Source organism: Physcomitrium patens, chromosome 14 (assembly GCF_059467195.1).
Source record: "Physcomitrium patens ecotype Gransden chromosome 14, ASM5946719v1, whole genome shotgun sequence".
Lineage (NCBI taxonomy): Eukaryota > Viridiplantae > Streptophyta > Bryopsida > Funariales > Funariaceae > Physcomitrium > Physcomitrium patens.
In genome coordinates, this window is record NC_143423.1 from 9,845,534 (window position 1) to 9,917,622 (window position 72,089).

General features: G+C 36.4%; 3 protein-coding genes and 1 long non-coding RNA gene across 12 annotated transcripts; 2 read left to right on the plus strand and 2 right to left on the minus strand.

The window, feature by feature from the left end:
- The first annotated feature begins 3,806 nt into the window (after positions 1 to 3,806).
- LOC112291364 (uncharacterized) lies at positions 3,807 to 6,587 on the plus strand. The gene is made up of 2 exons (XM_024538645.3): positions 3,807 to 5,851; positions 5,974 to 6,587. Exons 1-2 carry the CDS (start codon positions 4,281 to 4,283, stop codon positions 6,215 to 6,217), a joined length of 1,815 nt encoding a protein of 604 aa, XP_024394413.1. The 5' UTR covers positions 3,807 to 4,280; the 3' UTR covers positions 6,218 to 6,587.
- Positions 6,588 to 6,970: 383 nt separating this feature from the next.
- Positions 6,971 to 8,113, minus strand: LOC149987848 (uncharacterized). Of its 3 annotated transcripts, none has more exons than XR_016506356.1 (4): positions 7,985 to 8,113; positions 7,625 to 7,676; positions 7,299 to 7,500; positions 6,971 to 7,109 (listed from the first exon to the last, which is right to left on the minus strand). It is a non-coding gene; the product is annotated as an uncharacterized LOC149987848 (long non-coding RNA). The 3 variants fall into 3 exon arrangements; XR_016506354.1 differs by having other exon boundaries at positions 7,299 to 7,508; XR_016506355.1 differs by lacking the exon at positions 7,985 to 8,113 and having other exon boundaries at positions 7,299 to 7,508; positions 7,625 to 7,786.
- Positions 8,114 to 8,819: 706 nt separating this feature from the next.
- LOC112291186 (kinesin-like protein KIN-1) lies at positions 8,820 to 13,956 on the minus strand. 3 transcript variants are annotated; one of them, XM_024538289.3, is made up of 18 exons: positions 13,773 to 13,956; positions 13,301 to 13,406; positions 13,062 to 13,105; positions 12,818 to 12,847; positions 12,493 to 12,615; positions 12,342 to 12,367; positions 12,172 to 12,253; positions 12,040 to 12,081; positions 11,857 to 11,890; positions 11,530 to 11,605; positions 11,198 to 11,346; positions 10,991 to 11,052; positions 10,751 to 10,842; positions 10,394 to 10,542; positions 10,204 to 10,268; positions 9,834 to 10,112; positions 9,592 to 9,664; positions 8,820 to 9,249 (listed from the first exon to the last, which is right to left on the minus strand). In XM_024538289.3, the coding sequence occupies exons 1-18, from the start codon at positions 13,884 to 13,886 to the stop codon at positions 9,065 to 9,067; spliced, it is 1,731 nt and encodes a 576-aa protein (XP_024394057.1). In that variant the 5' UTR covers positions 13,887 to 13,956; the 3' UTR covers positions 8,820 to 9,064. The 3 variants fall into 3 exon arrangements, with proteins under 3 accessions (XP_024394057.1, XP_073394524.1, XP_090111972.1); XM_073538423.2 differs by having other exon boundaries at positions 8,820 to 9,252; positions 13,773 to 13,955; XM_090255846.1 differs by having other exon boundaries at positions 8,820 to 9,252; positions 13,308 to 13,406; positions 13,773 to 13,889.
- A 164-nt stretch (positions 13,957 to 14,120) lies between these two features.
- Positions 14,121 to 20,330, plus strand: LOC112291348 (uncharacterized). 5 transcript variants are annotated; one of them, XM_090255845.1, is made up of 10 exons: positions 14,121 to 14,259; positions 14,459 to 14,842; positions 15,316 to 15,862; positions 16,337 to 17,086; positions 17,394 to 17,612; positions 17,904 to 18,064; positions 18,273 to 18,522; positions 18,638 to 19,141; positions 19,344 to 19,720; positions 19,982 to 20,330. In XM_090255845.1, exons 2-9 carry the CDS (start codon positions 14,775 to 14,777, stop codon positions 19,587 to 19,589), a joined length of 2,745 nt encoding a protein of 914 aa, XP_090111971.1. In that variant the 5' UTR covers positions 14,121 to 14,259; positions 14,459 to 14,774; the 3' UTR covers positions 19,590 to 19,720; positions 19,982 to 20,330. The 5 variants fall into 5 exon arrangements, with proteins under 5 accessions (XP_090111971.1, XP_024394377.1, XP_090111970.1 ...); XM_024538609.3 differs by having other exon boundaries at positions 19,344 to 19,663; XM_024538612.3 differs by having other exon boundaries at positions 14,244 to 14,842; positions 16,337 to 16,787; positions 16,893 to 17,086; positions 19,344 to 19,663.
- The last annotated feature ends 51,759 nt before the right edge of the window (positions 20,331 to 72,089 follow it).

Genomic DNA, 72,089 nt, shown 5'->3' on the forward strand with positions numbered 1-72,089 from the left:
AATTAAAAAAAAATCAATAAAGGAATCTTTTGGCCTTTTGAATTTTTCTAAAATTAGATTCAGTGTGTTTAGATTTGTTGGTGGAAATAATTCTAGTGCTTTGTGTGGAAGTTGAAAAAATAATGGCATAATAAAAAAAAATGTGTAGTTTTTCATCTTGCATATAAATACTTCCATCATTTGAAAATTAATGACTGACATTACAAATTAAAAAAGAAATTTCTGAGCGAAGATTTGAATAATTATGTCTTCCTGTATTTATTATTTTTAGGAATATTATTTATGGCTTATACTTAGATGAAATTAAACAATTTGATGGAACATTTGTGTTTTTTTGTTAGATACTGATTGTAGTTGCTGTCAGTCCTGAAAACAATGATTGATTTCACAACTGCAAAAATGTTCCATATACATCCATTTTTATCATGCATTATCTCTGAACTAAAAAAAATTCCATCCCAAATTAAACTAAATTATTGTATCTTATCAAGTGCAATTTTTATTTTATATATTTAAATAAGTAGTATCTAATATAAAATAATTTTATTGGTTTGAAAGCTATAACAAGCCAAATGCATATTCACAATTCTTAGCAATTTTGATTAATAAGTCACTAGATTGATTTGGTATTAATTTGCAAATAGACCTAACAATCTCAAAATTTTAAAACATTGATTAGTCTATCTTTGTAGTATTCACTATGTTTTAAAATTTAGTGACTGGGTTTTGGTCTCATATTCACTAAGTTTTATTTTATTGTTTCAAATGCATTATTTCTTCTTTTAATGTCTTCAATTATATTTTTACATTTTTATTTTAAAATCCCAATGATGTGAATGTTGCATAGTATGTATAATTTGTAGTTTAAAATTTAGAAGTAAAATTATTGTAAAATTTAATATATAATTATTAAAATAGTGACTTTAACACCATTTGTTGGTTTTCAAGTTTGTATGCAATACTAGAAATACAAAAATAATATATATAGTATTGGATAAGTAGTTATTTTAAAAAATAAATTGATATACTGACCAAGGTTTTTACTAAATTAACCAAATTTTGGTCATATCATCTTATTGTGTATCACATAATTTTAACAGACAATCTTTTCTGTGTTTAAGAAGAACACAAATATGTTCATATTTACTATTGATATGTGTTAAAACTAGTTGAAGTGTTAAAACTTAGTTAATATACCACATTCATAAATTAATACGTGTACACAATATCTTATTGTGCATTAAAATCATATATATATATATATATATATATATATATATATATACAAATACAGAAAAAAAATCATGTATTAAAATTATGTTGTATATGAGACCACAACCCAGTAAATTTAACGAAAACCCCAGTTGATGTATCAATTTCATTTTTTAGAGTGTGCTTCTTTAACCAAAACAAGTGTTCAAAAGTTTCACTTATAATAGGTTTTAAGCTACTTTCTTAAAATAAATTCATGTTATAAATTAAAAATATCATCATTGTAATTTGAGTACTTTACCCAATTATACATCTGTATAACCAATTTGTTATTTGTTTTGGTTGATGTTTCCTTGTTTCTTAATTAAAAATATAACTACATATATCTCAATATTAATTAAAACATTACAACTACAAAAATTCAGATAATTTTAAATAAAATAAAGGAGATCTTCAGAATTTTAGAAATATTGTAGTTAATAATTATTAATACCTTTAACTAATAATATATAATATTATTTTTTATTTTAAAAAATTAGTGATTATATATATATAATTTTGTAAAACAAGTGTTTAATTTTTTTTTTTTAAACAAACGTTTTCTAGATGCTTTAAAGCGTTCAAGAAATTAGTGTTAATAAATGTAACATGAAGGTTTTTCTCAAACTTGTCAAACCTTGTTTTAAATGTTATGATTTGCAATTATTTTTGTATCTTGGTTGAATCATCTTATGTGTATATATATATAGTTACTGATCATAATGCATTCTAAATAATAATCAGTTTGAATTTTAAAGTGGGAGTAATGAATTTAAAAAGTACAAATATAATTCTAGTTTGTCTTTAGAAAATCTACTACTTAATTACTGTTTAGTGTGTAATTTGTTTTAATAATTTAACAAGAGTAAAATTCTTTCTTCAAATCTTAATTAATTTTAAAGTACACTTCTTGTTAGTTTCAATGTAATATATATATATATATATATATATATATATGTTCATATTTGATTATTTTTTTTGAAAAAACAGTGCTTGCATATGATGAACTTATATGTGTAATCATCTCAAATTTTAATCAAAGCACATCATACCACAAATCATTGTTCATTTTTCTTCCTATTGTTTTGTTTAAAAAAGAATGCTAACTCATCAAGCCATGAAATGGCTGTTTCAGTCATACCTCTCTGAAAAGCATGACTTCATGTTATTACTACTTTGAAAAACAAAGAATGTTGAAAAGGAGTCAATGAACAAGTGCTCTAAAGTAAATGAATACTCAAGGGCCATTCAAGGTAAAAAATATTAAAAAGGAGAATAAAAAAGAGAGAAAAAACCCATATACCCATTCAAAGATGCTAAACATTCCAACATGCGTCTCAACACATCCCAATATTCAAACAGTATTTAAAAAAAAAAAAAAATCCATTTTACAGAAGTTTCCCTGCTGCCCTAGTTCAGAGGAGTCCGGGGCAGCCATCCCTCGGGCAACAAAAAAAAGTGTTAAAAAGCACGGCGTGGAGCAGGACAACGATGGGTGGAACGGCATGCGCGGGAGGTTAGAAGCTGCGGCGGGTTCTCTTGAAAATGGAGCGGCTGGAAAAAAGCGGCCTCTGCGTCCGGGCCAGACGCTATGCTTAACCCGAGAGACTGAAGTGTTAGGTTGCGTGGGCACACCTGCCCACTCCCTTCATCCATCCCCCCCATCGATCTACTTGCACATCGTTCATTCATAATCCACATTTATTCATCCATCCGTTTGGCCACGTCGGCATTGAGCACGCTTCCGTCCAATAGCACGCTCAGCACTGGCCTCTGTCCTTCCGTTCGTTCGTTGGTTCGTCCGTCCGTCTTCTTTCCCCGGTGTCTCTCCTACAACCAAGGCACCGATGAATCCTCTTCCGGCACTACCACCACGTTCGTTTCTCGTCCTCTGACGAAGTATTCGATTGCGGAGGAGGGTCTGTGCTCGTCGCAGGATGGTGGATATTCATTAGGTTGAGAATTGTGTTTAATCTACTCTTTGAGACATAGGTTAGGCAGTGCAGTAAGGGAAAAGGTTGCTGGAAAGATATTCTGAGCAGGAGGTAGTGAGTATTCCTGATCTTTCCCTTGACGGAAGTGGAAATGGAAGGGAGAGGTAGAAGGGAGTGAAATGGAGTGGGGAGAAGGAAGTAGAGGCCCGTCAGTCCCTCTACATTAAAATTCGGAAGAGTTTTCTTTCTGCGACTTTTGTGCAGATTTTTCTAGATACATTTTGCTGTGTTACGTCCACTGCTGCCCAGAATCTTCGCGGAGGACACCAGCTGTCTGCTGCAGCGTTGGGCACCTCCTATTGCGCTTGTCGCTTCCGGGTGGGAGTTTCGTGAAGCTTTTACGAGTTTAGGAGGTGGAGATGGAGGAGACCAAGCGGTAGACTGTCGTTTTGCGTCTGGGAACCAAGGGTACTCGATCTCGTGATGCATGCACCGTGCACATAGGTTCTGGTTGCGGATTTTGCTGACTCCTCTCATCATTCATCGTGGAGGGTGTTTGCAGCGAGTGGAGCAGTTGGATAGCTAGGTTCTACTTCCGTGCAACCCCTTATTTCGGTGTCGTGAGGAGAGCATGAACTGTCCGTTGAAGGATTTTTATCCTCTTCTAAACGTCAAGTGATTGCTATCTTATTGCGTATCGCAGATTGGAATCGCTTTGTGGTGAGGTCGTTCACTCTCGCATCTGCAGACTTTAGGATTGGCAGTCGGTGAAGTTCTGTGCTCTCGAGAAAGTTTCTGTGTCGAAATCTCTCTTGCAACGAGCACCTGTTGTGGTGGCGGTGACAAGTGCTTTTGTTTTAGATGCTAGAGATATGACGAACGCAATAGCAACCTTCTTCCACATGGTTTCGAGGGCTACTAGGTCTTGGTTTTGGTGAACGGTTTGACCTGGGATTTGCCCAAGAATCTGAGTGTACAATAATTCTGCTTCTCTGCTTATTCGTGTGATGTGCTTGGATTCTCACGTCTGCGAGCAACGTTGAGCTTGTCTTCGTTGGATTTTTTTCTGCGTAGTCGTCCAACCTGCCCCTTGCCATGGCAGCAACCCTGCTTACCCCAATGTCGCTTGACATTCTCCCCGAAGAAGGACGGTTCATGGTAAGGCGGCAAGGGTCACTGACCCTTGGGAACAGCTCTCCAAAGATGGACTGGAGAGCTATTGCAGGATTGGGTGCAGGAAACAAAGGACCAACAGGGCAAGGCACGAGTTCCATTCGGCGGACGCTATCAGTAGGCTCTGCGCTCTCAGATTTTCTCGGCAGCAGCTCGACTAGGAAGACTCTTGAGGAACATTCTTTGATGAGGAGGCCAGTTAGCAAAGACTGCCTGGAAAGCTTAGAAGTTAGCAGTAACGTTATGGAAAATGCGGATGGCAATGAGAGACGGGGGAGGTTTGAAGAGGAGCGCAAGTGGGATTTCTCAACACATGAGAATACTTTTCGGCCCGGAGGTATGATGCATAAAAACAAGTTCCCTTCCACTCAATCTATTGCACAGGAACGTCAAAGTTTTGGCACAGGCAAGGGGACTGGCTCATTTCCTCCGCCAAGTAATAGCTTCGGTACAGGACTCATGCGTGCTAATTCCACGGGTCACATAGTAACGCCGAAGGCGTCCAAGAAGTCCATCGTGGTGGAGCAAGTGCAGCAGTCCTTTGATTCCTTGAAGGACAGGCTAGATTTTTCTCTAAAGATGCAACCTGAGTGTTCTGCTCCCGCCAGACCGCCTTCTGTTGCTAGACTTTTGCCAGAATCTTCCAATATCAGTGTACAGCCTTGTAAAGACTTGGGGATTCTTGGCATAGCCAAAGATGTGTCGGATTTGAAGATGTCTTCTCTGCCGCGAAGTTTAAAGCGACGGAACTGTAAAGAAAAAAATGTAGCAATTCATCGTTCATGTGCCTTCAGCAATGCCTTCTCAGCAATGGTATTTATCATCAAGAGTATGCATGGACATGCTTTAGAGATGGAAGAAAACTACGCGCTGAGCCTTGTGACACCAATGCACCGGGAGATAGACCTGTCTTTCGCTTGGCTCTTCCAGCAAGTTTTCTCACGTACGCCGCAATATATGCTCTCCATCACTGTCTTGCTTGCGGAGTTCTCCGTTCATTCTTTGGGTAAGGATGTGGCTTTAGCAGGGGCTATAGCCATGGCGCACCCGAAGACTCCGGTCTCGAATGATGTTGCTGCTCCAGTCAAAGAAGACGTCGCAGCCGGTTTCATGAAGGAGTTGAGAAGACGACGGAAAGCTGCACCTTCGCCCAAGCTTGAATCTGTGGATATCTCCCCAGTAACGAATGAAGCCATGAATGGATTTGCTCCTAAATTTTCTGCTGCCGAAGAGTTCATCATGCAGAGAATGATGTCTGAGGTCACAAAGGAGCAAGAGGCAAGCTCAGGATGGTCATCGCTTACGTTCGTGGACCGTAAGGTTGCGAAGGGGCTTGTTGCTCCCGTGCAAGTCACCGTGAGCCCAGATAACTACCTCTGCTTTGATCGGACAGACCTCGAGTATCAGCACGCCATCGACATGCAACCAACCAATGTGATGCTACTCTCCAACTATGCGCAGTTTCTTTACGTTGTTCGTCATGACAACAACAGGTAATAATATGTGACTCTTGATTCATTGTGGACACTGTTAGTAACAATGAGCATGTTTACCGGCTTTATCTGATGTGGGTTTATTCGTCTTTTGTTTTGACGCTGGTTTTTTCATTTTTCAGGGCGGAAGAGTATTTCCACCGTGCCATTTGTGCAGACCCTTCCGATGGGGAAGTGCTTGGAAGGTTCGCAACATTTTTGTGGCTCGCTCGCGGCGACAAGGAAACTGCAGAAAGAGCTTTCAGGGCCGCTGCTGCTTTGGATCCCACCAACCCCTATCATGCGGGCAATTACTCCCACTTTTTGTGGCACTTGGAGGACGAACATCGCAAGTGTCTTTCATCATGTCATGTTGGGCATTCATGATTGATTCGCCGAAATCTCCTAAGTCCTCAACTCGTGTCAAACTCTGTTACTTCACTACTGCATGGAAGTATCTCACATCAAAATGATTTGTAATGGTTCTCTTCGTGTAGACTGATGCCCATCGTCAAACGCTTTTATGGAATTTTTCGATACAGGGCATGTTATTTTACATCATACCTTTCACTAGCTGAGGAACCTTCAAGCATATAGGGTTTCTTGTACAACTCACAATTTTGATAGGAGTGTAAAAAATCGATATTGAGGAAGAGAAGTAGGTTATGCATGTAATGACTACATAGTGGCTGGATACTTGTACCAATGTGATGATTCAAGAGTTGGAAAAGAGCGACTACCGTTGGCTTTGTCTGAAGTTAGTTCTAAGCGACGACAACTTCTACTGAAAAATCGTGTTTTGTTTGTTGATAAGATGTATGTGGTTCATAGTTGCAGTTGAATTGGTCTTATTTATTTACTGCAGTTTCAACGTCTGCATACTACTTTCAGAAGAGGAGTCCTGTGATTTGTGTCTTTCAATCCTCTTGGAGTTTTTCTTTGCGATTATCGTTGTTGCGAAGCAAGTCGTTCTGTTGTCTGTGTGATCCTTGTACGATTTTCAACGACGCTGTTATAGGTCATGTTAAATGCCACGTCGAGGAGGGAACTGGTACGAGAATCCTACATTGTGGTCGAGCTCAGCGTTGGAGTTGTGAGATGAATTCGCCACTTGCAAGAATGCTGATGGGCTGCAACGTGGGTCCCTCTCGAGCTTGCTCTTGATCAACCCAAATCCGAAAGTTATCACAAACTTGTGCAAGGTCGACATGATACAGAGAAGCTATTTTTGTGAAAGGTTGTTGGAAAATATTAATGGCGATCAGGCGATCCATGTGCCCTGTGAAAAACCAAACATCAAATCAACTGTACGAACGAACCTAAGCGATTGCCCTTCCTCGACGGTTTGGTCATTCATGAATTGCTTCCTCTCAGCTTCTCTGAAGCAAAATTTGTTAGAGAGGTCTCCATCTGACTTCGACCGCAAAGCAGTCTTGTCGCTCGGGTGTTTTTTCGACTGACACAGTACCTCTAGCTGTCGGCCACTCGGTCCGTAGTTGGACATTTCATCTGCAGTTGAATTCGAGCTTTTCCAGTTTCATCACAGTTGAGTCCGATTTGTAATGTCGTAATGTTCCAGTCCCGTCGGCTTTCACAGTGATGGGCAAAGTCCGCTCCTCCAGACCCCTTCTCCTGACCTGCGCTGGTATATAATCCCCACCATGCTCTACCTGGCATGCTGATGACAAGTTTTGATCGTGTTTCAAGCCATTGAACAATCTTTCACTGAATCTCTAAAGTTCGTTCGTAAAAAAAATTACTTTCTTTTATGTGTTAGGAGGAGAAAATCTCTACCACAGACTCTGCTCCATCCAGTCTTGAGCTCATCAAACTTCGAGTCCTCTCGCTGCCATTCAAAGAAGCTTCTATCTTCAAACAGAAAGAATTGGGGTCTAACTTTACGAGTGCCAAAATCAACATCGAATCCATGAACGAATGCATCCACTTCCAGTTGAATAGAAGCTTACAATCAGCAGAGATGTTGCAGATTCATTTTATTGCAAACAGGAAATGAAGCAACCAAGCACTGTCACAGGATCTGACTGACTGATTTGCACAGTTTGCTCAGATCCGTGGAGAGACTGCCTCTCCAACCATCAAAGGTTCCTCTCATGGCTGTGCATTGTCATCTAGAGTATTTAGATGGAATTGCACCTCATGGTTACTCAAACCTGGGCTGGTCAGCACCGAAGGCAAGCAACGAACGTAGTGTTTTTTCTGCCTCCAGAAGGTATGCAAATAAGCACCAGATAGTGCATGTGTGATGGGCTGTGAGACCCATCGCAAATATGACTGACGAAGAAAGTCAATATGATTCACAAGGATAATCTTGAACCAGATTTATATTCTTAACTTGTCTGGAACACATTAAATTTTTTGCACTTTCATATTACCAAGACAATTTTTAACCATAATGTAGCCAATGCAATGCTTGTCATCAACCTTGTTTAGTTTGATTAAAAATGGAGGGTATGAGAATTTATTATTAAGTCTTATTTGTTATTTTAATTCTGATCAAATTTAACATGTTCGTTAAGATACTCTTTATCAATTAGGAATAAATAAATTTTGGTAATTTCAATTAATACTTTTAAGTTTTATTGTTATAAAACAGGACTTTGATAACATTAAAAAATTTGAAGTATATTTTGAATATTGAATTAAACTAAAATTTTATATTATATTAAAAATCCTGAACAAATTTGAAAAAAAAACATATTTAAAATATTCAAAATTATTGAATAAAATAAACCATAATTCAAATATTTATATTAGAATTTCACTTTAATATATGAGTATATGCATATGCATATGCATGTGTGTGTGTCTGTATATATATATATATATATATATATATTCATATCTTATCATATTAACTAAAAACCATTTTGTTTAGATTGTTGTTGATATCATTTATTTCAATCATGGTTGTGGATATACAACAATACTGTTGGAAAAAGAGAATATAAGATACAGGAGATATGGGAAGTGGAGGAAATTTGGTTTGACACTGATGGTAATCTGGATAATTGCGTTTTGTGTTCTTGCACCAGTGGAAGGTGCTGAAGTTCTTCCCGATGTGGGATTGAAATTTTGACACCGATATGGTGGATGGACGATGGAAACGTTGTCCAGGAAGTTACACATTTCCTCAAACAGTAGCTTCGGGGTCCCAATAAATGTCTATTGAACTGCCTCATACCATCTTCGTTTGTTGCACGAACATTTTCAGCATTAAGCCCTTCTCGTTTGACCAATAATGTTCCTAACCTTAGTTAAGGAGGATCTCCATAGACAGCAAATGGATGCAGTATCGATCATGTTCAAGAGTTTGAACTGACATTGAACAGCTGATCGAGGATTGGCATGGATTCTCCCATGAACAGAAGATGTGATCGTTGGCCACTTCATACCAACAGCTGCTGCTCCAGTCAAAACAAGAATCCACACACGCTGATTAAATTAATTGTTCGAAGGCACACGAAATCCAACAAAACAAACCCTCTGAATAATACTGATTATTAGAAGTATCAGTTGAGAGTCTACTCTCTATCGATTGTTCGTTTTCCTCCAAACCCAAATGCAAATTGTGCGACGCAAATGTTGTCAACATACACACATAAACAAATCGAAATTGTGGCATTAAGTACTCCAGGCCTTCAAGTCTCTCCAGCGATGCTAACCGGTTTCGATGGAGGTAACGACCACTAGTAAACTGATCATCTGATAATCATCTGACATTGGTGTAAACTGATCACCACCTTTTGTTGGATCATGAAGAAGACGCATGCAGGCCAAAAGCTCCATTTCCAGGCCCTTGTTCAATTTCTCAAGCTGCAATGTCATAAACAGCATCTTAAGACAATGTGGAGATGATCATGCATGTATAAAGAACTTTGGATCTGAACCATAATGTTTTCAGCGGTAATGTCACGAGTTACCCCCAATGTGAAAGCCAAGTGCTACGTTTAGTAGTGAAATTGACACGCAGTTCAGGGTTGACCTTGCTTTTTTCATCCATGAGTTTCTCTAGAGATTCCTGCAGAACCCTGATTGTCTTGGCAGTGTCATCTTGAGCGGAGAGAAACAATTTCTCTTCATCCAAATGCTGACGAAGTTGCTCCTGAGCGTAATGTTCTTCATCACACTTGTAATCTGTTAGATCGGAAAACTGAGTCTTGTCGAAGCTCTCTTCAAGGAGACTTTCGACGAAGATCTCCTTGTGAAGTTCAAATACATCGCCTGTCGTTTGGGGAAGGCGTGTTGGAAACTTATTTATCAACTGCATATGGGCAAAGGAATCCATGTGAGACAGATAATACAGGAATGATATGATTTAAGTCATTTGCTTGAATGTAAGGGTTGTGTTGCACCTTGTCGCTTAATTTGACGGGGTCAATACTATCCTTTAAGTTGGCCTCGGCGTCAAATGGCATCCCTGTTAAAAATCATGGAGCTACAAGGATTAATTTGGTTCTAATCCAGTGATGCGCGGATAGTCAAATTCATTTTAAATAAACTTGAGTTACTCAGATTGAGATTTAAGAACTATGTACGCAGAACCTTGGTTCAAGGAGCGCAATCGTGCACTGGACATAAGAAGTTGTGCTCGCAACTGGTCGCACTCTTGATATGATTTCTGCAGCAGAGATTCAAGTTCGTGGCGTCCTCTTTCCGAATTCACTCTGGGCTTATTTTTAATCAGTTTCGCTCTGCGAGGTGTACAAGCGATTGCGAATAGAAACGTTAATGCCACTCGTCGATTATCGATCGTCGAGAATGTTCATGGTTGGAAGGTTCATTCCAAACAGTCAGAAGTGTGCATCTGGAACTTGCTTAGATTCAAGGCAAAGTTTCGATGAACTATGAACCTCAACTTATTCAAATTTGGTTCAGCTCGTCAGGCGCCAATTAACCCACCTGGTTCCAAACCGCAGCGTCGACAACGTTTCTGAAGCATGTAGGGTGCTTGGGGAGCAGCAACAAAGAAGAGCTGTTCTAGAATTGCCCCCCTGTTTCAGGTTTCACAACTCTTGAATGTTTCAAGCCTGAGGACACTCTGCTTAATTGTGGCTACATAAGATAATGATACAAATTATACAAATTTATGACGGCATGTTATGTTGTCAAAAAAATTCCATCAACAATGCGGTTAGTTACCAGCGAGTCTTGAAGGATTCGAGTCAATTTTGAGTCACGATAGGGTACATGGCACGGCTTATCTGCAATTCAAAGCTCCTGACTCAATCAACATCTTCGAAATCCCGCTTAACATTCACGAGGAAAATGGCGATTTGTACGACACTGCTACATGAAACAATGTTCTAACCAGTTTTTCTTTAAAAATATGGGACTGTAGCAACTCACCAGAGGTAAGCGCATTGATGACATTGCCGAGTGCTGAAAGTGACTTGTTGATTGTCTTTGCTTCACAAAGAAGTTTTCCTTCAGCCCCTGTTTTCTCCACTTTTTCTGATCCAGCGAGATCTACAAGGTAGATTTTTCCGGTCTTTATACTGCCACATGCGACGAAGATAATCGTTGCCGTTTGTTTGAAGATATTAAAGTAATACAACAAATGATGATGTGTAAAAGGTCTATAAGCTGCTTATATAAGGTATACAAGCTTATATAAGCTGCTTAGTTTTTCGGAGCATGTTAGGAGTAGAAGATGAGCACACTGATGCATGCAAAAGTACCTTCGATCTTCAATATCCGACTGTTGGATAGTTAAAAGGAAGACGCAGTGGCTTCTGCTGCTCTCGCAATTCATCACTTTAAAAATAGGTTATGGAAAAGCATAGGTGTCATTAGGATGCTTTGATCCTGCGGACGCAGCAAGCACCTTGTTTCCACAACCTATACGAGATGACTTATATTCTGTTCAGTTGAGAACACTTGATTTTACCCTAGAATTCTGCTTAATATTAGATTTTTATAAACGCAAGTCATCAGATTTCGCGAGCATTTCACCCCCTTAGTTGAAAGGCTGACAGTCTATATTTATTGGAGCACTTAAAGGATACAAGTTTGGCCGACGGCTCGGTTTGCTAGACCAGTCTGGGCAAATCAGGATGCTCAATTAATATTCCAGTCCAGTTCTGCTTTGAAATCTTAGTTCTTCATGATTCAGGTCAAAATCATTAGAAAACATAGTACATCACAATATACCAGTTAAACCGGCTTGCTGATTGCTAAGGTATACTCGCCTGGAGAATCTGAAGCATTTCTTTCTCCGACTGCACATATTTCTGCAAAGCGTGCCACACAAATGCAAATTAATCCAGATCCACTATACGCAGCCAGACCTGGCTATTCTAAGGTGATAGAAGAATACGCACCTCAGTAACTCCCGCTACAAATATCCCGTGTAATTTATTTTCTTTCACCTGTAAGTTGTCCTTCTTGGTGTCCAATAGGTCCCTGCAAGTTATCCTCTTACATATAAATGTTGCTGTTATTAGAAAACACTCGCTCAGAGGAGGTCAATGATCCATTATTTGCATCTCACCTAATTTTCTCCATGTATATCTCTACCTGTGAAAATAACAGGGCATGCACAGGTTCAGTATGAGCCACGTAGATTGTCGTTCTGTAGCCTGATAAAATGCCATGTATAGTAAAATGAAGAACTGGCTTTAAAGGTGTGGAAAATTACGAACCATTGACAGCTTTATTAGGAACTCGGCTGCCTCGTCAGCTCTCTCAATTAGGTCGAAGATGATTTGCGTCACTCTGGGAAGTATTCCTTTCAGTTTTGGATCGTTGGTCTGAATGCTCGGTCCCTACATGAATTCACAAATTTGGTATGTACTGCTTTGGGAACAGATGGTTGCATAGGGCCTCTGCTGGACACAATGATCTGAACAAACTACTGGTAGCGAAGTTCATCAACAGCTATCAATCGTTTTCTTATCAAGCAGCCTGTAACATGCATTTACGCCTAGGTGCATTTTATAGAGGCCTAGCTAATCGAGAAACACTTACCTCCATGCTGTGTGTCTTCCCCGCTCCAGTCTGCGTCATAAGTTGATCCACAGAAACAATCAGCGGGGGAAAGACTGCTGTTCTTAAAAAAAGTATTCTACACGGATTACTGGTATGCGCTTAAGGTTGACATTCTTTCATGGAATTGTTACGTGCATTTCTGTTATTTTGAATAGAAGAAGAAAATATAGCAATCGGAGAATGACAAGCTAGAATACAAAAGCTCTTTCGATAAATAACAAACCTGGCCGTAGGTAAGAACCGTTCCATTGATTGCATTCATAGCATCTGCGAGACACCTTAGAACACTTTCAGAGATCACATCTGAAAGTATCTCATTTGTATATATCCTCAATCTCGTACGGAAAACTACTAAAACAACAAAGACGTGGCTGACACCATAACAATATACTTACAAACGCCTTAGATGCAACTTCCAATGGAAACTCGAATTGAGAGGTGCACCAGAGAAAGATTGTCCACCTCTTACAATAGGCAAGGCGACAAAGTCAAATACGTCTGCCTGAAAGGAATCTTCGTAAAATATCCTGTCAAATGTGAAGGTTGTTTCTTCTTGATCTTTTTCATCCTGTCAACATCGGACGAATTGCACAAAGAGACAAATGATTAGTTTCCGATTGCATATCATCATGCAAATTCGACAGGTTCTTGCAAAACAATCGCGTCTGAAATGCATGATCAGTTGCTGCATACACATATCGAGTAAAGACGTCAACGACAGATAAATTTTCACATTCCAAATTCAGAACAACTAGATTTATTGTGAAAATTAAAGTTCAAGCCAGACATCATCCTTCGGGGTGCGTGTTAGGCACCCCTTGAATATTTGAACAAGAAATAAGAGAAGACTACAAGAAATAACTGTAAAAATCCAATCCTACCACTTTCCATTGCAGAAGCCGGTTTTAGTCAATTCCATGTCCAGTGTGCTCACCTTAAACATGACACATTCATTGTCAAGCTGACGGATGCAAGACGCGCCAGATGCTTGAAGGGACTCTCGAGCATTTAATGGCCGAAACCGCACGCACACCGACACGTTCGACATTAGAAACTGACCACTGGTGTAGATTGTCTGCGCTCTGCATCAAGTAGTAAAAAAACGCTTGAATGCTTGGGTTTCATAGTTCAACTGTGTGAGAGTCCAATGAGCGTAGTCCACCATCATCCATTATTTCGGACGGAAATTATACTAACGAACGAGGACAAACGCAGCGATCGACGAACGCTACTTTTCTCGTTCGTCGCATGAAAGCTCGCTTTTCATGTTAGCCCTTCGTCGACAATGGGGGATGGTGGAGAGCGTGGCCAAGCTGGGATTCACTAGCTGGCGCCATTTCTTATCTCATCTGCGATTTCTCCACATTTGCAAGCTTTGCCATCCGCCACGGATGCTTTACAGCCGTGGAACGCTCTGGCCTGTGAGTCCTTCTTAACCAAGTACACGCGTAATGCGAGCTTGGAGCATCGATTTGTAGCATTTCAGTTAAACATGCCACCCACAAATATCTCTCGACGGATCCCTGATAATGTTTCTGGGAAAGATTATAATCGTGGGTTTTTATTTATTTATTTATTTATTTTTTAGGATTATGCTGATGTCTGAATTAACCTGTGTAGGAAGCACAACTCTCCATATGTTAGAGTCGCAAAATTTGCAGATGAATTGCACTTAGTGAGGTATGGCCAGTGTGGAGCCAGAGTTGGCAAGGACATGAATGCTGTTTCGTTCTGGGAGAGCTTCAGTGGTTGAGTGCGAAGGCGTGTTCGGAGCTGAAAGCTGTGGCAGCTACGTTTTCGGCGATTGGGAGCCAATTAGAGTTGAGTTGAATGATTTTTAGTCGTAAATTCATTTTTTGTACTTTATTGAGCAATGCGGGCTATAGTATACGCGCATATAGGATTTCCTGGTTCGAATTGAAGGCTTGATTCAGCCATGGCTTTCGTGGCGGAGGCAGGGCACGGTCGGCTGTCGCTGACTGGGGTTCATTACTCTAACACCAGGTGCGGAATTCGTGAACGCACTCTCAATTCTTGTTTTTCGAACTGTAGGCAATTCGAATGAATGTTTTTACGTAAATTTGGCTGTAGAAATGTGAGCCAATTCGCTACATATTCGCGAGACGAACATTCCAAGGCACTCGTTGTTCGTGCAGATTCAGGCCACGTTGATCCAGCACTTGTCAAACTTATGTGCGTTTTGTGTTCTGAGTGTATTCGCACAGATATAGGGTTTACTGGTTGCAAAGATATCTGGGTAACTTGAACTTTTTCACACAATTCCTAAAACTTTACAGACTTTCAACAGAGAGCTGAAGCGTCTATTTAACCTCGATTTAGTGTCCTTCTTCTTGTGATTTAAATTTCATGTAGACAGGCCTGCAGTGTGTAACTTTCTCCAAAGCTGTGATTAGCTATTAAATAGTTGAAATTGATATAGCTTTTGAAATTTCTTGACATTTATTTACCATGTGCAGGTGTAACACGGATCTCAACATACAGTCGTGTGCAGTCAAAGGTCGATTTGGCATCGAAATTTCACAGCATATAATGAGGCACCTAAACAATGTATCTGTACCAAGAGATTTGCCTGTGTCCTTATGGCCAGAAACTACACCTGTACTAGCGACGAAGAGGATTCAGTACTTAACTGTAAAATGTGCTAACTCTTCTGAAAAAAGCTTCCAACCTGCGGAAACTTCAACAAAGTTGGCATCCGAATTTTCAAGGGATCAGCTGCCAGGAAAACAATTCCAGTCGGCGAGAAAACCCAGATCTCCAAGTCTTTCTGCACCTTCAGTACCTCTTTTGGATAAGGCTCCAGGTAAGGCCAGACCTGGTCAGTACTCGAAGCTCGCTTCAAGGGAGGTCCAGGGTTCTCCAGGAGCATGTGAGCAACCATCTCGTACTCGTTCTTATTTCAGCAAGGGACCAGAATCCTCACTGTCAGGGCTATCAGAGTCAAAGCTCTGGTCTATGCTTAATGATTGTTCAAAGCAGCGTAATTGGCGTGTCGCGCTCGATGTAAGTGATTCATAGTACCTCACCTCTGGAACGTTTGGCTCGTTTTATTGATTCAAGTGATTTAGTGGAGTTGGTGTATGATCATGTGTCGTAGGAAGACCTATCTCTCCCCTTCTGTGCACTATCATACGTTCAGTCATGGTGTGAAGAAAAGCGGATATGGATTTCACGTTCTTCAAAGATTGCTATTGCCAGCATGAATCTTTGTTATCACCCTTCTTCATCGAGAGATTACCAACTTACTTATCACATTTTTCGTTCCTCATTCAGCGGATGTGGGTTTGTTATATTCTATTTTAGCTTGACTCAGGGAAGACCATTCCACTGACACTACGCTATTCAACCGTAGCTTTTCCTTGGTTCGTAATCTGGAACAATCATTCTTGAATGTTGTCGTAAGGACGTCAAATAAGGATGCAGTTGTTATGCATTTTAGTCTCTTTTGCTGAAAGAGTGTTACCATCTTGTGGACAGGTGTTCGCAGCTATGAAACAAGCAGAAGGGTTCAAAGCAAATATTCGCATTTATTCCCGGATGATCCGCATTTTGGCTAAAGCCAACCAGCCCCAACGAGCTCTTCAACTATTTGATGAAATGAAATCTGTTGGTTTTGATCCAGATGTCTATGTCTTCACCGCCCTTCTTGATGCGTACGGGCGGGCTGGTATGCTTGAGAAGGCAGTGTCCGTGTTTCAAAAGATGAAAGAAACTCCTTCTTGTAAACCCAATGCTACCACATATGGCTGCATGATGGCTGCACATGGACGAGCCAGACAGTGGGAGAAGATTGATGCATTGTTTAGCGAAATGGTAGCATTAGACTTGAAATTGTCTGGCCCCATATTCAATGTTGTCATTGGTGCTTATGGAAAAGGAGGTCTCTGGAACAAAATGGAAGAGGCATTGGATGCTATGATTGCTGCAGGTTATACCCCTGATACTTTCACATATAACACTATGATTGATTCATATGGTAAAGGATCTCAACACAGAAGCATGGAAAAAACTTTTGAAAGAATGCAATCTGCAGGTTGTCAAGGGGACATCCTGACTTATAGCTCACTCATACACGCGTACAGAAAAGGGGGCCAGTTTGAAAAGATGGATAAGATCTTGGAACAGATGCAGCTAGCAGGTTGTAAGCCGGATGTGACAGCCTACAGCCTTCTTATTGATGTTTATGGCAAGAGAGGAATGTTGAAGAAAATGGAGGCTACCTTGCAGGTACAAGTTGGATTGTTTACTTTTGTTCAGTTTTATATTTCTTGCACACAAGATTTTAAAGTTCTAACTTATCTTTTCATATCGAGAGGTTTCAGTCACTTGTGAGAAAGACCTCTATTTCTGCAAATACCAGTTTGGTTCCGTGTTCTATGGTTCTATAAACTCTGAGATTTCATCTAAATGACCAGAATAAGAGGATGTTCATTTGCTTTCAAGGTTTATGCGTCATTCTTAAGGAGTAGTGTTGTGTCCGTTAAGGATATAGGTAAGTAAAAGTTAGCTTACGGCTATGCAATGTGAATAACAGGAAATGCAAGAGGCTGGATGCAAAGCCAACATTGTGACATACACAGGTATGTTAGATGCCTATGGAAAAGCAGGGAAGTATGAGGAAATGGAGCGAGTTTGGAAGATCATGAAGGATTTGAACCTTCAGCCTGATTATTCTGCCTTTGTTGCAACAATCAGTGCATATGGCCGGTGTGGTTTATACGACAAAATGGAGGCTAGGTTTCAGGAACTCGAGGTTTGTCGTTTTACACAGAAAGTTAAACTAGGCTGTCAAAGTCTGCATTTGTAATAAGGAGATAAAAGCTCAATGTCTATAATTTATGAATTCGTCTGTTGCAGTTTTGGCATGTACAAATATGCTTGGTATTAAGCTTGAATTTAGCACTCAATCTTATCTTTAAACAATGAATTTTTTGTAGTGCGCATGTAGAACTTGATCAATCTTGATGGAACAAATATGTTTTATCAGTTGTAAAGACGATCACCAAAGAATGGTATCTGAAGCTACTCTTGCCTGTAAATGTAGGAAGCTGCTAAGGAAATGCCTTTCGGTGGACCAAGGCTTGGCACAGCTGCTTACAATGTCATCATTGATGCTTATGGCAAAGGTAAACTTATCGATCAGATGGAATCCGCACATGAGGCCATGCAAAATACTGGTTATCGTCCTGACGTGATCACTTACAGGTAACTCCATCACAACTTCTTTACTGTTTTCTTTTCTTTCATCTTTCACGTACATATAAACACGATTATGCACACAAAGGGTTTGGTCTGATTTTTATCTGCAGCTACATATCCTGTACATCGTGGGCTTCTCTGGGAAATTATCATTTGTATGCAGTCGCGTACTTTTTGAGGGTGGTTTTTTATTCTGGAGGTGCTACATTTGCAGTGCATTAATCAACGCTTATGGGAAGGCAGAGTTACTGGAGAAGATGGATTCCACGTATGTGATGATGCGCGTGAAGGGAGTATTTCCCAATGAACACACTTATAGTGCTTTGATCGACGGCTATGGCAAATTAGGAATGGTGGGAAAAGCTGAAGCTGTACTAGATGAGATGCTCAAGGCTGGAATAAAGATGAATGTGGTTGCTTACACGTCCATTATTAATGCCTATGGAAGCGCGAAAAGGTTTCAGGTAGGTTAATCGTTAATTGAACAGCTACAGTTGTAAGTTATTGTCTATAATGTGCTAAAGCTGCCCTCTTTGAAAGTTATTCGATCATTAACGAAGACGTGGACGGATTTTTCAGGACATGGCAGTACGGTTTAGTGCTTTGAAGGAAGCGGGGACTGAGCCGAGCTGTGAAACCATTGGTGTTCTGCTCACTGCATTGTGCTCTTGCCGCTTGCTCGAGGACGTTTCAGCACTTCTGAATTGTATACGGAACTGTGAAGGCTTTGGTGTCATTGCATGGCTACTAGAGGAAAGCGCAGAGAGCCTGGGTGATAAATTTTTATGGGTTGAAGCTACGGTCCTTTTTGACGCATTGCAGTCCGAGGGGACTGCATCACGACTGGTTCTGTATGATTCTTTGGTTGAAGCACTGTGGTGTTTTGGATGGAGAGGTCGTGCCTGGAAAGTGCTCATGGCTGGACGAGAGCGGGATGTGTTCCCTCAGGCAAGAGTTGTGGCGGATGAGGAACTCTTACTTGATCTTCATCTTCTATCTGTAAACGTAGCCCAAGTGATGCTCGTCTCTTGGCTTTCTGAAATGGAATCTACGTGCATCAAAGAAGACACTCCTTATGAACAGGTATGTATTTCCTCTGATCCTGACTTGTTAGAAGTGATTACCGTTTCCTGTGTTTATCTTGATTCCGGAAGGCGGTCATTTTATTTTAACATTTTTTTGGTGTTCTTTACCCTCTTGCAAAGAAAGATATTTATAGGTAGTAAAAGTCTTTAGGCATTGTGATTGTTTCTAGATGACGAATCTATGATGCGTAATTGTGCAGGTTACTGTTATAACGGGCTGGGGAAGGCGTAGTAAAATAGAGGGAGATTCACCTCTGAAGGCAGCGGTTACCGCAAGGCTTGTATCTATGAACAGTCCATTCAGGATACCCAGGGAGAATGCAGGACGTTTGGTAGCACCCGTTGATCAGGTCTGTCGATGGCTGTCAACCGAGAGGTTGAGTAGCCACCTTTCTCTGGAAGATGTTGGTGTCCCTGGTCCGAGCCACTTAATACCAACTGTATAGTTGTCTATGGATGAACTTTATGTGCCGCAGAACATGCAATCTCAGTCTTCGTCTCCTTCACCTCAAACAAGGAGGTACGCTGATCACCACACTTGTCAGTATCCTCTGGATATTGTGCGAATCGCTGTGCTGTACGTTATTTATGACCTTGGCTCTTCATTAAAAAGCATCGGATTTATAGATGATGCTGGAAATTAGTTGCAGCATATTTTATTATTAGTAACGCGGCCGGTTTTATGAGATAGTCTCGTAAAGTCAGTTTCATGCCGATTGCCCTAATTGGCAACGGTGCTCCTAATCGGACGTAATTACAGAGCTGCTTTCAAATTGGATTGTTATTATGGTTCTCGTCTTCCATAATTTTGTTGGATATGGTTGGACGTGATTTCCAGGGTTTATGGGGGACGACAACTACGTTTTCTCATCCAAGTTGTTAAGGAAGATTCTCATCGACGCTGCTAAATTTGCCAACGCAGTTTGTTAGCATTCTGCATCTGTTGCCCTTCACGTTAAGCCTTTCATGAGTGTCGTGACGATAGAACTTGCAAGTTCGTGAACACCGTAATGTAAATAGTAATTATTTACTTCATGGTTGGGAGACTGGTCTAGAAAAATGTGGGAATTTCAGCTGTCAGGTTGTCTACAAAAGCGACTTAAATCTGTAACATGTATCACTTTGTATTATCACTGCGTTGTCTAGTTTGTGACCTTATGAATTTGCTTTCAAGCATTCTGCCTTCATATTTCTAGTTTTATATTCAACTATCATGGCTTTTCACCAAGCTGGAATTGCTACATGCAACATCAATGTACATGTGAGAGCTGACTGTGGAGGGAAAGATAATTCCAGGACTAATGCCGCGAGCAATTGCTTTAAACTTACTGAACTTCATAATCAGTAACCAGTCTGTAAGGAAACGAATTAAACTCTGTGGTTCTAAACTGTGTGCATTGTAGACATCAAATAAAACAAATATGGCAGAATGATCTGAAAACCTGCCATCTTTCACGGCAGAGCAACACTATATACCGATATTTGAACTTGAAGTGCATCTCGCGGAGATCTGTTTATATAAGGATCGACGATCAAAATTTTCTTAGATCCACTCACTGTGTGCTGGGAACTGGATTCCACGCGTTGTGTTACAGGCTCATTTCACACCAAGATCTAAAGTTCCTAATATTCATGACAGGAAACTGTAGATCTTAACGTTCGCAGTGGACCTTCATGGAGGAGACTCCGCTTCGGTTATCGCTGCTGGTTCTACCAAGTTATTATAACTGTCTGCCACTGCGTCGCAAGATCCTTCTGGTTGAAACATCTAGAGTTTCTTCATGCCGCGTGCTTCGCATTTTCAGTTCAGTCATCTGAAGCATTCTCCATCGACCTGCAGTATACGAACATTATTGAGACCTCACTCTTAAACCAAGGCCAGAACCTCCTAAACAGTGCTTTTCTAGCATGACCAAAGAGGTAATTGGTACATTCAATCTGACCTTCACATGGCAGTTGTGAAGAGAGAATGAAGATTACACTAGAAAATCGTTAAATAGCCAGCTTCCTTCCTACGAGTATCAATAGAAGCTGCTTGTGCTCATCTAGTCCTGAATGTGGGTTTAGAAGTGGAGCACTCCTGATCACTCACGGATCTGACGGACATAAATGTAATCTCCAGGAGTTATCAGAATCATGCTCTAGCCCAAAAAGTATCAAGCATTACTGGTCAGGAGATTCTTTGAGAACAATTACCAAAGCAGAAGATCGAAGGAGCTCTCGTCTCGGATCTGTTCGTTGTGTGTGTCGTGGAAGTTAACGTACTCATGAAGTGGCGTGTTGTCAACAGCAAAGAAAAGGAAGGTGTCATTGATATCCACAGATACCGATTGGCCGTTATCGGAAGAGCTAGGAAACAGCTTGTTAATTGAGGCTGAGGCGTGATCCCCATCCTTGAGTGTTACAATGCAAGCCTGATCACTGCGCGTCAGCGGAAAAAAGTACGTTTCTCCCGCTTCTAGTATTTGAGATGAATGATCCTCGCAGCTGATGGTCGCTTGCATCCCCGAATAGTTGAAGAAGGACATTTTGGGACCCGAGTGATGAGCGCTGACTGCTAACATCAACAATGCCAGCGACAGCACTGCTCGGAAAACAACTCTCGTCATTGGATTGGTCGTGAACGAGATTTGGAAATCTTGGTCAAGCACAGAGCTAGATCCAAGATGAACAGGAAGGATAAAACACGGAGAGTTGCAAACTTAAATGTTCAAGATCCCTCTCTTCATGAACCCTGACGAGTATCTAACGCGTCACCCAGAATTCGCTGCTACTTTCACTCATGCTGGAAGCACTTGGACAGAATTTTCGAGTCCCTACAGCACGAAGTATCTAGGCGCACGACTTCCTTTGACAATGAAGAGCCACAACCAAACCTGATCCACAAAACAAAAACTCCCTGGAACCAGTTGGTGCGCTGTGGTTAACAAAACCCTCAGACGTCACACAGCATCTCTCAAAACAAATTTCAAGACACCCAGAAGACGTAGAACATTAAGAGATTGTCACTATGATGCCGCAACTCACCGTCTGCATGCAACAGGTAGCAGACCGCTCGGAATGACCCAGCTCAGCATTCAAGGAGAGATTTGTACATGAGCTTCGCTGTGTAGGGGATAAGCAGAAACCAGTGTGCGAAACAGAGAGGAGTCGCAACGACGACACTGTAGGCAGAAGGGGGGGGGGGGAGATCGCTGTCCATGTGACCTCGGATGATCACGGACTTGCGTACCGACAGTGTTACCGAGCTCGCCGCGATCGAGGGACTTCTGGCATTGAGGCAGTCATATCTTCTGGGCAGGCTGAGGATTTCCAACAAAACAGTTCGTTACCATTCTGGTTCTTGCGTTTTGGCGTATTATAACAAATGGGAGCTTATGGTATTGGTGTACATGATACGTATGGTATATGATATACTACCGCCACTCGAAAGTCAGACCGGTGGACTTCCATCCCGCGGAGGTTGACGCGGGTCAAGCCTTCGCCACATTACCATGTCCCCGTCGTTGACTTTGTCCCAACCGATGCTGCGAATCTCAGTTTAAATTCCAAGAGGTCGTGGATACACCCTCAACAACGATTAGTCTTATGCAGCGCTTGAGGTACTTGAAGCCAGCACTGGTCCTGAACGGTAGGATCGAAAGTGAACCGGACCCCGATCTCAACTACCATATAATTTATATATAGAACTGCATGTTGACGCCGCACGTCGTACTCAAATATTCTACAACTGTTGAGGTGAATTGGAGCAGTTTTAAATCAATTCTTGGTCGGCGAGGCTCTGCTGGGGTGAACAGTACGAGACATTACACATCCGTGGATGCCAAATTTCGGAAGAGAGGATCGGCACGTTTCCAATTCTCGCTTAGATTGTGGGATTTGAAGGCGCAGTTGTCCCCATGGAGCCATCTCAGACTACCCAACATCCAACGGCGCTTCCCTATGAGTATTTTCTACATTTATGGAATTAGCATGAAGTATTAATGAATTTTTTTGGGTTCAATCGGGGACTTCGACGCGATTATTGGTTCGTTTACACCTCATCGAGTAAGGCGAATCATCACACGAAGCTCATGGGTTTAGGGTACCTTGAATTTAGCAACGCAATCTCAAAGCCGCCTCTGTCGTCGTGAAAATAGCAATTGCAGTAATGTCACACGGCAGTTGCGTTGAAGTTTCTTTGTGAGCCTCGCATACTTTTGGATGGACTGTATCCATGCATTTAATAGTGGATGGACAGACGTACTTTGGAAGAATGAGATAGTGCACATGCTTTTGGATGTAAAATCCGAGTGGATGAACAGTATAATGAATGTGATGGTTGAGTGTTTCTCATCCGACGCAGAATTTAAGCATGGTTTTGTGGTGCTTTGGGTAATTGTGGTCATATTTCACAACCGCTTTTGCATTATAGTAGCCACTTATACCATGTACACCGATATTTTTCCAAAATTATGTGTATTCTTTATGTTAGATTCGCTTCATTGGATTTGAATAAGCTGTTGTTTATTATCTTAGTAGTAGTTTTGGCCTTGACAACTATTCTGCAATGCAATCTTTCTGCTACAACACAAAAAATTCTGGATTTTCAACTCAAAATTTTTCAAGAAATAAATTGTTCAATAATATTTCTAATATTAATATTAATATTTTTATTTATTTCATAGTATTCATTAAAAATTTTAAAATGTTCAATATATATATATATATATATATAAGAAAGAATATTAAACCAATCCACCGAAATCTTAAATTGACCTACTATGTGACTTCCAAATAATGACACAATAGAAAGGAAAAAGAAGCAAATAAAACTATAGTAAATATAGAGTGTGGGACAATTAACATAGCCATTATTTTAAAATCATGTGGTGGTTGATTTAAGATTCATGTAGATTGATTTAAGATTCATGTAGATTGATTTAATATTCTTTCATATTTATTTAGAGGAATGTTAAAGTGACCCAAGTTTAGATCAAGTTAAATTGATCCATCCATCACGACAAAGTGTATAGATTGTCAACTTAATATACATCATTAATATCCTTATTTGCTTTTGGATTAATTACAATAATGATTTTTTCAATACAAAACTTGTACAATGATGGTTATGTTGTTGATAACAATAACCGTTTATTAACATTTGTATTTAATATTATCATGGCTAAATCCTATAATTTATATGATATATATATATATCTATATTTAGAAATCACATATTTATATATTATTCTATTCTATTATAATTATTTATATATTTTATATTCAAAGAATGCAAAGAATTATTTATAGTTGTTTAGAATTTTATAATGGATAGTATGTCTTTTATGTATCCTCTACCTAAGGATATTTTTGATTGTTTTGAAGATATAAAAGAGAAGATAGATGAAGTAGTATATAGTCATGGTTAAGTTATTTGTAGATGAAGGTCTAAGAAAGATTGAGTTGATTTTAAATGTGATAGGAGACAAGTTTATATTAGACAACCAAATATCATTTGTCAACAAAATACATCTAATCAATTAAGTGGATGCCCTTTTGCATTGCATGCAAAGTATTTATAAGGTACTAGATAATAATATTTAATAATAAAAAATGGTGAATACAACCATGGACCTTTGACTTTTCTTATAGGACATGTATTTGCAAGAAGACTTCAATCTATAGAAAAGGAGATGAAAACTTGAATGATTTCAGCAAGTATACCACTAAGAAATATTATTAATATTTTGTGTGAAAAAATCCCATAAGTTAAGTAATTGCTTGCATTATTTATAATGAATGTCAAAAATTACATGAAAGTATTTTTGATAGTTGTCTTTCTATCATCTCCCTTATGGATGCTATATGAAACAATGTTTATCAATATACTTATTAATGTGATGATGAAAATAAGGTAACAAGTCTTTTTAATGCACATACAAGATGTGTTGATTTAATAAAAAGATATATATCTTTTATTTTTATAAACTACACTTATAAGATAAACTAAAATTTAACAAGTATTTTATAATGAAACATATAAAAAGATAAGAAGTATTTTGCAATGAAACATAGAACTTAAATGTTATAGCATCAATGATTATATTTATAGTTCTACATGCTCATTGGGATTTAAAGCTAATTTCAATATCTCGAGTGCATCTATCCAAACTTATAGAGCTTTTGAAATAAAGATGTAGATGAAGATCTTAGAGCTATCATTTACACCATATTCTAGCTATTGATTTATAATATTAAAAAAAATGGAATACTACAGTTTATTTAGGATATGCAACTAGTAAATCAAGTGATTGTCAAAAATATTGGAATTGAACCAATTGTTGGAAAATTTAGTGAGGCATTTGTAAGTAGAGCCATCTATTGTATTAGAGACCTTTATTCTAAATATGATCAATTTCAATTAGTTGAAGGAAGCAAAAATATCACCACTATGAGGATATTCTTAGGATTAGTAAAGATATGTACATTACAATAAGGTGAAATAAACTTAATTTCTTACATAATAAATAAAATAAATAATATTATTTGAGATTTTATCTCAAAATGGCTATTTCTTTTTTAGATAATATTCCAATAAAAGAATTTTTGAAAGAAAAAAAATAAAGTAATAGATCAAAAGAGATGTCGTAAGTTTGTACTTAATTATATTTTGATTGTAATAAGATTTTATCACATCTTGAAGAAGTTCACTTAACATTATTAAAAGTTAAATCCACTTTAGAAGTTTGAGAGGTTGTGATTGTAGAATATTTATATAGATGGTTTGGTTGCAAGCTTGATCCTAGTAAAGTGGATACTATACAATAGATAAAAGAAGTTTGTAGTATATAAATAAAAGTGTAGAGATTTTTAGGAATATATATATTTTATTATGTATGAATTCTTTATTATGTACATGTAGTAGATTTTTTTTATAGTTTGCTATAAAGAAAGAAGAGATTTAAATAGGAGAAGATGCATACATAAGCAATTCAAAAGCTAAAGTAATTATTATCTTTTTTACTTGTACTATGAAGGATAAGTTATAAAGGTGGCAAACAAATAATATTTATAATTGATACAAATTCAATAGCTATTGGTTGAACTTTAGAATAAAATGATGAAAAAAAAAAATTTGCTATAAGGTTTGGAGCCAAAATATTAAGTGAATAATAAGATAACTATCTACAAGTGAAATGAGAATTGTGAGGAATGATTATAGCTATAAAGACTAAAAAAGATTATTTAATTAGAGTACTAATAATGGTAGAAACAAATTATTTGTAACTTTTGGAAATGATCATCAATTATAATACCTCTAATATTGCTATACTAAGATGGATTGCATACATTAAATCCTTGAATCTTGAATTCAAATATATAATAGATAAAAATAATCTAATAGTAGATATACTATTCCAAGGTAGATATGAACAAGAAGAAGTTTTGATTGGTGATACCAAAGATATAAGTACTACCTTCTATTTTAGAATACATCAAGAAAAGAATGAATATTCAAAATTATTTATAAAAGAGTTATATTAAGAAAAATGGATAGATATTAGATATTATTTGAGCATTTTATCAAGGTGACTAAGTTAGAATGATGTTTATTTTAAGAAAATTATATGAAAAACTTACAACTATCTTTTATAAGGTGGTTATTTGTAGAAGTGGTGCAAAAAGGATAGTAGTATATCACGAAAAATAATTTATAAGAAAAAAAATATAAGGACAACTAATCTAAGGATTCTATTCTAATTTGTAGGGAAGTCTTAGAGGTATTTATGCTAATTTTAATAAGCTCAAAGAAAGATATTGGTAGCATAATATAAATAGAGATGAGGTTAAGTTTGTCAAATCATACCAAACTTGTTAGATATATTAAAAAATTTTACATAAATGAATTGTATTCTACATATCTTCTTGTAATATATTATAGGTGGCTTATAGATGTAGTTATTATATTTATGGAATTATGATAGATATAATATTTAGTTTTGACATTAGTATATTTATTTAATTAAGTGGAAGAGAGAGCTTTATAAATAAAATCAACTAAAAGAATTTATAGATTTCTATTGAAAGATAAGATTTATAGATATAGATGTATTAAAAAGATTATTATTGATTATGGAGAATTAGATGTACATAAGAAAAGAAAGTTTTTTTAAAGATGCAGAATCAAGCTTCTACTTACAATAACATATAATTGTGAAAGTAATGCCAAAAGTGAATAAGGCCATCTTCCAATAGTTGAAGCTATTGCTAAAGTCTACAAAAGAAGAACAAAAGAATGGCCAAGATTAATATTGTTTGTTCTATGAATTGACTGTACTATTAATAATTCAATAATTGAATATATGCTAACAGAATTGGTATAAGAACAAAAGATTGTTATTGTTGAAGATTAACAAGTACTTGCTTAGTTACAATCACATAGAGATTAAGCATAGTATGTTGTTAATAGTCAAAAGGCAGCAAAGAGTTAAAAGAAGTTACTATGATGGCAGCTAAGATTTGTAAGTAGTGGCTAAGTTAAGAAAGAACTTAAGATTTAGGTGAATGAAGTAGAAATAGATGTAATATCAAAAGGATGGAAATTATCTCATTGATTAGCAATCACTACCTATAAATAAAAGGTATTAGAAGTAAGAGTTATTTTATTCCACACTTCTCTTTATGTGCAAACCTTGCTGATGCTAAGTATTTGTAGCTTTTAGACTTCTTTTCTTCAATAGGTTATGGACCCACACACATTTGCTTGAGTGCTTTGAAGTTCTTTGAAGTGGTTGTTGATGTGTAGAGTAGATCAAGTTGTTATTGCTGATGTTAGGATTTAGAAGTACCTAACTTTCAGATTCAGATCTAGATCTAGTTCTTAGTTTGTTCTTACTTGTGATTAAGAGTATTTTGGTGTTGGTATTTAGTTTTTCACCTTAAAGAAAAGTTATGGAATACTTGCATTATGTTTTTACTAAAATAGATCCTTAGTAGTCTAACTTTGTAGTTTGATGTCCTAAAGATATTGATTATGCTTAAAAAGCCTCTTATGGTGTATAGAAGTGATTTGTGACCATAAGAGTGATATTTGAGTGGAATTCAGATTTGAGACATTTAGATAGGTCATTAGACTTGTAAGAAGTCTTAGGAGTGAAGATGAGAGTGTTTTTGAGAATAAGAATACTAGTTTGTTTACAAAGAAGGATTCTGTGATTCTAACGCAATAATATTTTCTTGCTGATTTTGAAAGCATTAGGACTTCTTCTTTCAATATTTTTTGATAAATCTCTCCCATCAACATGGCTTCAAGTGAAGGTGAAGGATTGAAACTAATTGAGAAGTTCAGAGGTGAGAATTTCTACCATTGGAAGGCCAAAATCGAGCTTTTGTTGGCGTCTTTGGATCTTTGGGATATTATAGATGAAAATGGAGAGGCTCTAAGCATAGATGATAATATGAAGGAAAAGGAGTTCAAGTGTCATAAAAAAAAGGCTTTTGGATTGATTGAAACCAATATAGATGAAGCCAACTTCTCTCACATTATCTCTTGCAAAGGACCAGCGAAAGCATGGAAGACTCTTTATAATATCTATGAGAGTAAGAACTTATCCAATACCATTTATATAAGAAGGAAGTTCTTCACTTGTAAGATAGAAGAATGTGAAGACCTCATGACTCATGTCAATAAGGTAAAGGCTCTTGTAAACTAACTAGCAATTCTTAATAAGCCTTTAGAAGAAAGTGATATTATCATCACCTTGCTGATGAGCCTTCTTGAATTCTACAACTACCTTATTGTAGCATTGGAGTCTTTTAAGCTAAAAGAAATTACAATAGACTATAAGACAGTAAGACTTGTCCATGAAGTAACCAAGAAGAAAGAAAAAGAGTCCCAAAGTGAAGATTTAATACTCTACTCACATGAAGGCAAGGTCAACTATTCAAATCAACAAAGTAATATCAAATCTTACTTTATTTGTGGAAAAGTAGGCCATTTTGCTCGAAATTACTATAAAGATAAAAATATGTCGAAAGAGAATGAAAATAATATGCAAGATGAATTTAGAGGATATGGTTATGCATTCACGACAACAAATAGAACTTCTATGGTGGCCATGTCAAGATGGATTGTAGATTCAGATTGTTGCAAGTATATGACACCTTATAAAAGTTTATTTGACACTTATGAGGCTATTCCAATATCCATAGAGACAGAAGACCATGGTTGTTCTGATACATGTAATGGTTGTTCTGATACATGTAATGGTTGTTCTGATACATGTAATGGTTGTTCTGATACATGTAATGGTTGTTCTGATACATGTAATGGTTGTTCTGATACATGTAAAGCCTTTGAAGACCTTGTCTCTACTTAATGTTTTTACAAATCATCCATTCATGTCAAATTAAACTTTAATTAATTCTAATGGCTTCTTATGTGCCACTATCCACCAACATCACATGGTCTTCAAATCCATAGAGACAGAAGACCATGGTTGTTCTGATACATGTAATGGTTGGAGGAGTCTATAAGGTTGATGATGAAGAGTTTTTGATCTTGCACAAATATCACATGTCTACACAAATTTTTTAACAGCCTTTTATATTTGAAGCCACTAAAAATCTCTAGATATAAGTTTTAAAGTCTTGTTATATCCAAAATATCCTATTGTTAGAAAGTCATGATGTGCTTGAAGAACACATAATCGTGTTTTTCTTTTTGGAACATATAATTGACCTTTAGAATAGAATAGGTTGTTTTTGAATTCAAACATAGAAGTACCTTGAGACTTAAAAGAAGGATTCTTGATATTAAGAACAAGAGAATTAGAAGACATACTTGATTGGATTTATTTCACAAGGATTGAATCAACAGTCAATGTTGATTTCATTACTCGAAGATGAAAATGCTTTGGCTTCAAGAGAATTGTTCTTTGTTAATCAAAAGATGCATCTCTTTTTTTTGGTGTAAGATAAGAATGTTTAGAAAGGGCGTCTAACAAACCTTGTTGTTTTTCAGGTTGATACATGATCTTGAAATCAAATCTTGATAAAGACATGCTTTAATGGGCTTAGTGACAATTCAAAATACATGTTGATATAAAATACTCGAAATTCTTATGGTTTGTATATACAATGATTGAATTGGAAGCACCTTCTAAATGATGATGCCATTCTTAAAATGAATCCACAATTGCAAGAAGCTCTTTGTTGTGGATTTCATAATTAAACTTGGTTGTTGAAAATTTTCTAGAATGAAAAGCTACTAGATAAAGTTTATCATCTATTCCCATTTATGATAATATTACATCCAAAGCAAAGTCTAATGCATCTATTTCCATAAAAAATGCTTTAGAAAAGTTGACACAATATAAGATTGGTATAGAAATAAAGACTGACTTCAAAGTTTCAAAAGATACTTTAGCTTCTTTACTCTACTTAAGTTTGTCTTTATAAGTCAAACATAAATGGGACTGCAACTCAAGAGAAATCTTTGATGAAGATCTGATAATAGTGGCCAAAGCCCAAAAAGCATTAGACATCTCTTATTATTTTTGAAATCTTCCAATCCATAATAGTTTAAACTTTCTTTGGATCCATTACAAGTCTATCATTTGAAATGATGTATCCTAAGAAGTCGACTTGAGTAGTATAGAATACACACTTTTCTAACTTGGCATAGAATTTCGCATCTCTTAATTTTTGTAATATACAACGAATATGAAGTTCATGTTTATCTATGTTCTTAGAATAGAACAACATGTCGTCTAGATGTAACGAACACAGAAATACAGACTCGAGATCTAACAAGAAGTTTAAGAAGAACTGGCAAGAACTAGATTAATCAGATGAATACAAGAACAACACCAGAGAGGTGAGCTAGAGCTCCAAGAGATGTATTGTCGAGATTGAAGAATTCTTCAGTCTCGATTCCAATATATACTCCTATTTAGGAAGCTTCTCAAGTAACTTCTACCAACTAGGAAGCTTCTAGAAGGTTCCAGAGACTTGCTTCTAGAAGGCCCTAGAAACTTATCTCTAGAAGGTTCTAAGGACTATGTCCCTAACATCTTCTACCAACTAAGAAGCTTCTAGAAGGTTCCAAATACTTGCTTCTAGAAGGTTCTAGAAACTTGTCTCTAGAAGGTTCTAAAGACTATATCCCTAATATCATCCCCTCTTTTAGCTTCGAGGTCTCTGAGAAGCAATGTTATTGTTAATTAGTACCAACGCAAGAAAATAAAGATCTGTCGCATAACGTCTACTATAAACTCCAACTGTTATTCATGAGGCAAGTGGTTCATCGGCCCTTGAAGCCAACAATAGTGGCCAACTCTTTCAACTTTTGACCAAGCATGAACTTCCGTGTCCTCATTGTGAAATTGTCATGCAAACACGCCTTTTGGTTGACCATCATAAGCAGACTTGGATTCAAATACAATCACCAGTGATCAGTTACTCGGTATCTTTTGTCGTCGTCGTGGTGTAGGCAATTCTGCATCTCGGGGTTGCCTTCGTGAGCTAGTCGGTTGAAATAATCTGACTGGCATAGTATCTATTTCTTGGCTATCCATATCAGAAGACCAAACTATGGCTACTAAAAAAATTCTATTTTATCTTGGAGAAAATAACTACATCAACTACAAATTTTGGTGGTGCTCTCCCCCTTTCTTATATTCTTGGGTGAACAAGCTTCAGAAGGAAGCTATTGTTGAACCGACTTAGATTTATGAGGATGTTGTTGATGAAACTCCTATACCTTTTGTGACGCATTGGCGAGATTTTCAGCTGGCTCTCACCTTCGCTCATCAATGTCGTAGCCGCACCAATGAACAAGATACTTCAACTTGCCCCACCTTCACCGTGAATCCAACACCTTTTCAACCTCATATTCCTCGTGGTTCTCGATCTCAATACTAGGTGGCGGACATTGCACTCTTCCAGGAAAAGACGACTCTCGATAAGGCTCCAACAAAGAAACATGAAAGACTGGATGTACCTTCATAGAAGCCGATAATTCCAGACGGTACGCCATTGGATTGATTTGCTTCTGGATGATAAATGGTCCCAATCTTCGATAGTCCAACTTATCACATGGTCGCTTGGTCTAGATATTTTGTCGAAGAAGCCATGCTTTATCTCTAATTTTGAAAGTAGGTTCTTGATTCCAAAATCTATCTGCAGACGCCTTGTAGGATTCTTGAGCGGATTGTAATTGAAGCTTCAATGTGTTTTGAAGCTCTGATAGTTGTTTCGCAAATCCTTCAACTGCTGGATTGTTATTTGTTGGCGGACTCAATAAATCAAGCTTCGGATGATACCCATAGTTGGAAAAGAATGGTGTGTATTGAGTCGACGCATGGAGGGTGTTGTTATATGCAAACTCGGCTAGCGAAAAATATGTGGTCCAATCATCTTGCTGATAGTTGATGCTGCATCGTAAGTATTGTTCCAAGACTTAGTTCATCCGTTTCGTTTGGCCATCAGTTTGAGGATGAAAAGTTGAAGAAAGCTTGATATCCACCTTCAGTATCTCAAAGAGAGATCTCCAAAACTTTGATATGAACTGGATTCCTTGATCTGATACGATATCATCTGGTAGTCCATGATATCGATGCACATTATCGAGAAAGAGCTTTGCTGTGACTTCACTAGACGATGTTTTCTTACAAGGAACAAAGTGCGCCATCTTTGTAAGCCGATCTACTAGGACAAAGATGCTGTAAAATGAGTTCGATGATGGCAGATCCGTGATGAAGTCCATCGAAACTGAAGACCATGATCGACGTGGAATTGGCAATGGATGTAGGAGTCCATAAGGGCGATGCCGAGGATTCTTGGATCTTGAACAGATGTCGCAGGAGAGGACAAAATCTTTCACATCCTTTCACATTTGGGGCCACCAAAAATCTCAAGAAATAAGCTCCAAGGTCTTGTTGAATCCAAAATGTCCCGCAGTTGGAAAATCGTGGCGAGATTGAAGAACTCGGAGTCGTGCTGGTCCTTTTGAGATATACAACTGCTCCTCAAAGTATAAAAGATCTCCCTCCACCTTGAACTTGTCGTCATTGGCACACTGCTTGATATCAATGGCTATTGAATCTTCAATGGTTATGACACGTACCTGATTCAGGAAGTCAGCATCAATTGGCATAATAGTAGCGCAAAGCCAAAATTGCTCTGCCTTCAACAATGTCATATATTTTTGATCGAACGCTGCTTCTCCAGCCTTTGGTACAAGATACAATCTCCTCGATAAGGCATCAGATAGTCCTTGCTGCTTTCCAGGTCGATAAGTGATAACAAAATCGAACCTAGATAGCGACATACTCCACTGAGTTTGACGTCAATATAGAACTCGAGCCGACATGAAATACTCCAAATTCTTGTGATCTGTGTATACGGTGTCGTATTACGTGCTTTCTTGCTCGAGAACGCATCGAACCTCTAGTTGTAGAAGGTAGTATGGAGATTCGCCAATAGTCAAGTAGTCTATCAGTTTTTGACTACTGAAATATAAACGACTGCAAGAATATACCATAAATCTATACGGATGTCCTTCGACTGCTTGTCGAAGTCCTTTTTGCCCCAGCCGATAGGTCTCTAGACGTTATAGAGAACCCTGAACAACCCAATCTGCTAATCTCCGATACCGCTTTGTACTTACGATCTTGTATCCACTGGCTGTCTTGTTAGATTAACCCAATAAATTTCATTCGCTCCGCATACTCAATCCTATAGACACCCTTTTAATTCTTCAATCACAGACGTAACTCAATTTCACAAAATAGTCAAGAGTAATCAAATCCACTTTATTAAAAAAATCTCGATTCACCATTACAACACTGACTTCAGCAACGATTGCCTCCGTCTTTCCAAAATCCTATGAAGAAAAAAAATCCAATTCTCCGTCTTTTCTTCCCCGACCCGAAGCATGAAGCTCCTCTCCAACCCCCTGATCTTCAAAAACCTTATCCTCTGAATTTCTTCAATCTTCCGTCTTGGATCTGAAATTGACTCTCGTCGTCAGAGCTTAGATCTAAAATTGGCTCTCACCATCAAAGCTTTCTCCTCAGTTTTTACCTTTAAGAGATCCATTTACCGAAAACAACGTTCCTTGAAACGGCACAGAGAATACGACAGCTTGAAACAGAATCGAAACCTCGTACTTGGGTCCACATTGAGTCGCCCGACCAATTCAGGTCTCATATTGGGTAAGATGCCCATAGAAACCTGGATGTTCATGTAATTGGGTCCAATTGGTCCTCGCGTCAGATTGGCTAAGGCCCGTAGTAAGACGTGGATTTTTCCGTAATTAGACTGCATTGGGTTGCCCGGCCAATTCAGGTCTCATATTGGATAAGAGGACCCGGATTGGATTCTTGAAATTGGATCCAATTGGCTCTTCGAACCAGGCTCACCCGTCGTGTGAATTGATCCTTTCTCTTACTGCTGACTCCCGTTAATGGAATCGAACGGAGGATTTGAGTATCCCCCGGCTGACTATAACGGGGTGACTGAATCTGGCCACTCAGTAATTGCACCGGAGTTGGTCGTTGCTCCCAATATTCGAGGTAACTGAACATTAATAAAAGTCCCTTTTCTTTATATTTTCATGATATACTCATGTTACAATACGACATCCACCCCCTCTGAACCTGTGCATCCTCCGGTATGCACCAATTTACCCAATTGCTGTTTGATTCAGAATATATCCTCTACGTCTTTGTCCTGTTCGTCTTCGTCACCTTCATTATCCAAATCACTTTCATCTTCTTGCTGCGGAATCTCTATACCTTCATTAAGGTCTTCCATATTCATCTCCGCGTGTCTTTGTTTAAATATTTTTACTCGCTTCCCTGCAATTGGTATTTTCAATTTTGTACCATCTAACTCCCGTAATGAGTAAGTCACATTATCATGAACAGTTGTTACTACATATGGTCCAAACCAACGTTTTGAAAATTTCTGCAAAGTACTATGTTGATTATCCAGACTATTGTCATAAACAAGTACCTAGTCACCTTCCTCGATTGCTTTTGGTCTCAATCGATGTTGCTTATCGAATCGCGCCTTGTTTTGTAACCTTGCTCTTTTTAACCTTTCCAATGCTATCTGGACATTTCCGTTCTTTGCTCTAATTGTCGAATCCTAATAGCCAGAAGTTCTTCTCTTGTCATTCCATCTTCCCATGGTAGCATACTCCAAGTAAGTACCTTTTTTTCAATCAGCATAATTGGTTTTTGACCTGTCATAAGTTCTACTGGCATATATCCTGTCACCGAACTATGTGTTGTTCGATCAGCCCATAATGCAAATGACAAAAGCCGTGGCCACTCTTTAACTTTCCCATTACAAGCTTTAACTAATGCTTTCACAATCGTTGGGTGACCGCGTTCGCTTTTTGCATTTCCTTCTGGATTATAAGCAGTAGTCAGTGATAGTTTAAGTCCACATCTTTCAAAGAACTTACGAGCTTCTTGTGCATTTAATTCTCCATGATCTGCAGTGATTTTTCCTACGCATCCGTAGTGGCAAATGACATCTTCAAGCAAAAACCTACAAATCTCCTCTGTAGATTTTGTCCTCAATGCTCTTCCTTCTACTTGATTTGATAAATCTTCACGAACTAAAACCAAATATCTCATCTGCCATAACCCAACCGGCATAATAACCAAATCAACAACCCATTTAAAATGAATAGCCAGAGGATACGTAGGATGAAGACCATCTCGATGTCGGATATTAGAATATGATTGACAGATTTCACATGACTCTACAAATGAGAGCACATCTCGATACATATTTTTCCACCAATATCGTTCCTTGAGTTTAGCAAAAGTAGCCCAGATTCCTCTATGCCCTGCCCATAAACTATCATGAAACTCCTTTAATAATTTTAGTCTTTCTTCCTTTTTGCCTATCACTCGTTGTGGCATCCCAATTCTTGTCTTCGGTCTCTTCCATAAGAATCCATCTCGAAGTAAAAATCTATATGCTTTTTTTCTTATTTGTTTGAATTTTTCTGTAGACCAATTCCCCTGCTTAGTCAAGGTATTCAAGTAATGACCAATATCCAATAATTCTCCTTCATAAGATTCTTCAAGAAATAGCTTGTCTTCTCTGTTGAAATTTGATATTGAATAGAATTTCAATCCAACGTCATCAATGTCTTTAACCATTTCGTCCTCCCTCTCGTATCTTGCTCGAGATAGCATGTCTGCTACTAAATTGTCCTTCCCAGTAATATGCTTAAATTCTAGATTTAGTGATTTAATATAAGCAATCCATCTCAACATTGTAATATCTGGCATTGAACAGTTAATAATCATTCCAAGCAATGGCAAGAAATCTGTTTCAATTACTACTACTGCCCTCATCAAATAGTCCTTTTCAGCTTTCATAGCCGAAACGACTCCCCAAAGTTCTCTTTTGACTTGCGAATATGCACGCTGACGAATACTTAAAACTTTAGTCCCAAATCAAACTGCAAATCTATTCCCATTTGAATCATCTTGACCCACAGCCCATCCAATGGCAATTGGACTAGCGTCCACAGTAAGAATCACTAGTCTATTACACTTATAATCAACCTTCCTCAATATTGGAGGTGACATCAATAATTTCTTCAATCTTTGCATTGCCTGAATATGCCTTTCTTTCCATTTAAATCGGTAACCCTTGCGTAACAGTTCATATAATGGATCCGCTATGTGAGCAAAATGAGGGATCCAGATTCGATAAAATACACATGCACCCAAAAACCTGCGAACCTCTGTTAAAGAATCACAATCCTCTTTCATCCTTCCAATTGCATCAACTTTAGTCGGATCTCGTTTTCTTCTGTAAGATCCACATAAATGTCCAACAATCACAACCTCTCGTACTCCAAATACGGACTTCATACCCGATAATGTAAGATGAACTTCTCCAAGCCGAGTTAAAATCTTTTCATAATCTTGTATATGATCAATAATATATTTGCGACACCCCCTCGTATCTAAAGTTTCATCCTTGTCTCTTTCTCTGCACCCTTTTATAGGAACATCATCCAGAAAAGGCATAGTCTTTTTCGGAATAAAATCTCTCAATACCTTATTCATCCCATTCATCATATGTGCAACTGAGTTGGTCGCACTTTGAGGAAGAGTGCACATTCTAACCAATCCAAGTGGTGTCCTCATTGTTGTCATATCTCTACTTCCTTCGGCAAGTTGAAATTGATCATAACTTGAATACAAGTCACCCATTGAATAGATCGCCCTTCCAGCAAACGCCTCAACAAATTCATCCACAATAGGCCCAATTCTTGCATTCCTAACAGTTACTGCATTCACCGGTTGCATATCTTGAATAAACCGTAGTGACCCATTCTTCTTAGGTACCGTAAACCATCGACTAGAATATGGCACAAATGAAGGTTCTAATATTTTCATATTTATCTTTTTTTTTAATAGTTCAACCAATTTAGGTAAATGTGCCCTCGGTACTAGAATCAGTCTTAGATTCCAAGGTACATGTGGTACAGTGAAGATAACCATAGGTGTTACAATATTTGGATCCACACACCCAATTTCATGAGATTCGAAGGCAAATAATCTACCTTGTTAAGCCAACATCTTTTTGAAGCAAGTAATTTCTTCCGGTAATAAAGAACCATCAGAACCAATCTTTAATTCTTCAAAAGTCTCTTTAGTAAACTGGTATCCAATACTCATTGGATCTCTTAAACTTGCTTCATTTGATGCTTCTCCCATTTGTTCTTTAGAATCTTTTAGTAATGGTCCGGCAACAGGCTTTACCTTCTTATCTGCCGTTTTACATCTCGTCTCTACAGTGACTTCTGGTGCTTGAAAAGATTCAAGTATGGTATAAACCTCTCTTGAATGAATCTCAACAATCTTATCATTATCTCTTAACCCAATAGATGTAATCAATTCCAATGAATGTTCCAGTCCATTTTCTTCATAAACACCTAAAATCCTCTCATCATCTTGTAGTGTACCTAACTTGCGTAATTGTCTTTCAATATCATATAATCTTTTTCTTTCTTTTCTTTTAAAATCATCAACTTTCTTATACATAATATTTCCATTCTCTGATATATCAATAAAACTCGCATCAAAGGCACCTTCATCTCGCGAGAGTACCTCCTCTTTTGTACCTCCATAATCTCGCTTTATAGTGGTACCTTCCCAAAATCCTTAAATCCTTCAACAATCTTTGGCAATGGTTTCTCCCTTAACCTATCTCGATTCCGTTCATGGTTAGGAGGTATTGTTAGAAATTGTACAGCTTTCCTCTCATCTTCGCTCCGTACCCTTGCATAAGCAGAATCATCGTCAAGTACTTTTGTTTCCATCCGTGTTGCCGTAATATAAGGTTGTCCTAAAATCAACGGATAAGACGTTGTATCTTGAACAAAGAAATGTTGCTCCGTCGCAACATCCCCAATCCGAATTTTGACATCTGGACAAGCTCTATATAATTCGCCCCATGTGTTATTAGCCGCTCGAATTGTCCATCCATATTCCATATCAATTGGCTATTTTTGCTTCTTATAAAGATCTTTAGACATGAGATTTATTTCAGAACCATGGTCGACTAAAGCAACAATTGGTTCTTATATATCTCCTACTTTCACCAATACCTCAGTAGTTGCCCTTGCCTAATGCTTTCGAGTATAATGGCTCAAAGTTTTTATTTCTTTATCAGTATAATCTTCGAAACGTACTCGTTGATTATACCCATTCCTTTCATTTGTTGGTTGCTTGTAACCAATATCAATCTCTTCTTCTTTTTTATATATTCTTGCATCAATAGCATGACTCATTCCAGTTTCTCCCATTAATTGCCTCTTTCGCTTAATGTTGTCAATGATGACATCATGAAACTCCTTCTTTGCAATTCCTAAGACTTCTTTCAATGTGAATTCCACCTTAGCGTTTAATATACGTTCTTCCAACACCCCTTTCAAATTTGTTGCCGCTTCAATGTCAGAAAGTAGCTTATAAGCAATTGATTTGCCCTTATCTTTTGTCTCTTTTGTTTTTTCTCCCAATGATGCTGAGGTATCCTTTACAGGCAATTCTTGTGAAGCTGCCTCCCGAGCCTTGTCTCCTCGAGTTTGCCTCTTAGAAGAATTTCTTTCTCTAGTATCATCAAAATTTCCTCGTGTCTTTTCTTCCACCAAAGCTTCATTTTGGCTCTTAGCAATATATGCATGAACTGAAAGAGACTCAACAGGATCCTCCCAACCTGTTCTATCTCATATTATAGCTGCAGTCCTCAATAACGCTTCTCGAGGTAATTTCCCTTCTTGCATTGTAGAAACGGCAGAAGTCCAAAACTCACTAGTTTCCATACTTCACCAATTTCATCATCTACTCTAGTACCATAACTTGCACTTTCTCATGCTGTTGTTTCATGCTCTTTTAGGTAATCTTGAACCAATGCTCTCATTCCTCCCTTGCCAAAATTGGTTTGAAGAAGATCATCCCTATCTTTCAATGCTATCTTCCCATCTTTCCAGAAAATAATTCTCTGCCGTATCATATTATTAAATTCATTGCAATCTTTTCTAGTGTATGAAGCATCATCACACCAAATGCATCTTTGTACATATCTTTGTTTTGAAACATTCTTCGAATTGTTTATAGAAGTATTCTCTTTAAGTCTTGCCAATTTGATTTGAAGATCTCGCATTCCTCGTATAATTTCTTCCATCCCCATATCTGCTTTCTTTGATAAGGATGTCGAAGGTTGAACTGTAGGCATTGTTGGTGGTGTTGTACGTACTGGAGCTTTGGGTGCTTGTACTGATTTCTGAATATTGCTCCTATCCTTCCTCCTTTCTTTTTTTTATAAGCAATCCCATCGCATCTTCAACGTTCTTCCACTTCGTTGTCAATCCTTCATCTTCTTCTTTGTCTTCAAGAAGGAGTTCTAATTTCCCTTGCAATTCTCCATCAGCAGCTTGAAGAAATAGATCAACTTTGTTCGGCTCCAATGTCAATTTTTCTACCTTTGACAATTGAGAGTACTGCCTCTCAAATTCTCTTAGTAGCTCTGTTGCTTGCAAATTCTTATTAGGCCGTTCAATCCATTCCAGAAACAGCTTCTTAGTAACGCGATCAGCATCTTCCAAGAAATATTCGTCTTTCAATGCATGTGAAAAAACCTCCCATGAATTCCCATAACGATCCATAATCGATGTAATGTGGTCTCTTATCTCCGGTAGCGTGGCAAGTCCAAATAGTTCAACCATTTTCTTCTCAGAAACCTGATTTAATTCCATTTCATGAACCTAACATCTTAAATACCTTGAAATATTCCTTCCATCAAATTGATCAATTTTAATGACCATTGCTTGCAATGCTTTGGTTGCCAAAGCTTCCTTTCGATCATTGCTTTGCTGTTGCTGCATTGACAATGAGAAGGCTTGAAACATACTAGCAATAGACGGATCCATGTGCATACCTTGTCCTTTAGAAGAATCCCTACCAGAAACTCCTCCCAAAAATCCTTCAAATTTTTTATTTTCGTTTTCCATAAAATAAAGATAAAATCAACCAAAATCCAATACCTTCCTCCTCAAGCTTTCACGTCGGGTTCACCACTTTTGTCGTATTACGTACTTTTCTGCTCGAAAACGCGCCGGGCGTTTGGCTGTAGAAGGTAATATGGAGATTCGCTAATAGTCAAGCAGTCTATCAGTTTTTGACTACTGAAATATAAATGACTGCAAGAATATATCGTAAATCTATACGGATGCCCTTTGACTGCTTGTCAAAGTCCTTTTTGCCCCAGCCGATAGGTCTCTAGACGTTATAGAGAACCCTGAACAACCCAATCTGCTAATCTCCGATACCGCTTTGTACTTATGATCTTGTATCCACTGACTGTCTTGTTAGATTAACCCAATAAATTTCATTCGCTCCGCATACTCAATCCTATAGACACCCTTTTAATTCTTCAATCACAGACGTAACTCAATTTCATAAAATAGTCAAGAGTAATCAAGTCCACTTTATTAAAAAAATCCCGATTCACCATTACAACACTGACTTCAGCAACGATTGCCTCCGTCTTCCCAAAACCCTATGAAGAAGAAAAATCCAATTCTCCGTCTTTTCTTCCCTGACCCGAAGCATGAAGCTCCTCTCCAACCCCCTGATCTTCAAAAACCTTATCCTCTGAATTTCTTCAATCTTCCGTCTTGGATCCGAAATTGGCTCCCGTCGTCAGAGCTTAGATCTAAAATTGGCTCTCACCATCAAAGCTTTCTCCTCCATTTTTACCTTTAAGAGATCTATTTACCGAAAACAACATTCCCTGAAACGGCACAGAGAATAGGACAGCCTGAAACAGAATCGAAACCTTGTACTCGGGTCCACATTGAGTCGCCCGACCAATTCAGGTCTCATATTGGGTAAGATGCCCATAGTAACCTGGATGTTCATGTAATTGGGTCCAATTGGTCCTCGCGTCAGATTGGCTAAGGCCCGTAGTAAGACGTGGATTTTTCCGTAATTAGACTGCATTGGGTTGCCCGGCCAATTCAGGTCTCATATTGGATAAGAGGACCCGGATTGGATTCTTGAAATTGGATCCAATTGGCTCTTCGAACCAGGCTCACCCGTCGTGTGAATTGATCCTTTCTCTTCCTACTGACTCCCGTTAATGGAATCGAATGGAGGATTTGAGTATCCCCCGGCTGACTGTAACGGGGTGACTGAATCTGGCCACTCAGTAATTGCACCGGAGTTGGTCGTTGCTCCCAATATTCGAGGTAACTGAACATTAATAAAAGTCCCCTTTCTTTATATTTTCACAGTATACTCGTGTTACAACACGACAACGGTCACTGGGTGTGCAGCTCCTTAAAGAAAGTGACGCCATTCTTGGAAAGAATCTATTATAGCAAGAAGTTCTTTATTGTAAATCTCATACTTGATTTCAGCAGCAGAGAACTTTCAAGAATAGAATGCAACTGAATGGAGCTTCTTATCTTCTCTCATTTGTGAAAGTATAGCTCCCAAAGAAAAATTTGAAGCATCAGTTTCTAAATAAAAGGCCTTTGTAAAGTTTGGATGTACCAAGATGGGAGCCGTAGTAAATGCGATCTTCAGGTCTTGAAATGCCTTCTCTGCTAGAAGTCTCCATTTCAGCTTATCCTTGCATGTCAATCGAGTGAAAGGAGTAGTAACTTGAGAGTAATTCTTGATGAAGATCTGATAGAAGTTAGCAAAACCAAGAAAACATTGTACGTCTCTAACCGTCTTCGGAACCTCCCAGGACACGATTGCTTCCATCTTCTTGGGATCCATCTTCAAGCCTTCAGTAGTCGCAACAAACCCCAAAAATTCCATCTCTATTTGGTGAAATAAACACTTCTCCAACTTGGCATATAGTCCTCGCTCTCGTAGTTTCTCCAAGACCAAACAAACGTGCTTTTCATGCTCTTCCTCGTTTTTGGAGAATATCAAAATATCATCCAAATAGATGACAACAAAATTGTCAAGGTGCTCTCAAAAAATATCATTCATCATATGTTGAAAGATCGCTGGAGCATTGGTAAGACCAAAGGGCATGACATTATACTCAAAGTGGCCATACCTTGTATGGAACACTGTCTTCGACTCATCTCCTTCTTTGATTCGTACGAGGTTGTAAGCTCCCCTTAGATCAATTTTTGTAAAGATCCTTGCACGTCCAAGTTGTTCTAAGAGACCAAAAATCAAGGGTAATGGATAACGATTCTTCTTTGTTACCTTGTTGAGGCCTCGATAGTCCACGCACATCTGCAACAAGCCATCTTTCTTCTTCACAAATAAGATGGGTGCTCCAGCTGATGATTTTGAATGACAGATGAAGTTCTTGGCTAGATTCTCGTCAATGTACTTTCGTAACTCTGCCAACTCTGTCTGCGATAGATTGTAGATTGGGCCAAAAAGTGGTTGTACTCCTTCCTGCAAGTCTATGGTGCAATCATATGGTCGATGTTCCGGTAGTATGTCGACATTCTTCTTTTGAAACACGTCTTTAAAATCTTCATATTGCTCAAGTATACTTGCTGTCGAGATCTTCTCCTCGGTAGTTGTAGCCACATAAATGACAAATGGTATGCCTTCTTTGGACAATCTTATAAACACTCTTGCTCCAATGAATAAAGATTTTTCTATTCGAGGTTTTTTACTAGGCTTGCTCTTGGGTGGTTTTGTGGGAAAGGTCATCTTTCGTAACCTCTAATCTATAGATGGGTTATGCTTTTCCAACCTGGAAAGACCAAGAATAACAGGGTTTGATTGGATTCTAATAATATTGAAAATAATATGACTACTATGGCCCTTAAACGTCACTTCTATAGGTTCTGATTCATGGGTGACACTATCAGACAATGAAGGTCGCCCATCTATGACCTCAACATAAATAGGTTTGGATTTTTGTACTAAAGGGATCTTATGACGCTTCACAAATTCTTCGTCTAAGAAACAAGCAGATACTTTTGAATCTAATAATGCTAAGGTTTTCAGTTTCTGAGGGCCAATAAGCAAAGGGATTATAAAGCAAAGGGCAGGTTGAGCGAAAAGAAAGGAACTTGGTTGTTGTTGCGATATTTCACTGTCCAGCCGCACGGTTCCTATTGTGGCTGGGCATCCTCGTTTTCTTGAACAAACGTGCCTCTAGTCCTGACAATACCTCGATTTTGTTTCTTGGGATAGTTTCCAACTTTGTGGCCTTCTTTATCGCAATACAAGCATAGACCTTCTTCCATACGTCATTTTTTTTCTTCTAGGGTAAGAGATTTGACACGTACCGCATCAATTTACATGTCTTCTACCTTTGAATGTGAATTCACGCTGCTTGCTAACATAGTTGGAACGTGGCGAACCATATGTTGTCTTGAACGTTGGTCTTGGTGGCATTTGAATAGGCGGTTATTGTACTTTATAGCTTGGCTAATAGCTTCATTGAGCGTTTGTGGATCAGGAAGAGTTAGTAGCAAATCCTTCACATCATCTCTTAAACTCCAATAGAATTGACTCATCAACGCTTCTTTGTCCCAATTGATGTCGCATACTAATTGCTTGAAGTCCGATGTATAGTCTAATGTAGAGCGTATCTCTTGTCGTAGTGATCGGATCTTTGTTGTAGCCCATCGAATCTTATCGTGTTCACCAAATGCTTTCTCAAACGCGTCCAAAAAGGTTTCAAAGTTGTTTAGTATAGATGATTGTTTCTCAAACAAAGGAGCAAACCATGATAGAGCTTGCCCTATAAGTAAGGTTCCAACAAGCCCAACACGTGACTCCTCCGTTGAATAGTATTTGGACTGTAAAATTGTTATCAATCTGATTTGGTTGACGAATCCTTGAAACTTGGAATGCATACCATCGAACTTGTCCGGAAGGCTAATTCGGGGCTCTTTATGTTGTAGAACCAGCGGTGTTTGTCGAACCTGAGGCAAAGTTGCTTCTGCAAGTGTAAAAGTTTGAGACTGGTGTAACCTAGATTGTGCCATCCCAGATGCTCCATCATTATGAAGCCTTGCCACGACTCCTTCAATCTCTGCAGTTCTTTGCGATAACGTAGCGAGGGCATTCATGATAGCATCCAACTTGGACTCCGAACTTTCTATCATACTAATGTCTTGGCCTCCGGCCATTCTAAGAGAAGGACAAAAATGACTGTACAAGAAGACAATATTGGTTTAGAGGAAGGTACTCCGCATCCTCTAAAATGCCTTAAGAGCTTCAAGAAAAGGAGTAATCCACTCTCTCCAAGAAGAATAAAACTCCAATATTATAACAAAAGAAGTATCAGTTTAGAGGAGGATAATTCGCAACCTCTAAAATGCTAGTACACTTCCAAGCAGAGGAGTAATCTACACTCTAACGAGGAAGAAACTAGCTCTGATATCTAAGGTGAGTGAAGTCTCGACAAACTGTCACGGACACAGAAATACAGACTCAAAATCTAACAAGAAGTTCAAGAAGAACTGACAAGAGCTAGATTAATCAGATGAATACAAGAACAACACCAAAGAGGTGAGCTAGAGCTCCAAGAAATGTGTTGTCGAGACTGAAGAACTCTTCAGCCTCGATTCCAATATATACTCCTATTTAGAAAGCTTCTCAAGCAACTTCTACCAACTAGGAAGCTTCTAGAAGGTTCCAGAGACATGCTTCTAGAAGGTTCTAGAAACTTGTCTCTAGAAGGTTCTAAGGACTATGTCCCTAACACTAGATAATAGACAATAAAATTGTCCAAAAATTCTCAAAAAATATCATTCATTAAATGTTGAAAAATCGCCGGTACATTTATAAGTCCAAAAAGCATAACGTTGTATTCAAAATGTCCATACTTAGTTCAAAACTTAGTCTTCCATTCATCTCCTTCTTTACTACATATTAGATTATATGCTATCCATAAATCTATTTTTATGTAGATCTTAGCTTGATTCAATTGATCGAGAAGTCTAGATATCAAAGGTAGAAGGTACCTATTATTGATGGTGATCTTCTTGAGTCCTTGATAATCAATACATATCCGCAATAATCCATCTTTCTTCTTCACAAATAAGATTGGAGTTTCTTCTAGCGATTTGGAATGGCATATGAAATTCTTGGCTAGATTCTTTTCAATATATTGCTTGAATTCAAGTAGTTTATTTTGTGATAAACTATAGATTGGTCCAAATGGTGGTTATGCCTTTTTTTGAAAGTCAATTGAGTAGTCATAGGGACAATGTTTTGAAAGAGTATCCACATTCTTCTCTTTGAATACATCTTGAAACTCTTGATACTAGCTTAAAATACCACTTGAAGTCTTTATATCATTGGAAATAGTTGAGGCATAAATGACATAAGGTGATCCTTCTTTTATAGCATACAAGAAAGCTCTCATACCTACAAATATAGATTTTATTGTGCTAGACTTATGACTTTCTATTGGATTAATTTTTCTCTTTGTTATACTTTTAGAGGAGTCAAGAGTATGAAAAATCCAATCTATGCAAGGATTATACTTTTCTAATCACGATAAACCTAAAATGACTGGATTAGAAGGAGATCAAATTATATTAAAGATTATGCAACTACTATGACCATTTATTGCTATATCTATAGGAAGTGTTTTATGAATAATATTTCTAAAAGACAATGGACGACCATCTATGACTTCTATATGAACAAGTTTAGTTTTTCAAACTAATAATATTTTATAACTTTTAACAAATTCTACAGTCAAGAAACAAGCTGAGGCTCTTGAAACTATCAAAGTAGAGGCTTTATAATTATTACGTCTTAAATACACATCTATTATAAAATAAAGAAAAGATTCTGAAGAGAGGATAGGACTTTCTTTAGAAATTATATAAGATTCTAGCTGCATGATTTCTATTGTAGCTGGACAAATTTTTTTTTCGACACATTATCTTCTTTGATAGCTATGCTATTCATTTTGTGGTTTTCTCGCTTATTTGGACAATGTTGAGCAGTGTGTTTAGGTTCTCTATAATATAAGCATAATCCTTCTTGATGGCGACGAGTCTTTTCTTGCTCAGTAAGAGGTTTAAAATGTATCACATCAATTTTTATATCCTCTACTTCTGAATGTATATATTGAGAAGATATTGGTGTTGCCATCAAATTGTAGTAACGTTGAGGTCCACTTGTGCAACTCTTAGATCAAAATTTAAAAAAACTGATTGTTACATTTCATAGCAAAGTCAATTGCTTGACTCAATGTTTGAGGATCAAGTAAGTTGAACATCAATTTCTTTACTTCATAATATAATTTGTAGAGAAATTGGCTAATAAGTGCAGCATCATTTTATTTAATATTAGTTACTAATTGTCAAAATTAAGAAACATATAATGTTACAAATCGATTGCTTTATTGCAAAATATAGATCTTATTAGTTGCTATATGAATTACATCATATTTTCTATATATGGACCAAAATTTTGTCAAAAATATCTCCAGATTATCTAATATTGGATCTCATCATTCAAAAAAAGATAAAAACCATGATAGTACTAAATCTGAAAGAAGTGTATTAATAAATCTAACTTGTGAACTTAGAGTTGGATAGCTTTGAGGTTGAAGTTCAATCACAAGTTGTACTTGATTGATAAATCCTCAAAATTTGGATCTTATACCATCAAACTTCTTTGGCAGTGCAACTCTTGGTTCTCTAACACTTGAAAGATGTTTCACCATGGGTGGAGGGACATGATTTGATGCAGATGTTGAGGCAGCTTTAATCATCTCTATATCCTCATTTCTTGCCATTCTTCTTGATCCTTATAGTTATAAGCTAAGTTGATGCATCTAAGTATTAACTCCCTCAATTACTCTTCCATTGTACCATTGTACTCTTTATTTCAATAAGCTCTGCTATAATAACATTAAAAAAAATATCTAATACTATTCAAGATTAGTAGAAGAAAAGACTTGAGTATAAAGAAAATACTAAGAAGAAAGAAAGGAATTGACAAGAGTGAAGATGGCATCACTCTTGCCTCTATATATATTACTTAACTAAGAAATACATGGCGATATGCTATAGGACCTCTAATACATGTCCAACTTGCAGGACACATGTCTAATTTGCAAGACAAGTATCTTACGTGTGCGCCATATGTCTAACTTGTACTATAAGTAGTCAATATGTCAACACGTTGTCATGGTGTGATTTAGCTGCTATATGAAAAACAATGTAATTATGTACTTAATATATAATTTATTAAGTAATATGATGAGAGCCATGTTAGTAGATTTTAGTTGGTTGTAGAATATAATTTGATTATTGCCTTAAAAAGAGGTTGTTTAAAAAGATTACTATAGAATTTGTATAACTTTAATTTCTTTTGATAGTCGCTTTTAAGATTGGTTTTGGTTGATAGTAACTTCTAAATATTTAGAATCACCTTTATTAGACATTGGTGACCTTTGAAAACTTATTTTGGTTCTTTTATTTGGTGTTTAGAGTATAAATTATATAAATCTTATAAGAAAGAGGATTGAAGAAGGGTTTTAGTAGCAAAGGGAGTAATTAAGGCACCAATATAGATGAATGGAGATGGATGATAAAAATCTCAATTCCTATTGATAAAAAATCATGACCAATGGACTTTGAGGAGGTTGCTTGAGGCCATATTAGAGATTAGGGTTAGATTTTTGGAGCCTGTCAAGCTTTAAAGGCTAGAATCACTAAGTTTAGGTTTTTGGCTATGGTTTTGGTACAAATCTTGTATGATTTGGAGTTTACATGAAGGAGATATAGGCGCTCAAAGTTAAGGTGTTTATTTGGGAGCTACTGTCACTATTTTTGACATAATGCATGCATACAAAGGGCAATTGAGGATCGGCAATTGCGACTAGAGAGAACTTTCTTGCGGCTACAATTTTTGCATATTTCTTGCTGGATTCTAAGTTGAACTAAAGGAGTTATTGGATTTTGAAGTCAGCACATGCAATCTAAGGGTAGTAAATGACCCGATATAGTAGTAGTTGTGTCTTGAGCTATATCATGTGCAATTTGATAAGATTTTGGCTCAAAATTTCAGAAAATGTGTAAATTTACGTTAGTAAATTTTATACATAATTTGTATGACATTTAAATATTGGATTCTTGAGATATTAAGAAAATAGTACTTAGATACTTATAAATTAAGGTTTAGAGCATCTACTAGGGTTTCTTAGATGCCAAAAGATCAAAAGTGATTTTGTAGTTGATTTTTTTTGTGGTAAAAGTTAAGGATAAATTCTACTTATCCTATAAATTTAAAACAAATTTAATTTCTAGATCATGTGTTATGAATTTCTAAAGTTCAAGAAGAAAAAACCCTTCGTGGAAAAAATATGTTTTGAAGGGATTTTGTTATATTTTGAATTTTAGGCAAATCAAAGGATTTTTGGAAGCTAAGACAAGATTCATATAAAGGTTTAAGCTAAATTTTCTATAACTAGATATCCAATATATTCCTAAATAGCAAATCATATTGTACGACAATGTGGCCTCCTTGTTGGCCAAATTTTCAACATACCAATCACTTATAGACATGTATAAAGACAAAGTAGCGTCTATGAAGCTTTCAAGAAGCTTTCCACAAAATATTATCATATTTACCTACTTTTACATATTTCTTCCTATTCTTATTATCTAGATAATTTATTAAGATAAATATGTATGTCTGTAACATGTTGTATCTAAAATGTTTGACTGTAAGAAAGTCATGACATTGTCGTATTACGTGAAGTCTTGCTTGAGAATGCACCTAGCACTTGGCTGTGGAAGATAAAAGAAAATTGCAACAAAAAGGTCTTAACAATCCAATAGGATTATAGAGAATTTATAATTAAATGTTAACAATCATAATCAAACATTAAGCAAGTTCAATTAAATTTTATTGAAGTTATAAAAGAAACACAAAGAAATCCTAAAGAAATATAAAAGAATATTAAAGAAAACTTAATCAAATCCTAAAAAAAATCTAATAAAACCTTAAATTCTAACCAATCTCTAATCCTAATCCAACCTTAATCAAATCCTAGATAAATCCTAAATCCTAAACCAAACCCTAATCAAATCTTAATCAAACTCTAAACCTAAAACCAATCCCTAATCAAATCCTAAATCAAATCTTAAATCCTAATTCAAATCCTAATTCAAACCCTAATCCAAATCCTAAATCCTAAACCAAACCCTAACTCTAAACCCTAATCAAATCCTAACCTAAACCAAATCCTAATCACAGATTTGAAAATTAAATAACTAAAGATTGAACCATTGATTCTAATTCAAAATTTGCACTCTTCTTGGAGTTTAAGTTAGAAATCAGGACACTAATTTTGAAGAAAATCGCACTTACCAATTAGTTGATGACCTCAAAATTCTGCTCAAATGTCGGCTGGTCTCTCCTTCTCCAATCTTGATGCCAACTTCCAATGCTGATATCTCCTTTTTCTACTATTTGATAGCTTCCAAAATTTACTTGCATATAGGAAATCAAGTCTTCTACTGATAAAACCAAAAATCTTTCCAATCCAACTAGCAGATTGCTAGATATCTAAGAAAACCTTATTGGTCTTCAAAACCCTAAATCTTGAGACCTTAGCCTACAAAAACCTTCATATGTATCGATCTAGCCATTCGATTGATCTCAAATCTCTTATACACATTAACAACAAGCATACCAATAAGTTTCTAAATTTTCACCCGTAAAAATGCTACAAAAGACACGTAATTCAAAAATTTGTAAATCGGTTTTATTTCTCAAAGATCTGAAGTCACAGAGAACATCACTTGCTTTGAAAATCCCTCAAAAATCCAATACTGATCCAAAAAACACGAAATCACTTCTCAAAAATTCCTCCACAAGTCTTCTCTCTAATTCGGCTCTTTGATCTGCCAAAGAACCCTTGAGTCACCGTCAGAGCACGGTTTTGTGCCTCGGGGTCTGATTTCGACCCAGGTTCATAACCGGTCCTCTTCGGGTATCAAATTTTGTTTTTTTGAGGTAATTTTTACTAATTTGCACTCCTAACTCCTCCCTACACATGCCTATATCCTTTATTTTTCTAATCTATCTTGTTTTGTCTTATTTATGGCCTTATAAAGTAAATAGAAGCATAATTTGTAAAAAGGCAGCATTAGCACCTTTAATTTTTCTACCCTTTGACTAATATCTATTTTTCCAAGATAATTTGCTACAATATTTTTGAAGTGAGATCCTCAAAAAATGATATTTTCTTCATCCTTTCACTTGTTAGCCATGTTACATCATGACATCCACCCCTCCTAAACCTTTGCATCCTTTGGTATGCGCCAAGTTCCTTCATTATATTGATATCAAATGTTCTTTATCTTGGTCAAATTCTTGATCTTCATTTTGCTCTTTTTCTTCCATCTCAATATCTCGTATTAGATTTTGTTCTTCATCAAAATAAATGTCTTTACCTCTTTGATTAAACAATTTGATTTGCTTGCCTACTATTGGTATCTTTAAATCTGTACCATCCAATTCTCATAACAAGTATGTTCCATTCTCATGCACTTGTTTGACAACATAAGGTCTAAACCATCTCCTTGCAAATTTCTTTGCCGTACTATGTTGGTTGTCCAAACTACTATCGTAAACCAATACCCAATCACCATTTTGAATTGGTTTTGGATGCAATCGATGCTTTTTGTCAAACCTCTCCTTGTTTTTTTTCTCTCGCTTCTTTCAACTTTTTCAAAACTACTTCAATGTCCTGAGGCCTTCTTTCAAGTTGTCAAATTCGTAATACCAATAACTCTTCTCTTGTTAAACCATCTTCCCAAGGTAATATAGTCTATGTTGATACAACCTCCTCTATCGGCATTACCGATTTTTGACCATACATCAATTCAGCTGGCATGTATCCTGTAACCGTACTATGAATTGTGCAATCCGCCCATAATGTAAATGGTAATAATTTAAGCCAATCACTTATCTTGCCTTTGCATACTTTAACCAATGTTTTAATAATCAAAGAATATCCACGTTCATTCTTGTCATTCTCTTCTGGATTATATGCTGTTGTCAATGCAAGTTTAATATCCATCCTTTCAAAGAACTCTCGTGCTTCATTTGTATCCAAATCTCCTCTATCTATAGTGATTTTTCCAATACATCCATATCGGCAAATAATTTCTTTTAATATAAACTGACATACTCCTTCCGTAGTCTTTATTGAAATTACTCTTTCCTCTACTTGATTTGTCAAATCTTCCCGAGCAAGTACCAAATATTTCCTCTGACCAAATCCCATTGGCATTACAACTAAATCAACCACATATTTATAATGAATTACTAATGGGTATGTAAGATTCAAACCATCTCGATGACAAATATTTGAATATATTTTGCAAGTTTCACAAGATCCTACAAAATCTGCCACATCCCTATACATGCCCTTCCACTAATATTTTTCTTTCAACTTAATAAATGTTGTTCAAATACCTCGATGCCCTACCCATAAACTTTCATGAAATTCCTTAATAATCATTTATTGAGCTTCTAAACCACATATCACTCGTTGTGGTACTTCTCCTCTCTTCTTTGGATGCTTCCATAAATATCCATCATGTAAAAAATATCCATAGGCTTTCTTTCGGATTTTCTTAAATTCTTGATGTGTCCAACCATCTTGTCACTTTAATGTACTTAAATACTCCTCAATGTCTTTCCATTCTTCTTCATATAGATCTCTTGAAAATATTTCTAATGGTATATTCAAACATATACTTTCTTCCTTTGATAATGCATTAGTATAAAAATTTGTACCCACATCATCTTCTAAATCTATCATAGCTTCTTCATTGTAATACTTTGCTCTTGATAACGTATCTATGACTGAATTTTCTTTTCCTGTAATATGTTTAAATTCCGGATTTATAGATTTGATATATGCCATCCACCTTAATATAGCAATATCGGGAGTTGAACAACTTGTAATCATACCCAATAAAGATAGACAATCTGTTTCTATAACTACTGATGCACCAATCAAATACTCCCTTTCATTTTTCATAGCTATTACTACACCCTATAATTCTCTTTTGATTTGTGTATATATCCTTTGTCTAGCATTCAAAACCTTTGTTCCAAACTTTACTACATATCTATTCCCTTGTTCATCATCTTGTCCAACTACCCAACTTATTCCAATTGGACTTGCATCAAATGTTAATATTACTGGCCTTCCACATTCATAATTTACTTTCTTCAAAGTTGGAGGTGAAGAAAGAAATTCTTTTAACTTTGCCATAGCTTTTCTTTGTTCTTCTTTCTATTGAAATTTTTGTTTCTTTCGTAACAACTTATATAATGGATCTATTATATGTGCAAAATGAGATATCCATATATGATAAAAAATACATGCTCTTAAAAACCTCCTTACTTTTGTCATATTTGCACACTCTTTCATTTTTTTTTTCTAATATCAACTTTTTTCCTATTTGATTTGCGTCCATATGAACCACACATGTGCCCTACTACCAAAACTTCTTTTATTCCAAATATTGATTTTATCCCCAATAAGGTTAAATGAACTTCTACTAGCCTTATTAAAATCTTCTCACAATCATCAATATGATCTGCCACAAACTTCCTACATCCCTTTGAATCCAATGTCTCATCTTTTCTTTCTTCTTCACATCCCTTAATTGGCACATTATCTAGAAAAAATATTGTTATTCTAGGAATAAAATTTCTTAGTACCTTATGCATTCCATTCATCATGTGTGCCACAGAATTTGTAGCCTTTTGTGGTAATGTACACATTTTGATCAATCCCAATGGTGTCTTCATAGTTGTCAAATCTCTACTTTGCATTGCCAATTGAAATTGATCGTATCTTGAGCAAAGATCTCCCATAGAATAAATTAATCTTCTTGTAAATGCCTTTGCAAATTCATCCACAATTGGACTTGAGCCCATGTTTCTAATAGTTATTTTATTTACTGGTTGCATATCTTGAATAAACCTCAATGTTCCATTTTTCTTAGATATTATGAACCACCGATTGGAATATTGTGCAATAGATGGTTCTAAAATTTTAATCTTAATTTTTTTATTGAGTAATTCAACTAGCTTTGGCAAATGGGCCTTTGGGATTGGAATTGGCCTCAAATTCCATGGTTCATGTGGAATTATAAAAATAACCATAGGTACTACAATACTCAGATCAATACACCCTATTTCATGTAATTCAAATACAAATGCTTTACTATATCATAAAAGAATTTCTTGAAACATCTCTCCTCATCTCTTGTCAAAAATTTATCACATCTAATTTTCAAACCATCTAACATCAAATTATCCTTAAATTCATGACCTATTTTCCTTAGATCTCTTAAGTTAGGTTGCATAGAAGCCCCTTTAATCCTTTCTTCAAAATCCGATGGTAGTGGCAATGCCACTGGTTTAACCTTCTTTATAACAATCTTATATTTTGTGTTCACCTTCACTTCATACCTATCCATATATTCTTTTATTCCATCATAAAATTACTTAGAATGGACATTTATTATTTTATCACCTCTTTCAAAATCTCCATTCAATAATATTAGTAAATCATTCATAGTATCACCAAAATAAGATTCTTTAAATATCCTTGATATGTATTTATCTTCATCAATCATTTCACATTTCTTTAATCCCTAGTCTACATTCTTAAAATTTTTCTTATCTATCCTATTAAAATTATTTATGTTTTTGAATAAAATATATCCGTCTCGTGATAATCTTATAATATCTTCATCCTTTCTATTAGGCGGGAAGCCTTCAATCTTTTTACTATTGCAATCCCGCTTTACAATGGTGTCTAGTAAAAATCCTTTGAGTCTTTAAGATCTTCAAATTCTTTATGTATCTTTGGCAAAGGATGTTCCCTCAAACTATTCCTATTTCTTCCATGATTTACACAAACTGTTAAAAATTGCACCGCCCTCTTTCCGTTGTCGTGTTGTAACACGAGTATACCGTGAAAATATAAAGAAAGGGGACTTTTATTAATGTTCAGTTACCTCGAATATTGGGAGCAACGACCAACTCCAGTGCAAATACTGAGTGGCCACGTTCAGTCACCCCGTTACAGTCAGCCAGGGCATACTGAAATGCTACGTTCGATTCCAATAACGGAAGTCAGCAGGAAGAGAAAGGACCAATTCACACGACGGGTGAGCTTGGTTCGAAGAGCCAATTGGATCCAATTTCAAGAATCCAATCCGGGTCCTCTTACCCAATATGAGACCTGCATTGGTCAGGCAACCCAATGCAGTCTTATTACGGGAACATCCAGGTTACTACGGGCATCTTACCAATATGAGACCTGCATTGGTCGGACAACCCAATGCAGTCTAATTACGGGAGAATCCGGGTCTTACAACTGGATTCTTATCTAATATGAGACCTGAATTGGTCGGGCGACTCAATGTGGACCCGAGTACGGGGTTTCGATTCTGTTTTAGGTTGTCATATTCTCTGTTTCAGGGAAAGTTGTTTTCGGTAAATGGATTTCTTAAAGGTAAAAACGGAGGAGAAAGCTCTGACGGCGAGAGCCAAATTCGGATCTAAGCCTTGATGGCGAGAGCCAATTTCGGATCTAAGCTCTGACGGCAGGAGCAAATTTCGGATCCAAGATGGAAGATTGAAGAAATTCAGAGGATAAGGTTAGGGGGGGAGTAAGTTTTGGGGAGGTTTTTTTTCAGATCAGGGGGAGGTTTTTCTTTTTGAAGATAGGGAAGAGCTAGCTTCAAGCTCTTTTCAAGGTTACTAGTTCGGTTTCATTGGAGGTTTTTGAAGATCAAGGATTGGAGAGGAGCTTCATGCTTCGGGTCAGGGAAGAAAAGACGGAGAATTGGATTTTTCTTCTTCATAGAGTTTTGAGGAGACTAAGGCAATCGTTGCTGAAGTCAGTGTTGTAATGGTGAATCGGGATTTTTTTAATAAAGTGGACTTGATTACTCTTGACTGTTTTGTGAAATCGAGTTACGTCTGTGATTGAAGAATTAAAAGGGTGTCTATAGGATTGAGTATGCGGAGCGAATGAAATTTATTGGGTTAATCTAACAAGACAGTCAGTGGATATAAGATCGTAAGTACAAAGCGGTATCGGAGATTAGCAGATTGAGTTATTCGAGGTTCTCTGTAGCGTCTAGAGATCTACCGGCTGGGGTAAAAAGGACTTCGACAAGCAGTCAAAGGGCATCCGTATAGATTTACGGTGTATTCTTGTAGTCGTTTATATTCCAGCAGTCAAAAACTGATAGACTGCTTGACTATTGGCGAATCTCCATATTACCTTCTACAGCCAAACGCCCGGCGCGTTTTTGAGCAGAAAAGCACGTAATACGACAAAAGTGGTAAACCCGACGTGAAAGCTTGAGGAGGAAGGTATTGGATTTTGGTTGATTTTATCTTTATTTTATGGAAAACGAAAATAAAAAATTTGAAGGATTTTTGGGAGGAGTTTCTGGTAGGGATTCTTCTAAAGGACAAGGTATGCACATGGATCCGTCTATTGCTAGTATGTTTCAAGCCTTCTCATTGTCAATGCAGCAACAGCAAAGCAATGATCGAAAGGAAGCTTTGGCAACCAAAGCATTGCAAGCAATGGTCATTAAAATTGATCAATTTGATGGAAGGAATATTTCAAGGTATTTAAGATGTTAGGTTCATGAAATGGAATTAAATCAGGTTTCTGAGAAGAAAATGGTTGAACTATTTGGACTTGCCACGCTACCGGAGATAAGAGACCACATTACATCGATTATGGATCGTTATGGGAATTCATGGGAGGTTTTTTCACATGCATTGAAAGACGAATATTTCTTGGAAGATGCTGATCGCGTTACTAAGAAGCTGTTTCTGGAATGGATTGAACGGCCTAATAAGAATTTGCAAGCAACAGAGCTACTAAGAGAATTTGAGAGGCAGTACTCTCAATTGTCAAAGGTAGAAAAATTGACATTGGAGCCGAACAAAGTTGATCTATTTCTTCAAGCTGCTGATGGAGAATTGCAAGGGAAATTAGAACTCCTTCTTGAAGACAAAGAAGAAGATGAAGGATTGACAACGAAGTGGAAGAACGTTGAAGATGCGATGGGATTGCTTATAAAAAAAAGAAAGGAGGAAGGATAGGAGCAATATTCAGAAATCAGTACAAGCACCCAAAGCTCCAGTACGTACAACACCACCAACAATGCCTACAGTTCAACCTTCGACATCCTTATCAAAGAAAGCAGATATGGGGATGGAAGAAATTATACGAGGAATGCGAGATCTTCAAATCAAATTGGCAAGACTTAAAGAGAATACTTCTATAAACAATTCGAAGAATGTTTCAAAACAAAGATATGTACAAAGATGCATTTGGTGTGATGATGCTTCATACACTAGAAAAGATTGCAATGAATTTAATAATATGATACGGCAGAGAATTATTTTCTGGAAAGATGGGAAGATAGCATTGAAAGATAGGGATGATCTTCTTCAAACCAATTTTGGCAAGGGAGGAATGAGAGCATTGGTTCAAGATTACCTAAAAGAGCATGAAACAACAGCATGAGAAAGTGCAAGTTATGGTACTAGAGTAGATGATGAAATTGGTGAAGTATGGAAACTAGTGAGTTTTGGACTTCTGCCGTTTCTACAATGCAAGAAGGGAAATTACCTCGAGAAGCGTTATTGAGGACTGCAGCTATAATATGAGGTAGAACAGGTTGGGAGGATCCTGTTGAGTCTCTTTCAGTTCATGCATATATTGCTAAGAGCCAAAATGAAGCTTTGGTGGAAGAAAAGACACGAGGAAATTTTGATGATACTAGAGAAAGAAATTCTTCTAAGAGGCAAACTCGAGGAGACAAGGCTCGGGAGGCAGCTTCACAAGAATTGCCTGTAAAGGATACCTCAGCATCATTGGGAGAAAAAACAAAAGAGACAAAAGATAAGGGCAAATCAATTGCTTATAAGCTACTTTCTGACATTGAAGCGGCAACAAATTTGAAAGGGGTGTTGGAAGAACGTATATTAAACGCTAAGGTGGAATTCACATTGAAAGAAGTCTTAGGAATTGCAAAGAAGGAGTTTCATGATGTCATCATTGACAACATTAAGCGAAAGAGGCAATTAATGGGAGAAACTGGAATGAGTCATGCTATTGATGCAAGAATATATAAAGAAGAAGAAGAGATTGATATTGGTTACAAGCAACCAACAAATGAAAAGAATGGGTATAATCAACGAGTACGTTTCGAAGATTATACTGATAAAGAAATAAAAACTTTGAGCCATTATACTCGAAAGCATTAGGCAAGGGCAACTACTGAGGTATTGGTGAAAGTAGGAGATATATAAGAACCAATTGTTGCTTTAGTCGACCATGGTTCTGAAATAAATCTCATGTCTAAAGATCTTTATAAGAAGCAAAAATGGCCAATTGATATGGAATATGGATGGACAATTCGAGCGGCTAATAACACATGGGGCGAATTATATAGAGCTTGTCCAGATGTCAAAATTCGGATTGGGGATGTTGCGACGGATCAACATTTCTTTGTTCAAGATACAACGTCTTATCCGTTGATTTTAGGACAACCTTATATTACGGCAACACGGATGGAAACAAAAGTACTTGACGATGATTCTGCTTATGCAAGGGTACGGAGCGAAGATGAGAGGAAAGCTGTACAATTTCTAACAATACCTCCTAACCATGAACGGAATCGAGATAGGTTAAGGGAGAAACCATTGCCAAAGATTGTTGAAGGATTTAAGGATTTTGGGAAGGTACCACTATAAAGCGAGATTATGGAGGTACAAAAGAGGAGGTACTCTCGCGAGATGAAGGTGCCTTTGATGCGAGTTTTATTGATATATCAGAGAATGGAAATATTATGTATAAGAAAGTTGATGATTTTAAAAGAAAAGAAAGAAAAAGATTATATGATATTGAAAGACAATTACGCAAGTTAGGTACACTACAAGATGATGAGAGGATTTTAGGTGTTTATGAAGAAAATGGACTGGAACATTCATTGGAATTGATTACATCTATTGGGTTAAGAGATAATGATAAGATTGTTGAGATTCATTCAAGAGAGGTTTATACCATACTTGAATCTTTTCAAGCACCAGAAGTCACTGTAGAGACGAGATGTAAAACGGCAGATAAGAAGGTAAAGCCTGTTGCCGGACCATTACTAAAAGATTCTAAAGAACAAATGGGAGAAGCATCAAATGAAGCAAGTTTAAGAGATCCAATGAGTATTGGATACCAGTTTACTAAAGAGACTTTTGAAGAATTAAAGATTGGTTCTGATGGTTCTTTATTACCGGAAGAAATTACTTGCTTCAAAAAGATGTTGGCTTAACAAGGTAGATTATTTGCCTTCGAATCTCATGAAATTGGGTGTGTGGATCCAAATATTGTAACACCTATGGTTATCTTCACTGTACCACATGTACCTTGGAATCTAAGACTGATTCTAGTACCGAGGGCACATTTACCTAAATTGGTTGAACTATTAAAAAAAAAGATAAATATGAAAATATTAGAACCTTCATTTGTGCCATATTCTAGTCGATGGTTTACGGTACCTAAGAAGAATGGGTCACTACGGTTTATTCAAGATATGCAACCGGTGAATGCAGTAACTGTTAGGAATGCAAGAATTGGGCCTATTGTGGATGAATTTGTTGAGGCGTTTGCTGGAAGGGCGATCTATTCAATGGGTGACTTGTATTCAAGTTATGATCAATTTCAACTTGCCGAAGGAAGTAGAGATATGACAACAATGAGGACACCACTTGGATTGGTTAGAATGTACACTCTTCCTCAAGGTGCGATCAACTCAGTTGCGCATATGATGAATGAGATGAATAAGGTATTGAGAGATTTTATTCCGAAAAAGACTATGCCTTTTCTGGATGATGTTCCTATAAAAGGGTGCAAAGAAAGAGACAAGGATGAAACTTTAGATACGAGGGGGTGTCGCAAATATATTATTGATCATATACAAGATTATGAAAAGATTTTAACTCGGCTTGGAGAAGTTCATCTTACATTATCGGGTATGAAGTCCGTATTTGGAGTACGAGAGGTTGTGATTGTTGGACATTTATGTGGATCTTACAGAAGAAAATGAAATCCGACTAAAGTTGATGCAATTGGAAGGATGAAAGAGGATTGTGATTCTTTAACAGAGGTTCGCAGGTTTTTGGGTGCATGTGTATTTTATCGAATCTGGATCCCTCATTTTGCTCACATAGCGGATCCATTATATGAACTGTTACGCAAGGGTTACCGATTTAAATGGAAAGAAAGGCATATTCAGGCAATGCAAAGATTGAAGAAATTATTGATGTCACCTCCAATATTGAGGAAGGTTGATTATAAGTGTAATAGACTAGTGATTCTTACTGTGGACGCTAGTCCAATTGCCATTGGATGGGCTGTGGGTCAAGATGATTCAAATGGGAATAGATTTGCAGTTTGATTTGGGACTAAAGTTTTAAGTATTCGTCAGCGTGCATATTCGCAAGTCAAAAGAGAACTTTGGGGAGTCGTTTCGGCTATGAAAGCTGAAAAGGACTATTTGATGAGGGCAGTAGTAGTAATTGAAACAGATTCCTTGCCATTGCTTGGAATGATTATTAACTGTTCAATGCCAGATATTACAATGTTGAGATGGATTGCTTATATTAAATCACTAAATCTAGAATTTAAGCATATTACTGGGAAGGACAATTTAGTAGCAGACATGCTATCTCGAGCAAGATACGAGAGGGAGGACGAAATGGTTAAAGACATTGATGACGTTGGATTGAAATTCTATTCAATATCAAATTTCAACAGAGAAGACAAGCTATTTCTTGAAGAATCTTATGAAGGAGAATTATTGGATATTGGTCATTACTTGAATACCTTGACTAAGCAGGGGAATTGGTCTACAGAAAAATTCAAACAAATAAGAAAAAAAGCATATAGATTTTTACTTCGAGATGGATTCTTATGGAAGAGACCGAAGACAAGAATTGGGATGCCACAACGAGTGATAGGCAAAAAGGAAGAAAGACTAAAATTATTAAAGGAGTTTCATGATAGTTTATGGGCAGGGCATAGAGGAATCTGGGCTACTTTTGCTAAACTCAAGGAACGATATTGGTGGAAAAATATGTATCGAGATGTGCTCTCATTTGTAGAGTCATGTGAAATCTGTCAATCATATTCTAATATCCGACATCGAGATGGTCTTCATCCTACGTATCCTCTGGCTATTCATTTTAAATGGGTTGTTGATTTGGTTATTATGCCGGTTGGGTTATGGCAGATGAGATATTTGGTTTTAGTTCGTGAAGATTTATCAAATCAAGTAGAAGGAAGAGCATTGAGGACAAAATCTACAGAGGAGATTTGTAGGTTTTTGCTTGAAGATGTCATTTGCCACTACGGATGCGTAGGAAAAATCACTGCAGATCATGGAGAATTAAATGCACAAGAAGCTCGTAAGTTCTTTGAAAGATGTGGACTTAAACTATCACTGACTACTGCTTATAATCCAGAAGGAAATGCAAAAAGCGAACGCGGTCACCCAACGATTGTGAAAGCATTAGTTAAAGCTTGTAATGGGAAAGTTAAAGAGTGGCCACGGCTTTTGTCATTTGCATTATGGGCTGATCGAACAACACATAGTTCGGTGACAGGATATATGCCAGTAGAACTTATGACAGGTCAAAAACCAATTATGCTGATTGAAAAAAAGGTACTTACTTGGAGTATGCTACCATGGGAAGATGGAATGACAAGAGAAGAACTTCTGGCTATTAGGATTCGACAATTGGAGCAAAGAACGGAAGATGTCCAGATAGCATTGGGAAGGTTAAAAAGAGCAAGGTTACAAAATAAGGCACGATTTGATAAGCAACATCGATTGAGACCAAAAGCAATCGAGGAAGGTGACTAGGTACTTGTTTATGATAATAGTTTGGATAATCAACATAGTACTTTGCGGAAATTTTCAAAACGTTGGTTTGGACCATATATAGTAACAACTGTTCATGATAATGTGACTTACTCATTACGGGAGTTAGATGGTACAAAATTGAAAATACCAATTGCAGGGAAGTGAGTAAAAATATTTAAACGAAGACACGCGGAGATGAATATGGAAGACCTTAATGAAGGTATAGAGATTCCGCAGCAAGAAGATGAAAGTGATTTGGATAATGAAGGTGACGAAGACGAACAGGACAAAGACGTAGAGGATATATTCTGAATCAAACAACAATTGGGTAAATTGGTGCATATCGGAGGATGCACAGATTCAGAGGAGGTGGATGTCGTATTGTAACATGAGTATACCGTGAAAATATAAAGAAAGGGGACTTTTATTAATGTTCAGTTACCTCGAATATTGGGAGCAACGACCAACTCCAATGCAAATACTGAGTAGCCAAGTTCAGTCACCCCATTACAGTCAGCCAAGGCATACTAAAATGCTCCATTTGATTCAAATAACGGGAGTCAGCAGGAAGAGAAAGGACCAATTCTCATGACTGGTGAGCTTGGTTCGAAGAGCCAATTGGATCCAATTTCAAGAATCCAATCCGGGTCCTCTTACCCAATATGAGACCTTCATTGGTCAGGCAACCCAATGCAGTCTTGTTACGGGAACATCCAGGTTACTACAGGCATCTTACCCAATATGAGACCTGCATTGGTCGGGCAACCCAATGCAGTCTAATTACGGGAGAATCCGGGTCTTACTACTGGACTCTTATCCAATATGAGACCTGAATTGGTCGGGCGACTCAATGTGGACCCGAGTATGGGGTTTTGATTCTGTTTCAGGTTGTACTATTCTCTGTTTCAGGGAACGTTGTTTTCGATAAATGGATTTCTTAAAGGTTAAAACAGAGGAGAAAGCTCTGACAGCGAGAGCCAAATTCGGATCTAAGCCTTGATGGCGAGAGTCAATTTCGGATCTAAGCTCTGACGGTGGGAGCAAATTTCGGATCCAAGATGGAAGATTGAAGAAATTCAGAGGATAAGGTTAGGGGGGGAGTAAGTTTTGGGGAGGTTTTTTTTCAGATCAGGGGGGAGGTTTTTTTTTGAAGATAGGGAAGAGCTAGCTTCAAGCTCTTTTTAAGGTTATTAGTTCAGTTTCATTGGAGGTTTTTGAAGATCAGGGATTGGAGATGAGCTTCATGCTTTGGATCGGGGAAGAAAAGACGGAGTATTGGATTTTTCTTCTTCATAGAGTTTTGAAGAGACTGAGGCAATCGTTGTTGAAGTCAGTGTTGTAATGGTGAATCGAGATTTTTTAATGAAGTGGGTTTGATTACTCTTGACTGTTTTGTGAAATCGAGTTACGTCTGTGATTGAAGGATTAAAAGGGTGTCTATAGGATTGAGTATGCGGAGTGAATGAATTTTATTGGGTTAATCTAACAAGACAGTCAGTGGATAGAAGATCGTAAGTACAAAGCGGTATCGGAGATTAGCAGATTGGGTTGTTCAAGGTTCTCTGTAGCGTCTAGAGATCTACTGGCTGGGGCAAAAAGGACTTCGACAAGCAGACGAAGGGCATCCGTATAGATTTACGGTGTATTCTTGCAGTTGTTTATATTCCAACAATCAAAAACATATAGACTGCTTGACTATTGGCGAATCTCCATATTACCTTCTACAGCCAGACGCCCGGCACGTTCTCGAGTAGGAAAGCACGTAATACGATACCGTCTTGACTTCTTATCCTTGCATAAGCTGATCCATCATCTATAACCTTTGTCTCCATTCATGTGGCAGTAATATATGGTTGTCTTAATATAATAGGATACATAGACATATCTTGCACAAAGAAATTTTGTTCATCAATAACATCTCCTATTGTCACTTTGATATTTGGACAAGCTCGATACAAATCTCTTTTTGAATTATTTGCTACTCTTATCATCCACCCATGCTCAATATCAATAGGCCAATTTCTCTTTTTATATAATTTTGTTGACATTAAATTTATTTTAGAAACATAATCAATCAATGCTACAATTGGTTCTTTTACATCTCTCAATTTTATTAAAATTTCCGTAGTATCTCTTGCCCAATGACTCCGAGAATAATGACTAGAAGCTTGAATCATATCTTCTTTTCCTATAAATTTGACTCGTGAAACATCTCCAACAATTTACATTTCAATTTCTTCATCTTTATTGCTTTCTATTGCCTTTGTACCTTGTGCATTTGATGTCATAGTATCACCAATAGATTGCCGTTTTTTTTTTTATTGTATCAATAATAACTTCATGAAATTTTCATTTTACAATTCTTAGAATTTCACCAATTGTAAATTCAACCTTTTCACTTAAAATCCGCTCCTCCAATATTTTCTTCAAATCTGTAGCAGCTTCAATATCTGATTGTAATTTATGAGCAGGAACCTTTGCTTTTTCTTTCATAATCTCCCTCTCTTTTGTAGAAATATTCTCTATTGTCTCTTCATACATAGGATTCTTCTCTTGTCGAATTTTATCTCTCCTTGTGATTCTTTTTGATGGCCCTTCATGATTTTCGTTTCTCCTTCATTTTTCTTCTATTAATGCTTCATGTTGACTCCTTGTAATATGAACATGAATTGATAATCTATCTACTAGATCATCCCACCTAGTAATTTACCAAATTTTATTGCCAACATGTTTTAGATCATCTCCAATAAAATTTCTCTTTTGAACATAATTCATTGCACTTGACTATAAAGAACTAGATTCTCTTAGATACTCAAGATTTATACTTAAGCATTTTCTTGGATTTGCTCCCACCCAAAATATTGATGCTTCATTGCTTGAAGTTGTATGCACCTTGAAAGCATCTCCTACAAACACCTTCATTCTCCTTTTACCAAAATTTGTCTCTAATTTTTCTCCACTCTCTTTTAAGTGTATCATACCATCTTTAAAAAAAAAAAATCCTTTGTATAGTGCCTCTGAAAAATCCTCACACTTCCTTCTTGAATGATCTATGCTATCATACCACATGCACCTATGCACCATACTTTCTATTGGTCTTAAATTTTGTCTTGTTGATATTCTTGATGATTGATCCATCTCTTCAAGTTTTGTAAATTTTATTTGCAAATATCTCATCCTTCGTATGATTTCAACAATGCCCATTTCTTCTCTCTTTGATGTAGCCATTGAAGGTTGAATCGTAGATGTACGATAGATAGCAGGAATTTTTTCTTTAGATGCTTACAATGGTCTTTGAATTTCTATCCTAACTTTTTTCTTTTTTCTTTTTACAAGCATCCCAATCGCCTCTTCTACTTTCTCTTAATTTGTTGTCAATCCTTCAACTTCATCTTTATCTTCCAGCAAAATTTCCAACTTCTCTTACAACTCTCCTCTAGCTGCTTGAAGAAAAAGCTCCACTTTACTTGAATCTAATAATTTCCTCTCGTTCTTTGATAAATAAGAATATTGCTTTTCAAACTCCCTTAGTAACTCCGTTGCTAGTAGATCCTTCTTAGGCCTTTCAATCCATTCAAAAAATGACTTCTTTGTAACTCGGTCACTATCTTCTAAAAAATACTCATCTTTTAATACTTGAGATAATTTTTTCAATGAACCTCCAAAATGTCCTAGAATGGACTTCACATGATTTCTTATTTTTGATACAGTAGCCAATTCAAATAGCTGAATCATCTCCTTCTCTGAAACATGCTTCAATTCCATTTCCTTTACGTAACATCTTAAATATTTTGTAATATCCTTCCCTTCAAATTGATCAATCTTGTCTACAACAACTTGTAATGCTTTGTTTGCCATGCCCTCTTTGCGATCCTTAACCTGTTGTTGTTGCATGAATAAGGTCAATGCCTCAAACATGCTTGCAGAGTTGGGATCAAAATATATACCTTGTCTTTCAATTGAAGCTCCACTTCCAACTCCACTTGAAGCACCACCAAAAACTCCTCCTTCCACTCTCTTACCTTTCTTCTCTATAATCCAAATAGATCAAAGAAACTCCAAATACCTCCCACCTCAAGTTTTTCACATCGGATTCACCAAATATGTCGTATTATGTGAAGTCTTGCTTGAAAATGCACCAAGCACCTAGCTATGGAAGATAAAGAAAATTGGAACAAAAGATCCTAACAATCCAATAGGATTATAGAGAATTTACAATTAAACGTTAATAATCATAATCAAACATTAAGCAAGCTCAATTAAATTTTATTGAAGTTATAAAAAAAATACAAGAAAATCCTAAAGAAATATAAAAAAATATTAAAGAAAACTTAGTCAAACCCTAACAAAAATATAATTAAACCTTAAATTCTAACCAATCCCTAATCCTAATCCAACCTTAATCAAATCCTAGACAAATCCTAAATCCTAAACCAAACCCTAATCAAACCTTAATCAAATCCTAAACCTTAAATCAATCCCTAATCAAATCCTAAACCAAATCCTAAATCCTAACCCAAACCCTAATCCAAATCCTAATCTAAACCCTAATCCAAATTCTAAACCCTAAACCAAACCCTAAATCCTAAATCGTAAACCAAATCCTAAATCAAATCCTAAATCATATCCTAACTCTAAAAAATCCTAAACCCTAAACCAAATCCTAATCAAATCCTAATCCTAAACCCTAATCAAATCCTATTTCAAACCAAACCCTAATCATAAATTTGAAAATTAAATAACTAAATATTGAACCATCGATTCTAATTCAAAATTTGCACACTTCTTGGAATTTAAGTTAGAAACGAGTATACAAATTTTGAAGAAAATTGCACTTACCAATTAGTTGATGACCTCAAAATTCTGCTCAGATGTCAGTTGGTCTCTCCTTATTCAATCTTGATGCCAACTTCCAACGCTGATATCTCCCTTTTTCATTGTTTGATTGCTTCCAAATTTTACTTGTATATAGAAAATCAAGTCTTCTACTGATAAAACCAAAAATCTTTCCAATCCAACTAGCAGATTGCTAGATATCTAAGAAAATCTTACTGGTCCTCAAAACCCTAAATCTTGAGACCTTAGCCCATAAAAACCTTCATATGTATCGATCTAGCCATTCGATTGACCTCAAATCTCTTATAGACATTCACAACAAGCATATCAATAAGTTTCTAAATTTTCACTTGTAAAAACGCTACAAAAGACACGTAATCCAAAAATTTATAAATCGGTTTTATTTCTCAAAGATCTGAAATCACAGAGAACATCACTTGCTTTGAAAATCCCTCAAAAATCCAACACTGATTCAAACGACACGAAATCACTTCTCAAAAATTCCTCCACAAGTCTTCTCTCTAATTCGGCTCTTTGAACTGCCAAAGAATCCTTGAATCACCGTCAGAGTATGATTTTGTGCCTCAGAGTCTGATTTCGACCCAAGTTCATAACCGGTGTCGTATTACGTGCTTTCCTGCTCGAGAATGCACTAGGCGTCTGGCTGTAGAAGGTAGTTTGGAGATTTGCTAATATTCAAGCAATCTATCAGTTTTTGACTATTGGTATATAGACGATTGTAAGAATATACTATAAATCTATACGGATGTCCTTCAACTGCTCGTCGAAATCTTTTTTGTCCCAGCCGGTAGGTCTCTAGACGTTACAGAGAACCCCGAACAATCCAATCTGCTAATCTCCGATACCGCTCTATACTCACGATCTTGTATTCAGTGACTCTCTTGTTAGATTAACCCAAAAAGTTTCATTCACTCTGCATACTCAATCCTAAAGACACCCTTTTAATTCTTCAATCACAGACGTAACTTTGATTTCACAAAATAGTCAAGAGTAATCACACCCACTTCATTAAAACCCCAATTCATCAGTACAACACTCACTTTCAGCAACGATTGCCTGAGTCTTTCCAAAATCCTATGAAAAAAAAAAAAAAAAAAAAATCCCCAATTCTCTGTCTTTTTTTTTCCCCCCCCCCTCCGAAGCATGAAGCTAGCTCTCCAACCTTTAAAAAAACTTGATTCTCCCCTCTTTTCATTTCTTAACCTATCCTCCCTTTTAACCCTAATTCTCTCTCTTTCAAACCCTAGCCTCTGGATTTCTTCAATCTTCCGTCTTGGATCTGGAATTGGCTCCGCCGTTCGAGCTTTCTCTCCCATTTTTACCTTTAAGAGATCCTTTTACCGAAAGGACGTTCCCGGAATGGCACAAAGAACGGAATAGCCTGACACGAAATCGGAGCCCCGTAATTGGACCGCATTGGGTTGTCCGACCAAGTCAGGTCTCATATTAGCTAAGAGGCCCGTAGTAAGACCTGGATGTTTCCATAATTGGATCAAATTGGTCCATCATGTCAGGCTCGCTCAGTCATCGATTTAGTCCTTTCAATTCTGTTGACTCCCACTATTGGAATCAAATGGAGCATTTCGTTATTGATAAGTATGCCCTGACCGACTGTGACAGGATATCTGAACTGACGTCTGAATATTGGCACAGGAATCGATTGTTGCTCCTAATATTTGAGGTAACTGAACATTAATAAAAGTCCCCTTTCTTTATATTTTCACGGTATACTCGTGTTACAACACGACACCGGTCCTCTTTGGGTATCAACTTTCATTTTTTTGAGGTAATTTTTACTAATTTGTATTTCTAACTCCTTCCTACACATGCCTATAACCTTTATTTTTCTAATCTATCTTGTATTGTCTTATTTATGGCCTTATAAAGTAAATAGAAGCATAATTTGTAAAAAGGCAGCATTAGCACCTTTAATTTTTCTACCCTTTGACTAATATCTATTTTTCCAAGATAATTTGCTACAATGTTTTTGAAGTGAGATCCTCAAAACATGGTATTTACTTCACCCTTTCACTTGTTAGCCATGTTACATCATGACAACGTGTTAGAAAAATATGTAAATATGCTTCTTTTTTTGAAAAATATAGGTTACTTTTGAAATAAAATAGGTTGTTTTTGAACTCAAACTTGGGTGTATCATGGGACTTATAAGAAATATTCTTAATATCATAAATAAGAGGATCAAAAAACATACTTGATTGAATTTGATTAAAAGGAGTTGAGTGTATAATCAATGTTAATTTCATTGCTTTGAGATGAAAATCCTTTAGGTTCAAGAAATTTGTTCTTTGATGATTAAAAGTTGTATTTCTTTTTTTTTTGGTGTGAGTTAAAAAACATCTATAAAAGGTGTTTGATAAATCTTGTTATTTTTTGGATTGATCAATAATTTTGAAATCAAATCTTGATAAAGACAAGCTTCAACAAGCTTAGCAATAATTCAAAACACATAGTAATATGAAGTACTTGAGATTCTTGTGACTCCTACATACAAGACGCCATGTAGATAATGATGATATTTTTGAAATGAATCCATGATCACAAGAAGCTCTTTGTCATGGATCTTATAGTTAATCTTATTGTTGAATTTTTTTTGGAATAAAAAGCTACTGAGTAGAGCTTATCATCTGCTCCTATTTATGATGAAATAATACCTAAAGCAAAATTTGATGGGTCTGTTTTTACAAAGAATTCCTTAAAAAAATCAACACAATACAAAATTAATACAAAAATAAATATTATCTTTAAGGCTTGAAAAGTTGCTTCAATTTTATTCCTCTACTGAAGTTTGTGTTCACATGTTAAACAAACAAGAAGAGCTATAACTTGAAAAAAGTTCTTGATGAAGATCCTATAATAATTGATAAATTCTAAAAAATATTGTACATCTCTTATTCATTTTGGAATCTTCCAATCTAAGATAGTCTACACTTTCTTTGGATCCATCATAAAACCATCATTTAAAATAATATATCTTAAGAAGTCAACTTGAATAATATAAAATACACACTTTTTTATCTTGATATTATTGTATTACATGTATTTTTGCTTGAGAATGCACCAAGCATTTAGTTGTGGAAGGTAAGTAGACATTCAACAACAATCCTACTAAGTCTAATAGAATCTTAAATAAACTTTAAATAAACCTTAATAATCTTAATCAAACTTTGACTAATCCAAAATAAATTTAAAAGAAGTTATAAAAGAAACACAAAGAAGTCCTAAATCAATTTTTTTTTTAAATAATAAGAATCTTAAAGAAATATTAAAGTTAATCTTTAAAAAAATAACAATAAACTTAAAATAATACTAGGAATAGAAAATTTTAAAGAAAAAATAAAGAATCCTAAAGAAATAATAAAAATAAAAATCCTAAATAAATCTTAATCAAATCCTAATTTAATCCTAATTAAAATCTTAATAAATCTTAACCAAATTTTAGATCAAATTTTAATTAAAATTCTAATAAAATATTAAATTAAATTTTAATTAAAACTCTAATAAAATCCTAAAAAAAACTTAAATCAAATCCTGAGAAAATCCTAATTAAATTCTAAATCTTAAATAAATTCTTAAAAAATCCTATAGCATATTGAAATCTCAAAAATTAATGATCGAACCATTTCTATCAATTCAAATTTTGCACACTTCTTAATAATTTAGTTGAAAAAAAATAAAAGAAAGATGAAATCAATTGTACTTACTAATTGAAAGAAATGCAAGATAATCCAATTCGATGTTAGGTAGTCTCTTACCTCAATCTTAATATTGAACTTCCAATGTTGATATCTCCTTCTTAAAATATTAAATTGCTCTCAAATTTCAAAAAAATATTGAAAATCAAGTCTATTATTTATACAAATAATTTTTACTCCAATCCAATTAATAAATTAATAAAGATCTTAAAAAAAATCATTGACCTTCAAACTCCAATTTTTGAGACTTCAATTCACAAAAATCCTTATATGCTTCAATCTAATCATTTGATTGACCTCAAATTTTTCATACACATTCACAACAAGCATACCAACAAATTATCCAAGTTTTACTTGTATATATGCCAAAAAATTCAAGAAATATTCAAATTTATAAATATATTTTTATTTCTCAAAATCTAAACCTATTGAGAACATTACTAATTTTGAAAATCCCTTAAAATCTCAATATTGATTTAAATGACATAAAACCAATGCTTTAAAATCTCTTTTTAAGTATATTCTTAAATTCCACCCTTTAGTCTCCAAAAGAATCCCAAAATCGATGTATGGATATGGTTTTATACCTTAGAATCTAAATTTGTCCTAGATTGACAACTAGTCTTTTTTGGATATCAAATTTTGATAATTTGAAGTAATTTTTTTTTTTTAATCTATCATTAATTCTCTCTTAAATATGATTATATTAATTTCTTATCTTATTTACTTTAATTTGGTTCATTTATGGTTCTACAAAATAAATAAAAGTTCTTACTATAAAAAACAATATTAAGACTAGATCTTTTACAACCTTTCTATCATTTAACTTTAATTTTCTACTACATCTTTTTACTAGGATCTTCTATAATAAAATCTATATTTTTATTTTTTTACTATATAGTTTTATTATCACACAACAACGTATAATATATCTTTTAGTTTTTATAATACATGACAAATATGAACTTCATATTTTTTTTGTATTCTTCAAGTAGATTAAGATGTCGTTTAAATAACACATAGCAAAATCATTAAAAATTTCACAAAAGACATTATTCATTAGATATTAAAAAGTAGCTAGTATATTTGTGAGTCCAAAAGGCATGACATTATATATGAAATATTCATATTTAATTTGAAACGTAATTTTTAATTCATCTCCATCTTTAATATATATCAAGTTGTATGTTCTTTGTAAATCTATTTTTGTATTGATCTTTGTTTAATTTAGTTGATCAAAAATTCTTGTAATCAAAGATAGAGAACATTTATTTTTGATAGTGGTTTTATTGAGTCCTCAATAGACTACATACATCCACAGAGATCTATCTTTTATCTTTATAAATAAGATAGCAGACCCTGCTTGAGATTTAAAATGGTATATGAAGTTTTTAATCAAATTTTCATCAATTTATTCTTTAAGTATAGCCAATTCATTTTTTGGTAGGCTATAAATTGATCCAAATAGTAATTGAATTTGTTATAATAGATCAATGGAATAATTATAAAGACAAAGCTTTGAAAAAATATTTGTATTTTTTTTTTAAAAAAAACGTCTTGATAATCTTCATATTTACTTAGAATGTAACTTGAATTTTTTTTTATATTAATAATAGATGTTTTTTGATAAAGTCTTTGTCTATAAAATAAGCTAAGGCTCTTGAATCTAACAAGGCTAAGACTTTGTGATTTTTTGATCCTAAACAAACTTCTATTATAAAATAAAGTAAAGTATCTAAAGAAAGAATATGACCTTTACTAGAGGTTACATAAGATTCTAGTTGCATGATTTTTATTGTAATTAAAAAAACTTATTTTCTAATATATTATCTTTTTTGGTAACTATGTTCCTTATTTTATGATTGTGTTGCTTCTTTGAACACTGTTGA

What these genes read in the sequence shown, in the direction of transcription:
- LOC112291364 (XM_024538645.3), top strand. Translation starts at nt 4,281, where the DNA reads ATGGCAGCAACCCTGCTTACCCCAATGTCGCTTGACATTCTCCCCGAA. An exon ending in GTTCGTCATGACAACAACAG is followed by an intron (nt 5,852 to 5,973) that starts GTAATAATATGT and finishes TTCATTTTTCAG; the next exon opens with GGCGGAAGAGTATTTCCACC.
- LOC112291186 (XM_073538423.2), bottom strand. Translation starts at nt 13,886, where the DNA reads ATGTCGAACGTGTCGGTGTGCGTGCGGTTTCGGCCATTAAATGCTCGA. An exon ending in ATGAATGTGTCATGTTTAAG is followed by an intron (nt 13,407 to 13,772) that starts GTGAGCACACTG and finishes CGATGTTGACAG; the next exon opens with GATGAAAAAGATCAAGAAGA. An exon ending in TCGGATATTGAAGATCGAAG is followed by an intron (nt 11,347 to 11,529) that starts GTACTTTTGCAT and finishes CGCATGTGGCAG; the next exon opens with TATAAAGACCGGAAAAATCT.
- LOC112291348 (XM_090255845.1), top strand. Translation starts at nt 14,775, where the DNA reads ATGGCTTTCGTGGCGGAGGCAGGGCACGGTCGGCTGTCGCTGACTGGG. An exon ending in GTTCATTACTCTAACACCAG is followed by an intron (nt 14,843 to 15,315) that starts GTGCGGAATTCG and finishes TACCATGTGCAG; the next exon opens with GTGTAACACGGATCTCAACA. An exon ending in AAGACACTCCTTATGAACAG is followed by an intron (nt 19,142 to 19,343) that starts GTATGTATTTCC and finishes GTAATTGTGCAG; the next exon opens with GTTACTGTTATAACGGGCTG.